The sequence below is a fragment of the Sander vitreus genome, chromosome 12, assembly GCF_031162955.1.
Source record: "Sander vitreus isolate 19-12246 chromosome 12, sanVit1, whole genome shotgun sequence".
Classification (NCBI taxonomy): domain Eukaryota; kingdom Metazoa; phylum Chordata; class Actinopteri; order Perciformes; family Percidae; genus Sander; species Sander vitreus.
Window position 1 is genome coordinate 15,025,837 of NC_135866.1, and position 72,089 is coordinate 15,097,925.

Consider the following 72,089-nt stretch of genomic DNA (forward strand, 5'->3'; position numbering starts at 1 on the left):
TGCTTCTGCAAAATGGCCTCTGGAAGGAACTTGTTTTGGTGGAACATGTGCACATAGGGAGGCGAGCTCTGGAATTAAAATGGCTGTTGAGTGTGTGATGAGAATTTTACTGAAAAAAAACTTCAAGTTCTATCTCGGAGGATGTTTCCTGAATCGACCAGAGTTTAGAATAACCTGACTCCGCCAGATGGATTGCTTCGCATTTGCTCAGCATATCCATCTGGGAACTTTCCGTTGGAGAACTTTTGGGAAGGGGCAAAAATACTGGTTAGCTGATTGGATAAACCATCTGTCTATCACCACCTATGTTGGTGATAGACGGGCCAAATCAACCAATCAGATCAATGATATATCAAACTTTTGCCGAAACCAGTCGGGAGAAGAGCAAAAACATCTTTTCCTCCGAGAAAAGCCTCCAGTGCCGTTTTTTGCTCTTCTTTCAATGAAGGAATACTTTCTAATTCGGATAAAACTTGCGCGATAGCTACGCTCATCTCATCCGTGGAAGCCGCCATGTTGTTTAGACTGAACAGTCGCTTCTCATATTGCGTCACACCTAAACCCGCCTCAAAGCCAACGCTGATTAGTCGGTCGTGTCTCAAGATGCCAGACTGATCTGCGAGTGGAAAACTGGAGCTCGCGAGATCAGGACGGTCTCACGAGGCTAAGTTTAGAATGCCAACACAAAGAAAGTGGAAGGTGACGGACATCCGGCTGAAAATGAGGGACATCTGGTGGAACCTCCAGTGGCACCAGAACAATCCCTAACCCATTCTCACTCCGAACTCGTAAAATACGGAAGCTTGGGCAGTGGCTGTCAGCGTCAGATACGATGCAAAAAGCACCCTTCAGCATGTGTGTAGAACGCACCGGGCAGAGCAGCAGCTACGCAGTTCTTGAAGATGACGTAGTATTAAGAGCGACAACAGTAGCGAGTAGTATGAAAGCCTGTTAGGGTGGTGGATGGGTTAAACAACACAGGATTATCACCCCGAAGATTGGGGTTTGTGTCCCCGCATGTCATGTTTCCTAAACCCAACTGTTGTTTTTTTCTTTTCCTAACCCAACCATTTTTAAATAAATGAAGTTGATGGGCCAGTTTTGATTTTTTTACCATGTAAAAATCAGGGGAATTGAAACTCCAGGAGAACAGCAGGGAGGGAGGCAGGAAAATCAAATGGGTTGGCAGCCAGGGGATGCATATTTTGTAGTTTTTTTCCTAATCATATTTATTATGTTATCTATTTTGTTTATAATAGATTGTCAGTGTGTTTTCTTGCAAGATTAGCTTGTGGCTTGCAGAAAATTAAACAAAACAATCACTTCTGATTGTGAGCGAAGCTCCATATCGCAGTGTGTGCTGTATGAACAGCACAATTGCTTAACATCGCCGAAAGGAAGCAGGCGGTGCTTCAGCGGCCGGTGTAAAATAACAAAAAGTAGTATAGGCCGACGCATTTTTAAGAAAGGTAATTTTATCTTTAAAATAATCCATCTAAAAATAGCGCAAGAAAACAATGCCAGTGGAACTTAAGTTTAATTAATCATATTGCTCATACGTGGTCAAGCCATATTCTAGGTTTTGAGCTAGTCTAATTTTTGTCAAACAAAACTCCTCAAGAGCCACAGAAAACATCATACAGCTGTTTTCACAGGCTGAATAGTACTGCCAAATGCCAATGACAATGGACCCTTTGTAAAATCACCAATATGCTTTAAAAAAAAAAGTAATGCCACTTAGCATCTGTATTCTGGATGAGATCATCCTTTCTGAAAACAACAATTCATTAAGTCTTTAGAAACGTTAGCTTATCAACCTAAACTTAGTTGTGTTATTTTTGTTTCAAAGTGATGCATAGTGTAATGGGAAGAACCTCATCATAGCATATTAAATGAAGCATTGTTAAGACTATTGGAGGCCTCAGGCCATCATGCCATTCATTTATTTTTAGCCGAGGTAATGACTGATGAAATGCAATTTAGTATCCACACAAAAGAGCTCAGAGCAAACAATCCAAAATGCAGTGCAGATGTGCTGCTTGCCTCTGGCGCTGCTACACTCCAGAACATCAAATCCACTGCCCGCCTTTCATGCTGTTGTCAACCATCAAAAGCATTAATTGTCACAACAAGCCTTTATTAGGCTGCATCAGAGTCTTGGCTAATTGTTTGGGGATGTATAACATATTGAGTCCTGGGGGTTCTGGGCACAGGCAGTAGTTTCTGCTCTACTTCACTCCAGCCCAGCCTGAAATGTAAGAAACTGTATCAACATTTATGACGTAGCAGGCACTCTCTCAGGACACTTCCATCACTGAACACTATATTTAAAAGTAAAACAATTACATGCCACAGTGCCAGTGAAGCTGCCGTAGTCTAGTCTCATAAGAATAATTATATGACTGAGTCATTACAAGACTGCTGCATTCATTTTTAATACAGTGTTTGGAGAGAGGGATAAATAGCAAATGAATCAACTAAATAGATTCCATTAGTGAATTCTGCAGCTGATGATTGCCTAGTGTAACTGAATTATAACTGTAATGCATCATGTACTCTGTCAACTTAAATCACTGTTGTTTACAAGCTCCCTCGGACATATGAGACCATAAACATGAAAAACCAGAGAGCAAAAATTGTATGAATTTTATTCAAATAAATTTTTTCCCTTTCACATGTACAAATGTATATCAGGAACGCAATGATACATAATTTACAGAGACATTAGCTACGTTTTATTTTGTTTGTAAGGCAACGTGGGTGGCTCAACAAAACCAGGTTTTCTATAGAATCAGTAAGTCAAATGAATTCATGTACAGTATTAAGTTAACAAATCTGGAATCACATCATGTACAATAAATGGTGTACAAAATAAGTCAACAAGATTGGATCTGCAAAGTGCAATGGCAACAATAAAAATATGTAGACAATAAAAAATGCTGATAAACATGGTTTGTCTCTTTGGTGAGTTTGAACAAATTATATGTTTTCTTATTTCTGTATGGAAATATTAGGCTAGATAATGTACTTTTCATGTTTACATAACATGATGAGGTCATGGAAAGATACGCAGTGTTACAGCTGCACAAGATGTGATGCTGGAAACAGTTACACTAAAATATTTACATCAAAATCGCTTTGGATGATCATCAACATTTGATATCAGTCCAGTCGAGCAGCATTTCAACAACAACAACAAAAGGTCTGCTGTAATGTAACAAAAAAAATACAAATATAAAATGTACAATTTACTACAAGAAATTCTGATATATTGTATACTCTATACAACACCCTCAAACTAATTTGACCACAGAAAGTCAGTATTTTTTCTCTTACTTTTTAAAATCCAAATCTACAGTAGATCCAGTGGAATTAGTCCTGATAAACGTATCGACTAACATTGCAAATAACTACAGAAAACACAAATAAATAAATACAAACCTGAACTAAAATACACCCAAGATTATTTATTTTGAAAATTGTTCGACATTTTGGGAAATATGCATATTTGTTTTCTTGCTGAGATCAATACCACTTTCATGACTGTTGGTTAAATATGAAACTATAGCCAGCAGCTTGTAAGCTTAGCTTATGAGGTTCCATGAGGTTGCCAGGCAACCAGTGAAGACTCCTTTGAACAGAGCCAAGCTATCTGTTTCTCCATTTCCAGTCTTTATGCTAAGCTAAGCTAACTGGCAGATATGGGACAGATATGTGGTAACAATCTTGTCATCTAACGCTCTGCAAGAACATGAATAGGTATATTTCCAAAAATGTCGAACTATTCCTTTAAACATTCTTAATTGTACCGCCTGACAGAAATCCTCTTCTGATGTTATTTAAATGTTAGGGACACACAAAAGAGCATCTGCATCAAAACTTAAGCTTGCAACATAATTCAGACTTTTTTGTTTGTAATCCTTTTCAAAGCTGACATTTCCTCTCCCCTCTTCATCCTTATACAGAAAATACAAAATATTTTTAGAGTTTGACGTTGCAGATAGATGGTTGTTCTCATTATTGTGTGAGCAGCCTGAGCTGATGTAAGAGTGGGCATTACATGCAAGTGTTTGGTGCTCACTTCATCAAGCTCTTTTCTTAAACCAGCAGCTTAGTTGTGACAACTGATTACTAGAAAGCCACAAGGATTTCAGAAAGCCAAAAGAATTGAATCTGCTTCCACTGTGCCTGCATGGAGAATCCATTACATAACTGACTTAGAATCACTTTCCCCAACCCCACAATTTGGGACTGCACATCCATCAGCTTTTAACACAACACATTACAGAACATTTTTCACACCCTCCTTCTCCGAGGAGAAAAAAAAAAAAAAACAGCAAAGGGGAAAGCGAAAAATAGAGGTGACATCAATTCGTTGGAAAAGAGAAGCTGAACGTATTTTAGCAATGTACACAACAGTACAGTATGAGATAAAACACAGTATAAAAGAACCCACTTTAAGTGAAGACTCAGACTGCTCTGAAGACACATTATAGAGGCTTCATTAGAATGGCTTGTTTGTATAAAATCATCTCATATTGACCAAAATGTATCACCATGTGTTGAAAGGTGTTCAAATTTTCTTTTCACAAGAGAAATCAGTGCATCTTTTAAATCGTATGTCTTTTAAACCATAGTTTTTTTTATGTTTAATTACCTTTTCTTTCCCAAAGCCGCTTTTCTAGCAGTCAAAAGCAGCTGTTGGTGACAAAGAACATTTAACTCAAAGAGGTTTTTTGCATTTTGATATTAATTGCACTAAATACAAATCTGACAGCATTTTTGAGTGCAGCTTGGTCAATGTCTCTCACTAAGTAACAATGGAGCAGATGTCTACACGTGGGTGAGCTGTTGAAGTATCCTGCTGCAAATCCTGTAGGATTATCTTGCTCCACTAACAACCACTAAGCAGTAAGATGATAGAAGAAGATAGATAAGACTCGCTGTGATGTGACAGTTGGGTGATGATGCCATTTAAGGCTTTTAAATACACTCTAGAAAACATCAAACACTCTTAACACATGTACAATATGTCACAGGAGATAAATCTTCCAGTAATTATGTGCCCACTGGACTTCATGTGTGGTCAAAGTTTTCTTTTAGATGCAATAAATTGTTCTCACCAGACAAGAGAAATTGCCTGGCTCTTCAGTCACACTGGACAGATCACGGCCTTGTTAGAGGAATCAGTCCGTTCTGTGAATTACTTGTCTGTACTAGACAAAAAGATTACATCTGTTCCCTTAGATGCTGTCGTGGAGATTATTGTTATGGTCACACAGCTGTGGTCTGTTTGATGCTGTGAAAGCTAATCCTGGTTGGAGACGTGGGGATGGACATGGCTCGAGCCACTCGCACTCGAAGGGCGTGGTTGTCCTGCCAGCGGTGCCATCGTTTCCTTACTGCAGAACGTACCTAATGTGTTGTGCACAAATATGATATTATTCTATTTATGAAGACTTAATAATATGACATAAATTTTATAACATACAACTTTTAACTCTTTCTTTTTGTTAAATTTATTTATAAATTTATAATTTGACATTTTGGGAAATGTGTGTGCTAAATGAGAAGATTGATACCACTCTTTTATAGGTTTATTAAATAGGTAGCAACAGCCAGGAGACATTTGGGTTAGTAGAGCAAAAAGACTGGAAAGAAGCTACAGTAGTCTTGCTCTATCCAAAGGTGAAAAAAACAGCCTATCGGCACCCCGAAAGCTCACTAGTTAATATGTCTTGTTTGTTTAATCTATACAAAAAGTTGTAACAGAGCTAGGATAGCTGTTTTTCCCGTGTCTAGTCTTTATACTAAGCTAACTGAACTGTCTCCTGGCTGTAACTCAATACTTAACAAACAGATATGTCAAACTATTCTGCCAGTGTTAAAACCTACAGAGAATCCTATGATATAAAATCCTATTTGATTATAAAAAAGAACAATGTGTAGGTTGAAATGCTTACAGAAATAAAATTGTTAGGTTCATTTAAATAATAATGTGAAAAGAAAGGTTAGGATTATGTATTCACTGTAAATTTTGGACCAGCCAAATGGATAGAAATAAGGAGAAAAGATGGGGATTGAGAGGCATGCCCAACCCATTTTTTTTAAACCCTTTTTGACGTGTTTTAAATGGACAAGAATAGAATGTACTGCAAACAATAAAATGGCCATCTATGTGCGCAGTGAGAACAAAAAATAAAAATAATCCCTTCAAAGGTCCTATGACATGCTGCTTTTTGGATGCTTTTATATAGGCCTTAGTGGTCCCCTAATACTGTATCTGAAGTCTCTTTCCTGAAATTCAGCCTCGGTGCAGAATTACAGCCACTAGAGCCAGTCCCACAATGAGCTTTTCTTAGGATGTGCCATTTCTGTGTCTGTAGCTTTAAATACTATTGAGGAGGAGCGAGGGGGGGCAAGGTGGAGGGTGGGGGTGTGGCCTTGACCAACTGCCATGCTTCGCTTGTTTTCAAGCCATGATATCTCTCTCTTTCTCATGGGTGGGCCAAATTCTCTGGGCGGGCAAAGCAGAGAAAGGGGAGGTAACCTTCCTTCTTATGACCTCATAAGGAGGAGATTCCAGATCGGCCCATCTGAGCTTTCATTTTCTCAAAGTCAGAGCAGGATACCCAGAGCTTGGTTTACATCTATCGCCATTTCTAGACACTGGGGGACCATAGGCAGGCTAGGTGAACTCACATTAATGTTAAAAAACCTCATAAAGTGACATTTTCATGCCATGGGACCTTTAATGCCACATAATCACTTTTGCCAATGACAATCTTCACTTATTAAATATACTGTGAGATGGGGTGACTTTAATTTTTTACAACTCCTCATCAACTTGACTGCCTCTCCACCTCCGAGTTTCAATTCTTGGAGGGTTGTGAGAGAACGGCAAGAGGGTCCTTCATTTTTCACAATTAGTGAAATTACAAATGTGTGTAATTCTTATAATGGCATTAATGACTTTCAAACAGCTGGAAGTATAGCAATTTGATTTCATTATAATCAGATGAAAATGACAAGGTTTTCTATTCATATTTAATCCGAATGCTACAATTTAACTAAAACTTTTTCTTTATGAAAGCCACCTGATTCTACCCCCTGCTTGAACTAAGCGAAACATTTTAACTAGGAGGGTTGTTGGAAAAAACACTAATCAAGGCCTTTATTAAGATCATAGATCAAGAAACACATTAACACAACTTAATTAAATTCATAAATACTGAGCCTGATGCAAAACTTCAGTGACTCACCTCTCCATTTAGAAAGCAGTAAAATACTGACACAAAGAACCCCTGCAGAAAAAGACACATTAGTATTAAAAGAAGTTAATGCAGCTGTATTGTGTAGTGGCACCTTAATTTAAAATCAGAGAATTTAGATGCAGTGGTGAAAAGAAAAAGAAAAAGAAATTAAAAGAGATATTGGGAGAAAATCTTGTCATGCCAAATATAATTTTTCACCAAAAAGAAGCTCTGCTTGAAATATTTTTTTTCCCACCCACTCAGTCTTACATTTAAGCCCAAAAGATGGTAAGATAATTACAAAAATGGCCACAGAGCAGAACCCATGCTCACATTGCCTTGTTAGTCTGTCAACTGAGAGCATGCCGCTGTGTGTACTGTAAGCACAGCCAGGATACTACTTCAAATCATCTTCCCACAATAAGGCTCATAACTGAGAAGAAGTAATACAACTCTGTGATAAAAAAAAAACAACATTAAGAAATCAGCGTGACTCCCATTGTTCATTTAGGTTTTTTTGAACGTTGGCCAGTGTTACACTGCATCATAATCCCCAGGCTTACCTGAAAAGACTGTAAAAAGGAATTGAAATAGATGAAAACGATTTGTGCGATATCGTCCTCCCCCGGATTCACGAAGAAGAGCATGTAGGTGATGCCTAGCAGAGGTAACAAGACCAGTGTTGCTTTCACAGCTTTCCTGTGAAGACAGGGATGGAAATCAGCGGCCCCATTTATACAAAATACTATAATAAGAATCATCATCCAAGTAGATTTTTGAAAAGGCATGATTCTGCGCCAGCTTGTCCTGGCTGGGAAAAAAAAACAACCTTCTTCTGCTTCTCAAAATAAACCCATTGTGGCTCAGTGGATAGCACTTCTACCTTACAGCAATTTGGCAATGGTGGGTTTTTACTTTATACTAAAAGTGCCTGTTTGGAACGGGCCAATTGCTTGGCTTGTGGTATTGCTGCTTGTAGCTTTCTCCAGAACCATTGTACCCCAAAATCGTTAATGAATTTAACGCTTCAGCAGAGGTGTTCATTTCCAAACAGGCTTAGTGACTTGACAGTTAAAGTAACATTAAAGTATGGATTGAATTAGCAGAGGTATTCTGCCAACGGTAATGTTATTAGTATTATGTTAGCAGCACACATGAACAACCGGACCCAGGGTGAGACGCAGAGGGGGGCAGCTCTCTTCTGCTGTGTTCAGTTATATTTTTTTCAGTTCAGTTCAATTTTATTTATATAACACGTTTAAAAACAACCATAGTTGACCAAAGTGCTTCACAAGCTAAAAAAAACAAAAACAAAATGATAATATACACAAGCAATACACAATACACAATACAAAATAACCAACAGTAGAAAAAGGTCAAGGTCTCAAAGCTCAACTTGAATTGAAAGCCAACGAATAGTAGTGGGTCTTAAGCGAGGACTTGAACGTTTCAACGGTCCGAGATGTTCTTATATGAATAGGTAAACTAATCCAGAGGTTTGGAGCAGCCACTGCAAAGGCAAGGCAAGGCAGCTTTATTTGTATAGCACATTTCAGCAACAGGGCAATTCAAAGTGCTTGAAAACAACTTGAACTTGAAGACATGAAAACAGATTAAAAAATTAAAAACAGATAAAATACGAGAAAAAAAAGTTACAGTGCAGTATAAGAAATTAAACATTGAAGAGCAGTTAAAACAGTTAAATATATAAAAGCAGATAAAATAACTTTCCAGGACTCAGTGATCCATTTTTTGGAAAGCCAAAGCTTTTTGACCAATATGACAGATATCTCAAGCAGTCCGGTCCATATTTTCTAACCATCTCACCCACTATGGGTCCAGATGCGTCGCACGGCTTTGAGGTTTCATTCCCCATAGTTACAGAAGCTTTTCTTGAGTATACTCTTATCTTTTTCGATGTGGTCGTCACCGCAAAGCTTAGTTCTTTTCTTCGGCAAACCTTGTAAAACCCGGTACAGCCCTGCAGACAAAAATCTTTTAATAGCCAAGAACGTATTCTTAAACTATTTTATTTCTTCTGCAGTCTGTCTCTAAATAGAACTCGCTCAGAGTGTTGATAGACATTTTTTTTTTTTCTATTTAGGCCTTCTGCCTAAATTAGTTAGTTACTTCGACTAACTTTTTGACCAGCCCAACGTCTGTCTCTTCTGTCACTCTATTTCCATGCCTGCATCAGAGAAACAATCAGAGATATGTCCGTTTCTGCAAGAGAATGTCACTACCAATATGGCAGACATCTCAAGCGATCCGGTCCATATTTTCTAACCATCTCACTCACTATGGGTCCAGATGCATCGCATGGCTTTGAGGTTTCATTCCCCATAGTTACAGAAGCTTTTCCTTTAGTATACTCTTATCATTTTCGATGTGGTCGTCACCGCAAAGCTTAGTTCTTTTCTTCGGCAAACCTTGCAAAACCCGGTACAGCCCTGTAGACAAAAATCTTTTAATAGCCAAGAACGTGTTCTTAAACTATTTTATTTCTTCTGCAGTCTGTCTCTAAATAGAACTCGCTCAGAGTGTTTATAGACTATTTTTTTTCTTTTTAGGCCTTCTGCCTAAATTAGTTACTTCGACTAACTTTTTGACCAGCACAACGTCTGTCTCTTCTGTCAACTATTGTCATGCCTGCATCAGAGAAATAATCAGAGATATGTCCGTTTCTGCAAAAGAATGTCACCGGAATAGTCATAAATTCAATTCTATTATTTGTTTTAGGAATTTCTCTTTATATGCTTATATAGATTGTTATACAGTGTGAACAATGCAGCTTCAGTATAAGAAATGAACAGTTATTTAAAGAAAGGCAACATCAAAAAGATAGGTCTTCAGCCTTGATTTAAAAGAACTGAGAGTTGCAGCAGACCTGCAGTTTTCTGGGAGTTTGTTCCAGATATGTGGAGCATAAAAACTAAACGCTGCTTCCCCCTGTTTAGTTCTGACTCTGGGGAAAACAAGCAGGCCTGTCCCAGACGACCTGAGAGGTCTGGGTGGTTCATAGTGTAGTAGCAGATCAGAAACGTATTTTGGCCCTAAACCGTTTAGTGATTTATAAACCAGCAAAAGTATTTTGAAATCAATTCTTTGAGGCACTGGAAGCCAGTGTAGAGACTTCAGAACTGGATTGATGTAATCCACTTTCTTGGTCTTAGTGAGGACTCGAGCAGCAGCGTTCAGAATCAGCTGCAGTTGTCTGATTGATTTTTTAGGGAGACCTGTAAAGACACCGTTACAGTAGTCAAGTCTACTGAAGATAAAAGCATGGACAAGTTTTTCCAAATCCTGCTGAGACATATGTCCTTTAACCCTTAATATATTTTTAAGGTGGTAATAGGCTGACATTGTAATTGTCTTAATTGGCTGTTAAAATTCAGGTCTGAGTCCATGACTACACCAAGATTTCTGGCTTTGTCTGTTGTTTTTAACATTATCGTTTGAAGCTGAGTGCTGACTTTTAATCGTTCCTCCTTTGCTCCAAAAACAACCACCTCAGTTTTTTCATCATTTAATTTAAGAAAGTTCTGGCACATCCAGTCGTTAATTTGTTCAATGCACTTAGTCAGTTGTTGTTTTGGACTATAGTCCCCTGGCGATAAGGTTATATAAATTTGTGTGTCATCCGCATAACTATGGTAACTTATTTTATTGTTTTCCATAATTTGAGCCAGTGGAAACATGTAGATGTTAAACAGGAGAGGCCCCAGAACGGAGCCTTGGGGAACTCCGCACGTCATATTTGTATGCTCAGATGTATAATTCCCTATAGACACAAAGTAGTCCCTATTCTTTAAATAAGACTCAAACCACTTTAGTACTGAGCCAGAAATGCCAACCCAGTTTTCCAATCGGTCTAGTAATATGTCATGGTCGACCGTACCAAATGCAGCACTGAGATCAAGTAATACCAAGACTGAAATTTTGCCACTATTTGTGTTTAAGTGGATGTCATTAAAAACTTTAACAAGAGCTGTCTCAGTGCTGTGGTGTGGTCGAAAACCTGACTGGAAGGCATCAAAACTGAAAAGGTTGAGTTGTTGACAAACCGTTTTTTCAATGATTTTACTTAAAAATGGAAGGTTTGATATCGGCCTATAGTTGCTCATTAGTGACGTGTCTAGATTGTTCTTTTTTAAGAGTGGCTTAATGACTGCAGTTTTCAGAGCCTGTGGGAAGATACCTGAGAGAGGAGACGTGTTTACAATCTGTAGAAGATCTGTAGCCAAACAATTCGAAACATTTTTGAAAAGGCCCGTTGGTAGAATATCAAGGCAGCAGGCGGAGGTTTTCAGATGTTGTATAATGTCCTCCAGGTTTTTACAGTTAATCATATGAAATTGGGTCATATTGGAATTTGTTTTGCCTGGACACTGTGACAACACATACCCTGTACTCGATATGGAAACACTGATTGTTTGTTTAATTTTCAGAATTTTGCCTGCAATGATTTTGTCAATCATTGCAGGCCTCAGTGGATACAAGTTCAGATGCTACTGGTACTGGAGGGTTTGTTAACCTATCGACAGTAGCAAACAAAGCAAGTGAGTTATTATTGTTTTTGGCAATGATGTCCGAGAAGAAGGACCGTCTTGCATTCCTCAGTTCCAAATTATAAATGCGAAGTCTCTCTTTATAGGTGTTGTAGTGGACCTGGAGATTAGTTTTTCACCACCTGCGTTCTGCTTTTCGACACTCTCTTTTTTCTGTTCTTACCAGTATGGCATTTCTCCATGGAGATCTTTTTTTATCAGAGACAGTTTTTACCTTAATGGGAGCAATGGCATCAATAACATTTGTAATTTTACAATTTAAATTGTCTACAAGCTCAGGCTCAGTCACCTTTATTTTTTAACCTGGATCTGGGCACATCGAGGAGCATCTGATTGGAAGACCTCAGTGCTTTGACAGGTGTGTGGACATGTAAAAGATCCAATAAATAAGAAGGCGACAACCTAAAATCTTAAAAACAAGCAATACAATTTAAAAATCAATCCTGAAACAGACAGGAAGCCAGTGGAGCGTAGCCAAAACTGGTGTCACGTTTATGGGAACCTAAAGTACCAAGAGCATCTACACAGGAACTAAAATGTTCAGCACGACCGAACACAACAATTTCGGTCTTATTGTCATTGAGACAGAGAAAATTCTGGTCCAAACATATTTTGAGATCTCTCAAGCAGTTAAGCAAGGCTGAAGTGTGTCATTATCATTGTTTTTTACAGGCAAATAGATTTGTACATCGTCTGCAAAACAATGGAACGAAATGTTATGGTTTTTTTTTAAATGGACCCCAAGGGCAGCATGTACAGAGAAAAGAGCATGGGTCCCAAAATGGAACATTGGGGGACCCCACAAGAAAGACGGGCAGCAGATGAAGAGCAATTACCAAGGTGGACAGCAAAACCCCTATCTGTCAAGTAAGATTCAAACCATTTGAGGGCTATTCCCATAATGCCCACACATTGTTTGAGTCGGGATAAAAGGATAGAGTGGTTGACAGTGTCGAAGGCAGCAGTCAAATCTAAAAGCACTAAAACAGCAGAGTTCCCTGAGTCAACCGCTAAGAGAAGGTTGTTATAGACTCTTAGAAGGGCAGTTTCAGTACGGCTTAAAACCAGACTGGAACTTTTCATGAATACTAAAATCATCTAAAAATGATTGATAGAAGTGCCTTAGAAGTGGTGAATTTAAGGCTGACAGCAACTTATGATATAGTGGCTGGCTTTTGTTTGATATCTAGTGTCAGCAAAAATGCCTTTTTATTGAGTTTTCTCTTGGCGAAATGCTCGGAGTGAATTTAAGCTGGGCTATTATTTTGAAGGGTAGACACGCGTAGAGCCAGCGTTATGCCAGCGCTTTTTTTCCCCAACCTTTTTTCATCAACTTTTATTGTGCGGTTGTTTAGTTTTATTGACAATTTATCAATATTCAATAGCCAACGCTGTCCAAACTGCTGCAAATTCCAAACGGCAAGTTCATTGGGTACCCAAGAAATCAAATGTAAAGTAGATCAGATGAACGGTTTTCGAGATATTTGAAAGACAACACACACACACACACACACACACAGATTCCTTGATTTATAGTCAGATAAACTAGCAGGTCTGCAGTAAGAAATATCATTAATACAGAGTTTTACAATTATCCATAAAGTATGCACCTGTAAATGTTATTATGAGTTAATAAATTGATTTTGTTTAGGAGGTTCTGCATCTCTTACAATGGTAAGTTGTTGAACTGTCCATTGGAGTGTTTTTTTTCTGATCAACTAAATAGTTATAGTATATGTAGCTAAACAGATCTGAGAACCCAAGATGTATAAAATGAAGTTGGGGTTTTAAAATGAGATGATATATTCTCAAAATAAATCCCACAATCATGACATACTGTGCCATGCAAGCAATTTACACATTACAGAAAATCCCATTTGGTCTTTGTCAAAACTACCACGCTGTTTAAATTGTTTATGCAATTCTGGTAAAACCGACAGCATTTTGAAGGAATTATTATGTTCTAAATTTGGGTCAACAATTTATGCCTGACACTTCTCTCCTTCACTCACTTAAACCTGCACAGCTCACTTCAGCAAATCTGTCACACCACGACCGTAAATCCCACTCCAGCCTCAAAAGCCTGAATTAAAGTTATGTGAGCTGTGACACAAACACACTCAAAGTAATCCCCCAAGGAGAAATAAACACTTGACACAGTAATCAAAAATGAGAACGCAAACTCACAATTTTCACCGACCCCCTCCTGGACCCCCTGCAGTTTGCCTACAGAGCCAATAGGTCTGTAGACGATGCAGTCAACCTGGCCCTACACTACATCCTTCGGCACCTGGACTCCGCAGGAACCTACGCCAGGATCCTGTTTTTGGACTTCAGCTCTGCCTTTAACACCATTATCCCGGCACTGCTTCAGGAGAAGCTCTCCCAGCTTGGTGTGCCTGACTCACTGACATCCTGACTTCCTGTCTGATCACTGACTTCCTGTCTAACAGGAAGCAGCATGTAAAGCTGGGGAAACACGTCTCCGACTCACAGACCATCAGCACCGGATCGCCCCAGGGCTGTGTTCTTTCTCCTCTGCTCTTCTCCCTGTACACCAACAGCTACACCTCCAGTCACCAGTCCGTCAAGCTTCTGAAGTTTGCGGACAACACCTCCCTCATCGGACTCATCTCTGATGGAGACGAGTCTGCCTACAGGTGGGAGGCTGACCACCTGGTGACCTGGTGCAACCAAAACAATCTAGAGCTCAACGCTCTAAAGACAGTGGAGATGATTGTGGACTTCAGGAAGAACCCAGCCCCACCTGCCCCCATCACCCTCTGTGGCTCCACAATTGACACTGTGGAGTCTTTCCACTTCCTGGGAACTACCATCTCCCAGGACCTCAAGTGGGAGCTGAACATCAGCTCCCTCGTCGAGAAAGCCCAACAGATGTACTTCCTGCGGCAGCTGAAGAAATTCAACATGCCAAAGACAATGATGGTGCACTTCTACACAGCCATCATTGAGTCCATCCTCACATCCTCCATCACCATCTGGTACGCTGCTGCCACTGCCAAGGACAAGGGCAGACTGCAGTGTGTCATTCGGTCTGCAGAGAAGGTGATTGGCTGCAATCTGCCGCCGCTCCAGGACCTATACGCCACCAGGACTCTGAAGCGTGCTGGAAAGATTGTGACCGACACAAACTCTTTGAGACACTCCCCTCTGGCAGGAGGCTGAGGTCCATCAGGACCAAAACCTCACGTCACATGAACAGCTTTTCCCCCTCCACCACTAGCCTTATTAAAAAGGCCCTGAAACCACCCTGACTCTCCACCCCTGGCTCTTCATGCCACTGTTCTCTCTCTGCTGTAATGCTCTTAGCTCTTTCTTTATTTTTTTATTTCTATCTTTATTTTTAATTTAATTGAATACATACTGTGTACATATACTTATATTGTTTACTCCTGTACTTATATTGTTTAATATTCCATCTAGAGAATGTGTGACGTGCACCAACAACACCAAAACAAATTCCTTGTATGTGTTAAAAAACATACTTGGCAATAAAACCCTTTCTGATTCTAATTCTGATTCTGAATTCATTGGTCAGATGCACAACCTAACAACATAAAGCAGAAGTGTGCCAAGTCAGAAATGTTTGCCACCTCCAAAGAATACTGGCGGGAATTAAATTTCACCTCAGATTTTAAAGGAAAGGAGCATGTACCATATGATATTGGAAGAGTTTGGAAATAAAACACATTAAAGAAATAGGTTTCAGGGTGTTAATGTGATTTATTGTTTTTAATTTGCCACACTAAATGCAATAGCAGGCAATCCTTAGCCTGGAAGAGGCGCATGAACAATAATTGATCTTTAATATTGCAACACTGGCAGTGATTTGACTTTGTAGTCATTAATATTGGATCCTCTGATCCCCAAATACGTAGTCTTGAGGGTATTTGTGTGCAATGAAGTCAGAGTTTAAACAGTAATTATACAAATGTATAATACTAGTCTGCTTTCTAATCAGCTACTTTGAGGCTAAAATGTATTTATTCAGTCTTAAAAGACTACATGTTGTCATTGCAAGGAGCAATCAGAAGAAAAAATTATTGTCATGTAATTTCTACATTTATAAAATCATCCACACTATCAACTCACCTGTACTGTATTGTTTCAGACGTGGTTGAAGCTCTTAGTTTGGTCATAAGTATTCGTACTATGTTGAAGAGGAAAACAAAGTTTATCTAGACAAACAACATAAACAAAATAATTAGTTTGGACCCCGTGCTAATGGCTTACACTGAAATACACCGAGAGCAATTTTCTGCAGCGAACATAATCTCCTCATTAAATGCTGAATATAGGAGTAGTAGAGGGCAACACAAGTCAAAGCCACCTCCTGTCTCAACAACAAAGTGTAAGAGAAGCACACAAATCAGAACTGGTCTCCACACTACATGCTGGTAACAGCTTATACAAAATCATTAGTGGATACATTCCTATAAATACAATTACTTATTGATTATTATGCGTTGGAATGCCTGGACCCATCAGCAAGATTAATTCCACCTTTCTAACAAGCTAGATGCATGATGGAAATGGATTTCATCATAAAACCATTTTCATTTAGGGCAATATTTTTTCATCAGTTTACACCTTCAAGCAGGCATTAAGTGATAAATCTCATGTTAGTGTAAATTGCGTGTTATATAATGAATGGTTCTAACAATTAATGTGAAAAATAATGGCAGTGGATGCACAGTGCAATGCCTTTCAGGGTTGTTGCTCACCAGTAGCACAAGAATAACTGGTCCCTGGTAAATATAGTCCATATATTTTCCAGGCTCTTTACCAAACCAACATCTGTTGACAGAAGAAAACAAACAATTAATACCAGGAAATTAAAGAAAACATTTAAGAAAACAGTATCGACAAATACAAATACCTATTTATTGGATACTTACTGTTCATCTTCATAATACAACTTTCCTATGGCCCAAGCTACAATTATAGGGAATGGAATACCTGGAGTAAAGAAATGAAAGGATTCATGTTAGTCAGAAAACATTTACAGTATGAGGGGCATAGGATATTGTTAGAGAAAAACTTAGGAATTGATTTCATTAATTTTAGTAATCCAAAGTACAAATATATTTGGTAAAGCTTTTTTTCTCAGTATTACTGTCAGAATATTCAAGGTGGAAATCACAGAACATCTTTTTTTACAACAGTAGTGCATAACTGTGTGCAGCTTGATCACAATGGGGAAAATGAACAAGCCTACATGCTCCTTCCAAAAAAAAGAAGAAAACATGCTCCCATATTTCTCTTCTTTCTCTTCTACCGAAAAAAAACATTGTAAGTCTAAATTGGCTTCACAGTCATATGTTACACAACTCAGGAACCACAGCTGCTGCCCTCTTAGAGGTCGGGTTAGAGAAATGATGGATATATGTAGCCTAAATGAATCTGAAAAATAAAGGTTATGAAGTGGGTGCTTGTCTTAGAAACTTTGTCGAAGCAAATAATACACTTATACACAGATTTGTTTATTATGAGAACGATTTGTGACAAAATATATTACATGAGGGCCAAACTGTTGACATATTATGGTTTTAAAATTAGTTGAAATAATCTCAGAATAAGAACAGTGCATGTTAAATTCTCCATCGTTCACGTGGGCCCACCGCAGCTCTATCTGAACATGGACCACATTTCAACACCAATCTGTAAAATCAGCAGGAGTTGTACACCAAATAATTAGGTGCTGGTCACGGCAGTGACCTGATTTCAGGAGATGGATTGCCGTATCCTTGGCTCTGAAAGTCTGATTTAATAAAAGACCAAGTATGCTTGAATCATCTGTGATAAAATAAAACTATTTGAACTTGAGCTGTCATCCTCTTTTCAAAACAGACTGAATAGACTGAATTCCCCAGGCTTTTTTAAGGACTTTTATTTTATTCATGCACGAACACTTGTGTCTACTGCAACCTAATCTTTTCTGTGGTCTGCTTATTACAAACTGTGCTGCACGAGAACCTTTTTGCTGCACGGTAAGATTGTAGTAAAATAAAAAGCAATAAAGCCCTTTGGGATATCTCACTGTTCCCCCACAGCACTACGGACTGTAGTTCAAGGAGCCTCTGCTTCTTTTAACAAGCAGTTCATTCTTGACTTTTTCATCCTGCCTGTGAGCTGGTAAGCTAATTTAGCTTCTAGCCAAATATTGTTAGTGAGTGGACAAATCAGGTAACAGAAAGCTTATCAGATAGGGCAAGTTTTATAGACAAAGTTAACCAAAAGTTTGTAAAGGTAAAATTATGAGTAATATCAACTTTAATGGAGCTGAAAGAGTACAGGTCTTAACCTATTTGGATCCCAGCTATCATCAGGCCTCTGGTGGAAGACAGATTTAATTTGCTCCATTTCCATCATTTCATTAATGAATTATAATGAACAATCTCTCAAGACTTATATCAGGGACACAATGAGGAATCTAATCTCTTTACTAGTGTGTGGTTTCCACAATGCAGCAGTTTTAAGCATAACAAACTAAATAAATTGTACAGATTATACTTTATACCTACCTGTATTTATGTTACATAGCCCATACTCTACAGCTCCTTGTTTCTACTTCAAGATGACTCTTAAATGTCCTATATTATAAAACGTTAGATTCCCATGTGTGTTATGATTATAAAGCAGGTTGAGGTGCTAAATACTGTGAAAATATCAAAACCCTTAATCCACAAAGAAATGCACACAGCATATTCAGAAACGGTGCCTTTAAACTCGCCGACAGGACTTCGTCTGTACGGTTCTGGTGTCACAATTATACTATATATTGGTAAAAAGTGCTGCTACAGTGCCATTACAGTGATTCCCTTGCTGCAATGATGGTGCAGAGAGTCCGAGAGTGCAGATACGAAAGACCCAAAAATGCTGACCAATCAGAACAGCCTGGGTGAAACAGAAGCGTTTCAGACAGAGGGCGAATACAGGTTAATTCAGACAGACAGTACAAGAAAACCAGCCATAAACAATGTGTTATTTGAACATTAAAGCATGTGAACATGTTCTAGTAGAAAGCCAAAATACAAGTATGAACCTGAATTTGAGCATAATGTGGGACCTTATATGGGAAGTCATTTTTTCTATTCTACAGTATTACATTCTAAAAGGTTACAATATGTAATATATGGTTTATGGTATGTGCACAGATATTATGGATTAAAACCAAGTTTAACCTACACCTGCTGCAGGAGTACTAAGTAAATTTCCTAGTATTGATGTTTTGAATTTACTGAAAGAGGAAGCTGCACAGACAATCTAATCATGACAAGCTGTCAGTAACTTCATACTGTAATCGAGTCATTAAAACTAGATTCATATGATTGATATCTGCCTTTGGTTATTTCTATTTTAAAGTCAATATGAAGCCCCAAATCATGTCATCCATGTGTCATTACCAATCATATGTCATCTGCTGGTTATCTATTCCATTCTTATGTTCATAAATCTCAGTCATTTTAGCATGACCTAGATGCATTAAAGTATGTGTATATTTTTCATCCTGTAAGAACACACAATGTGCATTACGTAAAGGAAATGTCAGACCAGCTCAGGAAACTGAACACGCATGTTTTTCTGCCTCAAGATGGACTATTCTGACACCATGCTTTTTCTAATACTGTAGTTTAAGTCAAGGTGAGCATAGGTAATGTATGTGGTTGTGATGGGGCATCTGCTACATGTTTATTCTATCACTGCAAGTCAAGCACAAAAAACGACATTTTTCACACTTCACTGCAGCTCTGTTCTCTTATGAACTTAAAGCCTTATATTGAGTCTAAAAGGTCTCCCTCCGTTTCAAGACTTTACATGAAATGCTTTCAGTCAAGCAAAGGTTTACTTTGAATTGGGGAGAAATGCAACATTACACTGTGGTTCAGTTGTTTCACAATCTGGTTTTAATTTAAATCTGTACAATATATCAAATTCTGAAAGTGCTCATTTTGGGCAGATATTTACAAATATCTTCAATGTACAGTATGTAAGCATATATTATTATGTCAAAAATACTCAGTTAATCCAAAACATGTACAGTATATCAGTAATTATGGAAATGACATGACAGCTGTGCAAATCTGCTGATGAAGATCAAGATTAATAACTAATAAATGGACTTGACTGTGTCCAAGGTAAAGAATTAGCTTTGAAACATAATACATTATCTTGATTTGGAGTCAATAAACACCAAATACATATCAATCTACAAAATCAATGCATTTGAGGCCAGAAAGTATCAAGTTAAACTGGACTTTAAATTGGGCTTTGTGACCTGGCCAACTCAGCTTCTAATACTGTATCTGCAATTTTAATTCCATAAGAAAAACTATTATAAAAACTGGGAATAGGTTATACCAGAAAACACATATCCATGCTTAAAATAAACACTTCTACTGCCATTTACTATGTTCATTCAAGATTAAAAATATTGTAAGTGCACCTAACTGAATCACGCAGAGCCAAGAACCGAGTCAAGTGTTGCTAATGCACTTTCAACATAGACATACTCACACCAGCCGATGAAAAGAAAGACCCACTTTCTGAGCTTATCAGTTGAATAAGTCATTACGATGGCTGTGTGTAGGTAACATCCTTCAACAAACATCCAGAAGAAGTTTGTCACCACAAAGTAGTTGTATATTGTTGTAATGAATCGACACCAAGGCTGCCAAAACAACAACAACACAAGACTCAATAAATTGCAACATAAATACTTGATATAAAGTTGTGTGTAGCTTAACCTTTTAAGACTGTCTAATGGCTTTATATAGTTAGTGCATGCAGTACACAATATTGTAAAACAATGCTGTTACCTCATTGCTCTCATGAATATTGTGGTCAATCAACTGAAGCAAAAACCACATAACATTTCTCAGTATGAACGTGGTGATCAAGTTCCAGTGGATGATGTTTCGAAGACATCGTATGCTCCTATAATAAAAGGAATGTCTTATTATCAAATTAAAGTGAGATTAGGGCTGAATAATATTGGCCTTTTATTATACTGTCCGTAAATTGTTGGCCATTCATATAACAAATAGAGGCTGCAATATTACATTCAAACTGTCTGTAAAACATTTGTTCATTTATGTATTACATTATTTCATTTATCCAATAATTTTTTTCGCAATTTACTTACTTCCTTGCACTGTAGCCATGGATGTACATGTTTCAGTAGGCTACTGGAACTATGAGGTGTAACGTGTTTTTATACGATTTCAATGGAGATTCATGGACGTGCCAACAAAAACATATGTGGGGAATCACTAAGTAGTTTTGAATTGTTCCATGATATCCAAAGAGATTTGATTGCAAAACATATATTGACTATTTTGGTCTTTAAAGTAATTTAAAGAAATCAATATTTGCTTTGAGAAGCCCACATCAATCACACCATAGTGCACAACATAGCGGCTGTTTAATATCTGCAATGTGTGTGCAGTGTGTCTCTGTGTGTGTGTGTGTGTGTGTGTGTGTGTGTGTGTGTGTGTGTGTGTGTGTGTGTGTGTGTGTGTGTGTGTGTGTGTGTGTGTGTGTGTGTGTGTGTGTGTGTGTGTGTGTGTGTGTGTGTGTGTGTGTGTGTGTGTGTGTGTGTGTGTGTGTGTGTGTGTGTGTGTGTGTGTGTGTGTGTGTGCAGTGTGTGTGTATGTGTGTGTGCGTGTGTGTGTGTGTGTGTGTGTGTGTGTGTGTGTGTGTGTGTGTGTGTGTGTGTGTGTGTGTGTGTGTGTGTGTGTGTGTGTGTGTGTGTGTGTGTGTGTGTGTGTGTGTGTGTGTTTAAACCAGGACATAAAAAGGTATGACTGCTAAGAAGAAAGTGTTATAAAAATGCCCATTATGTCTTTCTCAGTGCTCCAGCTGAGCCAAACTGCAGAGATCATTTCTTTTGACATAAGCGACCTAATGATAAGCAGTCCGAGCACATTACGTGAATTTCCCTGATTGTCCTCTATGAGGACTCATGCATACAGGACACATTTAGATAGAGACTATTTCTGTACTTGCCTTAAGCACAAGAAGAGAATGAAGGCCACGACTAGAGCTCCCACAGAGATACAGTGACCTAGGTAGTTGATGATCAGCGCTATTTTATAATGCATTGGATATTTTCTCTGTAAAAACAAGACGTGAATTACTTTTTGAATGCAACTACTGGATAAGAACACAAAGAGAAGAGGTTAGCAATACTAAAAGACATAATTAGAACCGGGGTGTATCTATTCATCTATCTAGGCTTCTTTGTTTTGAGGTGTAACTAAAGTGAGAGAAAGCACTTCAGATGTCATGGCTTAAAATTATCTGAGAAAATAGAGCAAGACCCAGAAATACACATAATTAGGAGACATGATGTGAGGTAATCAGGCCAAAACTCATTACATGCAATGCTTAGATGGACACAGGCAAGACTGTACTTATGTATTTGTTAAGTCGTCTGGAAACAAACGTTTAAACAGTTTAGCTGCAGTATAGTTCGTAGAAAAACTAAATTCAATTCAATAAGCGTTAAGTAATCAAAACACCACATTATTTTGGCTAGATCTGATTGGTATTCCCTGTGTGCCATTACTGTTATGATGAGAAGCTGTGATGAGCATTTATTTAAGACGGATAACAGATTGCTTACAGAATGAGGGACAACAGGATTATGACGTCACACTAACCTTCTCCTCCAAAATGGGTTCACAATTGGAGTAATTGCTTTTCAATGCCCACGTCCCATTATCCATACATTCCCTGTAAGCACTCCCTGCAAGAAAAGAGTGGGAAGGACAGATGAGAAAACAATGAGTAATAAGTATTAAGTGTAGCATTGCTGCAAACATTGATCATTTTTTAAGTACTTGTTACTTAAAATCTAAATATTGGATATCTAAATATTCACCACCACACTACATTCAGCTGAGTCCGTGCTGGAGCAGGGTAAGGTTATAGTAAAGTGTTTGCCAAGTGGGTAAGCAATAACATCCCTGTCATTCCTTAGAGCTCAGTCACTACTATCGGTCTGAGTTACAGAAAACCAACTCAGCAATACAATTTTTATTCATGGTGTGGAAATGCAAAGCCTCTTACTCTGTTAGTTCATTTGCATATCTTTTTAAGCCCACTTTCTATAATCAACTTTGAATTGAAATTGTCATTTTGCAGTTCCTCACCACACATTCAGAAAGCCCTTTATCTCTTTAACAATGATAAATGTATACAGACTTGTGTAGGAAAAAAGCAGCAATGAATGTGAAAAAGTTAATTTCTTCTATTCTATTATGACCAGACACTTACAAAGTGATAATTTAAACCACTCTGCTTCCAAGATACACATAATTTACTGTATGTAGGTTATTGTATTATTGTGTATGAAAATCAATTATGAGTTTGCTGTCAAAAGCTTCAACTGTGATTCATACTATTAAAAATAATAGATTGATATTCAACTCCAAATAAATGCTTTGCAAATTAAAAATTAGTTAAGTTATTGGTTGCATTTGAAGCAGGAAGTTTTACATCCAATCACAGTAATGATGTTACCACATAAAATTAGACCATGCAGAGGCAATTTAGTGATATCCCTGCAGTTGTGGTATTGACCGTCTTGAAATAAAATCCCAAGCCCCAAACCCAAACCATACCAGCAAGATCCAAAATCTTATTTGCCACAGAGTTCCTCGTCAGGCTGATGTTGCCAAAAGCCAGGAGCACACACTTTGTGCAGCCTTCAGAATGGCTTCACAAACTCACCCTCAGCTTGACAGTGTTGTTACGTAGCCTGTATGTAAGCACATGGGTCTATAATAGTATATTAGTATAGGGTCTGCTACTCTTATGAGGATAGCACAACTCCCAGGGAACCAGTAGGAATCGTAATTAATTTTATTTAAAAATTTCATCCAGAAATTTTATTTAGAAAGTCATCCAGTGTTTTGGACCCTTGTTAGACTGGTTCTGGCCCTGGTTCTGGTTATTTGACATCCCTGGCCGACAGCGACTCTTCAAAAAGTGGCAGCAGCAAAGTACGATTCTTTGCATTCAAATTAATGTTACGTAATGTGAAATTTGTATTTGAAGAGCAGAAAGCAGAAAACTGCTTGTGGCAGAAGGAGTTGACTTATGGCAACACTTACAAGGAAATGCTTTGCACTGCTCATGAAGAAAAATCCTAATTCTCAGCAGTTTAGAATAGAGTAGGTTTAATGTAGGAGCAAAGTCAGTTAAATCACTAAAGCACTTTCAATATCCTGTTTAGTATCCTACATAGTTTAGTAGCCTACTATTCTTTCTGGCATAATTTCATCATAATCAACTTAATTATTTCCTGGATTTTGTATCACCATAGTCCCTACAAATGTATGTAGAAATGCAGGAAATGGGATTCAAATTGATAAAGTTTTTCTGGTGGAGAATCCCAGACCACCTGCTTTGTGTCCACCCCACTTCTCAAACCAAAGTTACACCATTGCCCTGAGACACAGTAAAACCTTCCATTGTAATACACTCTAAAACACATTGTGTTTCTTTGTTTGACTCTGCAGAAAAATACTTCAATATGTTCATTGATTAGTTGCAATGTGGCATTTATTGAGTTATTGTGCAGTGTAGGCAACTGTGAAAGGAGAGCTTATGTCTCATGCATGGTTTAAACATGAACCAAGGCAAATAAACTGGAGAATGTTTGTATCATCGTTGAGGACATCAAGTCATTGTCAGGACACATTCCTCCTTTTACTGCATAATTGTGACAAATGATATTGGTTTGAAGTCATTATGCAATTGATTGTGGTGCACACTGAGGCCCTGTTTAACACGATGACTCTTGCGGGTGAAAACGACAAAATATTTTATCAGATATGCCTTTCTTTTATACGACGACAGCGTTTTTGGGGCTTAAAAACGCCAAAAAGTGAAACCACCCTCCAGAGTGGAAATCTTAAAAACACTCCACCATCGCGTTCCCGTCTAAAGGGTAAAAACACAAAAGTCTGATATATATAGACGAGAAAAAGGCATCCAGGTAGTCTGTTGTTACGGAGTAGGCTACAGAAATTACAGGCTTCTGTTACCTAAAAGATTTTCAATGTAATTGCTCAATATTTTTAAATGATTTCGACAATGTGGATAAGGTTGTTATAGTTCGATGACCATATGTAGGCTATTTATTTGAGCCAGCTTCCAGAGTAGGCTACAACGTTGCAGATGAAGAGAAAGAGAGAGAGAGAGAGAGAGAGAGAGAGAGAGAGAGAGAGAGAGAGAGAGAGAGAGGCAGCGGGCAGAGGAGGGTCTGGTTCAGCCTCCTCTGCCCGTCGGTGCTGTGGCTTATCATGGTCGACTGTGTCGGTCATCATCAGACAAACATGCAACTCCAGCTGCCTGTCTGTCCAGACAGAATTGTCAGCTTTTGTTGTTCGCTTCGACATGTTTTGGTTTCACCATAGACAGTATATAAGAATGGACCAACAGATCCCGTTGCTCTGGATGGAGACCAGTGAAGGCCATTAGAAGCACTTTTCCGGTGATGGCTGAGCGTCCTCCAACTGAGAGAGACATCGTAAATGTGCCGTGAGCAACGTGTCTGAAAGTTGTAAGTCTTCTGGTAGCTGTGCCAAGAGAAATCTCAATCACTCCCAATCGTGCAGAGACAGAGAGCGTAGGTATATGTAAGGAGATAACATGGACACAGGCTAATTATTCTTAACTAAAATGCTAGTTAACAGTAATTAAACTTAAACAGCTAATGTGAGACGAAGCTGCCTGCGATCTTCTCCTGTACTGTACGGTAATTCCTCTACTATGCGACAGTAAGTCTCATGGTTAGAAACAATCGTTAGCCTATTTTTACAAAAACGTCTGCTACGGAGCCATAACGTGAGGTACAAGGTAATGGAGCCTTTTATACATTGTCGTGTTTCTTTAGAAATAAACGATAAACAACGATAGACAAATAGTCTTTAAACGCTTCAGATGTAAAGTTATTCGCTGTCAAAGTGACGCCAAAATGAATGGCAGTCAATGGAATGCTAACGGGAGGTCATGGCTTATTAGCATCAAAATGGCGCCATAGGAGGTTCGCAGTCCGAGGAGAAGCTTACCCCCTTCGGTTTCACGCTACTAAGGAGAGAAGTAGAAGGCAGGTTCTACGCAGGCGCGCGGACTTGGTGGTGTTGTGTGGGAGTGCCACCTAGCCGCCTGCCGTGCATACTACATCGAATTTCACACACTTTTGCGTCACCATATGCACGCAGATTTCCCCCCCAAAACTCTTGTCTAAACGCGGAATAAAAAGTGAGAATGCAACGCCACTTTTGCGTTTTCTCTTCAGATCGTTTCCGTCTAAACATAGCCTAACTGTTAAGAAGAAATCCCTTTTACATTGTAATGTAGTTTAATTTGTGTTTTTATGCTACATTCCACAATATTGCATACACATTTGAACATAATGCTGTCCAAAGCAACCACAACACATATTACAGCCTGAGAAAAACACTGAATCAAGACACTATATTTTATTCACATTTTCTTTTTTGTATAAACAGTACTGTACATGTATTGAAATGTGTGTACCACTTCCGTATAAAGAGTTTATCAGCTGTAACTAATTTCTGTCTTAATATAGTTTATACATCTTTTCTGATCTTTATAGATCATAAAATAAGATCAACTTGTTGCCAAGTTATGAACAATGTTCGGCATGTTTTTTTTAAGATTATTTTTTGTGCATTTTAGGCCTTTATTTGTATAGGACAGCTGAAGACATGAAAGGGGAAAGAGGGGGGGAACGACATGCAGCAAAGAGCTGCAGCTCGGAGTCAAACCAGCGGCCGCTGCGTCGAGGAGTACACCTCTATATATGTGCGCCTGCTCTACCAGGTGAGCTACCCAGGCGCCTAAAGTTTGGCATGTTTAACCAGCATGGCACTTACTTTGTCTTCTTAGATCTTTACATTTTCAGAAAGACCCCTCTAATGTTTGACCTCTGTCCTTATGGAAAATAGCCACAGAGCATTGTAAATTATATTTTATCATTAACTACAGATTTTGTAAAAACCCTATTCATGACAATTAACCTACCCTTTGACATTCATATCTGCAGACTTGATGGCTGATGGTGAAGTGACAAACCTATTTAGTCATGGGTTACCAACATTTATTACAGAGTAGACTGGATACAAATCAGCCCAAACACATTTTTCACAACCTGGCAAAAGTGTTGTTCTTATTAATACATCATGCGTATATATCATTTTTATAACACTTTTAGCTTTATACCATATTAGTAAATACTTTATCAACTATTAACAAAGCCATTAGTTACAACTCATAAACCCTTGAAGTGTGATCTATTAGATAGTATAACTGAGTTTTTCTAAAAGAAGACAGATGATGATGGAGAACACTATTCTCATCCTGAGACATATTATATCTGCAAACAAAATCATGGAAAATATAATATGGCAACTTGAAGTTGACTGAGCTAATATTATTGTAGCAGCACAAGATGCTTGCCAGATGAAGTTCTCTCCACTCTTCAGGCAAATATCACACTGTGTCTGTGAAATAAGCAGTGATGTTGCAGAAAATAGAGGAAGGGGAGCAGCTTGTGAGTTTTGCCCGTGTGAGCGATTCCATGGAGGCAGGACTAATTCAACGCACTGGTGCAGGGAGAGCTGACTAACCATCTGTGCATTACGCATGATAAAGCTATGCTCTTCGCATTTTATTTTACAGTGCATTATGTTTACACAGTTAAAATATTAATCACTAAGTGACTCAGTTTTCTCTCGGGTGTGGGTAAGGAGAGAGGGCTGCCATTCAAAGGTGTTAACAATGCTGGAAGCAACGCAACACCAACCACACTTTCTTATGCACACAGATGCATAAGGAAACAAAAGAAATGTGCCATTTCAACGCATTCTTCAAAACTGGCTTACTCTATGCCAACATTGTCCACCTCCTCTGCCTCTGCCAACTTCTTCCTTTTCTCGGATGCACAAATACATACATGAAAGCAAACACCATATGATTGCTCAAGGATTGGAAGATTGAAAGCTTGTTTGTCGAGTTAATGGGGAAAGGTTATTCTTATTACATAACTTCAGCGTGCATTGGTTGTTGCATAATTGGCACTTCAATTGGGCATTAACAACATTAAGTAATTTAATGTGATATAAATGTGTGATAGATTCCTCAGAACTAATCTGAAAGGCAAACCAAATTCCTGATATTCCTGGATGGATGGATAAAATACTAAATATGACATGACTGCTACTGCACGCCTCCTCAAAGCACCAAGCTGCTGCTCACAGTTACCCACTTGTTTCAGTTGTTTTGTGAAATAGTCAGTAAAATTGGGGACCTTCTATTCAGGTAAGTTTCAAAATGCAGTAAAAAATGAAAGGCTACAATGTCTTGAAGTTGAGTGACAGCACATGCGAGCCAGTTTCAGCAGCATGTCCTTCTAGCCATTTGAAATTTAATTCTACAAGGTGGGGACAGAATAAAGTAGGCCATAATGTAACAGCATGGGAATCTCACAGCTCATTGCAGTTTGATATTTCATTTAGGCAGCAGAAACTGGAGGACAACTGCCATGTCACATACAAAGACCTCACAGGGCAAGTTAGGACATAAAGCTGTCAAGCAAATACAAACACACATTTTGTATTTATACAAGAGCATGATGAAGGAATAAATAGTATATTCATTCAAATAGTATAATCAGTCTATCAAATCTGTCTTTAAAAACTACCAATACTAAATAATTCTAAGTATAAACCGTTTACATTTACATTTTACAGTTTGTGATTTATGTTTTGTTAATACAGCACGGCTATACTTTAAAGAATGTTCAGTATCCTTCTAAGCACCCCAGACAACCATATTCAGAAGCTCTTAATGGCAAGTGGATGCATTCACTCTTAAGAGTTGCTTTGGGAAATGTGTGTTGAAATTTATAAATGCTAGAAATGCTATTAGAAAATATCCTCCATCTTCCATTAAAAACGTTTTTATGGGGAGCCACTCACAGAAAGAACTGAATTTTTGGTAATTGTCTGGAACTGTTTTTTTTAAAAAATTACGTTTCTGGGTCTCAGTTCTTTTAAATTGTCAGTATGGCTCTTACCAATTTGGGGCTTGCATCTCAACTCCTATCTGTTTTTGCTTGTGGGTCTCACTGACCTCCACTGCCCATTTTGTCTTAGATGCAAAAGTGTCCTTTTGCAAAGGGCTTTTTTTTTGTCCTAAGTGTTTATTACTATTTATAGAGAATTAAATCACATATGAAAGGAGGAAGAAGACACTCTCTCTGAGCAGTTTAATGGAAAACTAAAACTGTTCTTTATCTTGAGAGACTCCCTCCAGTTTCCAAATATCACATATTTATTGCCCAAATGACCTGTGGTTCAGATCATAAAGCGTTAGTCTCCAGTAAGTCTAAATTGTCAGCACAAACATGCCAACATCACAACGTTAAAATGAAACCGTTCCCAAGCCCTTGATTGACCCAAGTTTGATCAAACACGACTCGGCAGCTAAACCACTTCACAAAAACATACTCACATTTACTCTGTTATACATTTTGTCAGAGGTGCTGATCCTTTTCAAAGCAAAACAAAGTCCCTGGCTCTCTGGCATTATCAGCACACGCTCTAGAAATGACTGGATTACCTAAGGAGGTACTGAAAGCCCAGAATATAGCCATAAAGTCACACATACATCATCAAGTATTTAAACTCTGCTCTGGGCATTTTTTATTTTTTAGATATGCATTTCTACTGACATCTACCAGTAGCACATCATTGCTTAAAAAGCTAAATTGATATGCCTGTTATTAAAAATAATAGTTTGTTTTCTGGGATTATTTATGCATCTAATTATGTCATTTGAACTGCTCCAGGGAAAGTAAGTTGTTGCATTAAGATGCACATGAAATACATGTTAAAGTTCAGAAATCAAACTGTGCTGAATATCTTTGTTTTGTCATCTTTTCCCTGAAAAGAAATTTTGATGCGCACTCATGGTTTCTATAAAGGGAACTGCCGAAGGGGAGGAAGGAAATGTTACTGAAATGTTTTTGCTCAGAATATAACGTCTACTGTAGGTGCTTCTTGTAGTTTAATATACATCTTGGAAGCATAACTAACGTTTTTGTCATCTTTGAGTTGGATAACAGAACAAGTCCTCATTTGTATCAGAGCCAAGAAGACGAGGCAGAATAGTGCAAGGAAACTGCCAGAGTACAGTATAAAAAAACTGTTTTCTCAGAGGGACTGCATGCCTCTGAGGCATGCTCGTCTTTAAAGAAAGACATTTCTTAGGGTGACTGAGAACATGGAGCACCGGCACGGACCACCCAATCTCACAAGCTCAGGTCAACCTCCACTGAGCCAATCAACAAAAGACATATGGGGTTAGTCTAAATGCTTTGGCTGCTTGCCTGGCCAACCGTCTGCTACCATCCTTTGCAGTGACATACAGTTCTGTACAGTGGCATGATGTCTTTGTCCTAAACCCATGCTGCATAGAGAGTGCAGGGATAAATCCCTTGGAAACTTAGCAGCAAATAAGCAAAAGAAATTCTAAATCCTCAAAAGAAAAATATTTTTTCTGTACCAGACCACACTCTGTAAGTGTAAGGTATTTTGCATTCACGTTTGGAATGGTCCCTTACTTCAGCTCTACAGTTTCCCATCTGTATAATGCTACAGTTCCTGACATAAGCATTAATACACAGTTTTTAAAAGGCCAAGAAACCACAAGAACAGTTACATTTTAATGTATAACCCTCATAATAGATTTTCTTTAATTGGCATAAGTCAAGTCATGATATAAATAAATGGATCAAGCAGAACAAAGAAAACTGCCAGAGAAGCCAGCTGACAGTATGTAAAAAACAGCTCAATCACACACACATTCTTATCAGTGTAATCATACTCTTACTATTTCAAGTGTCCCAAAAGGAAGCTATGACAATAAGACACCTGCAAAGTCATAGCTTAATGTTATTACAGTAATATCTGTATGTTAAACTAGAAACAACTTGAGATACAGTAACTCAAAATACCTAAACAAATCTTTTAAATTATGTCATTGCGACCCAAGGGACATAACATTTTTACTCACCCAATATGGGTTTATTATGTCATCCATAGATCTTTGCAAATGAAGCAAATACTCAAAAAATCATTCAGGTATAGAATATGTTAATAACTGACGGCTCCATTATAAACCAATTGTCCAAAAGCCAAAGCCAAACCATTTTTACATTTGCATATTAACATTGTTTTTTGAGCGTGTTAGCATGTTGATGTTAGCATTAAGCTGAAAGCACCGCTATGCTTGATTACAGCCCATGGATGTATTATCGAACTGGATAGGGAGCTTCCACTCAGCCTTGCTGCCAATTCTTTTTCAGTGGCCACTCGTGGTATTGCAACCAAAAATCCCTGTGGCCCAAACAGTTTCCCCATTGACCACTGCTAAAAAAGAGACGTCTGTAAAATTGTTGACAGGACACCTCGAACTGCAAACAACGTTGACGCTTTAATGCGTAATGCTTTTTGATATTAATGAGTGTCCGTTACATTCAAGCTATTGCCAAATGAGTTGCTACAAAGCTAATTAAGACTGTGAGCTCCACAAAAACTCTGTATTTCTCAGTATGGGTATGTTCAGAAGATTGTGGCGTCCGGTGACTTTCCCGCACAGAAACTACTGCAAAACACTTATTTTGGCCTTGTGGGTTGTCACAGATTGTCGTGTAGGGAGTGATGTTTGATATTTTCTGAAGGACTTGGAACAAACCAGCAGTCTGTGACTTGGTGAGCTGGATCAGGGAACGTTGCTGTTCTGATGTGTTGCAGAGGAGATTTCCTGAAGCACAAGAGACTGAGCAACCTTAAAAAAATATACCACTTTAAAAAGAATAGCTTGCTCAGTTTTGGAGCCAAATTTAAACACATCTTGAGTAGGATGTCAACAGACAATTTGAGGTTACGAAACACCTTTGTGAGATTTCTGTTTTTCAATTCTATTTCTGACATATCTCGTAACATGTCAATCGTAGAGTTTGACCTGAATAATTATTTTCCCTGTGAGGGGAGGGAGGAAAGAACTATGGCTGGCATTATCATTACACTTGACATGGTTCACTGAATTTTATAAATTAACTAACAGGAAGGAGCATGGTGTACATACATGACATAGGTTTTATGGTCTTACTTGATTCTGCCCTGAGGTTGTATAGCCATTAGAGACATTGGTGGATCTAAACATCCTCAGGTGTCTAATTGGGTGATTATTTTCTAGAAGAAGAGAATTGAAAGTGAAAAGACAGCAGCTTTTCTCAGTTGAATTCAAACGAAACATGTCATAGGCATGATGCACAGTGCAAGGTGAGGATGTATACTCATTAAGAACTATTTATGTTTTTTCATTTAACTGTCAAGCGAATTTAAAGCTAACTTTTGAAATGTTGCAAAAAGATATGCAAATTTAGCGTGTTTCCACCAACTGTTTGGAGCAGATAAACTAGGCTACAGAAGTTGGCGCTAAAGGCCATGAGTAAACAGAGTAGAAGAAGTAGAGGTTGCTAACCGGAAATAGGAGTCACTTTGGCCATCTAACCCATCTACGAGAGATAAATGGAAAGAGTTTTTTCAGATTTGGTTCAATTGGGCAAGTTTTAATTGTTCTTTCATGTCAGCTAGTATTGACCATGTTTTTTCTAGCCATGTAGCTAGAATGTCTAAAAATTAGAGCTGGGCAATATGGAAAAAATCTATTATCACGATATTTTTGACCAAATATATCGATGTTGATATTTCGGCGATATTGCAGGGTTGACTATTGGTGCTTTCACAAAATATTAACACAATGATAATTTTGATAAATAATCACCAATAATGTGGATACAGTGACTAAGTGGGTAAAGGCAAATAATAGAGAAGCTAGCTAGAACAGTCTGGTGAGTTCAGAAAATTGCATCACTTTACTGTAATGCAGCCTCAAATTTCCCCGCGGGGATGAATAAAGTATCTTCTATTCTATTCTATTAAAACCAGGAAAAGACAACACTTATCGTCTCATATCACGATATTACGATATCCAAAATTTAAGATGATATCTAGCCTCATATATCAATGTCGATATAATATCGATATATTGCCCAGTCCTACTAAAAATGAATAAACATTCATCAACATTGCTGCTGATTAATCTTCTCTTGATTGACTAATAAATGAAGGCCCCTCAAAATCCAATTTGATAATTTCAACCTCCAGTCTGATCATTTGGATGGTTGAACAACTAAAGGTTTGGATATAAGCTTGACTAGTAGCTTCACTGCACATGTCATCTAAAAATCACACCGTGAACAATTGCAATGGAAGGGAGTGTGGATTACTGTCAGCCTATCTCCTCTTGTTTAGCAGTGAACACTGCAACTCTCCAACCGGCCTTGTGCCTTGAGTGATGACCACTGTAGCAGACAGGCCAACAGAGCCTGAGGAGGAGTTGCTGGGTAAACTTTTACTCACAGCAGTGTCTCAAGCTTTCCTGTTTCTCCTCATGACACATTAGGAATAACTACAATTGTACTGTAGGTCATGGATTTAAATGCTTGCCCATTAAATGCTTACCTCACAGCTGTACTGAAGTCAGTTGGTGAGAGAAAATTAGCTAAAGGATGTGTGATACAAGTAGCCTATGTGGCCCTGAGGGAAACTACCAAGCCAAACATGGAAAATAGCGTGTCTGGATAATGAGACCATATTATACCACATTACACAGCTAAAAAGCAAAGGCATTCTGTCACATTACATGAGGATTTTATCCAAGTCATTTATAGCAGGTCACTGCTATAAAAAAATTAAAATGAAGCAATTCATTTGTATCAGTCTGTGGATTTTTATATAATAGTGCCATAAGACAGAAGTCCCAAGTCTAATTTTTTATTGTCAGAAATGTGTAATTCAACTCACATTGTTGCTGCACTGGATTACACCTACTAGCAATTTTTGTTTTAATTCAGGAATTGTGACCTCTTCATTCTGCACAAAGTCCATAAGGTTGGGGAATGAAAAACATAAATTTATATGAAAACCCAAGTTGCTAGCAAATTTCTATAACTACAAATACGAGGTAACGCACAGAAGCACATGTTTAAACTTTCTCAAAAAGAAAAAACTGTCGGTAGTCACAAACTAGAGGAAGAAGCATCTCCAGAAGGAGACGAGATGAAAAAAAAAAAGATTTTCAACTGTTGTTGATCAGTACCATTGATCCACCGTTACCTCTGTTAACAGTTGCTAAGATTTTAGATCTTAACAAGCAAGCTGGTCCGTCCATTGAGTTTTGATGTGTGAAAAAGCCAATCTGAGAGGGGTTCCATGTTCTTAACAAACAATTGAATGTGTGTAACAATTTTGGTAATCATTTCTAAAATATCACTATCATTGATCAATGATGGACAATACATTGTATAATTCCTTTTTGCAAGGGAAACAAAGTGGAAGGGAATAAGAGTGGGACTTGACTAATATTTAAATAACATCCAAACACAAAATTTAGAGCTCTATTCTCATTAATAGTAACCATGAGTATTGTACATGCTTAAAAAATTGTAATTGTACTGTATTGTTTGTGTGGATGCTGAGCCAGTGGTGTGTGCTGCCAGGGGAGCCTGATACTGATTGGACCCTCTGGGGAACTTGGTGTGCAATGGCTGGTGAAATGTTTGCTACACACATGCTGACCTAAATTTATTGACTGACTAACCTCTTACCCAGTCTCACCGTGGAGAAGTAGATCAACGATTTAAAGCGAGGTACATTCACCGCAGGAGAAGAACTTTACAGAGGTTTTTTTGTGCAATCACTGCAAAGAAAAATAGCCCCAGTTGTAGCAGCCAGATGTGAGTGATTCTCTGCATGAGAAACTGTGCATGGGAAGTCAATTGCATCAGTAGATGTGTGTCTAAAATAAGATTAGACTTAGATCTTTATTGATCCTTTGGGATGACTCCCGCAAGGAAATTAGATTTCCAGCAGCAGATTTTAGCAGCATACAAAACACTCTTTAAATAAAGAGGTATAAAAAAAAAAACAGTATAGAAAAAAATACAGTATAAGAATAACAATGACAATAAACTTTTAGGTAAATATTTTTTACAAAAAGTAAACAAACAGTAAACAACAATAAACTACAGATAAATAAAGATAAATATATAGATATATAGGACTATGTATGGTATTGTGTTATTGTACAGTTAATAAATAAATGACATTTAGCATAAATTAGCAGTTAAGAGCAGTTAGAGTGTCCAGGTATGTATGTGAGTAGATTAATATTAATATTAATTTATTGCACAGTGAATGAGTGAGTGGCTACCACTCCTTCCCTTCCTTCCTGTTCTGTTCTGTCCTCTTTACCCTCTTTATTCTATTTCCTCCTCCTCCCGAGTGAGGAGTTGTACAGTATGATGGCATGAGGGACAAAGGAGTTCTTGAGTCTGTTGGTCCTACACTTGGGAAGGAGCAGCCTTCCACTGAACAGGCTCCTGTGGTTGCTGATGACGGTGTGCAGGGGGTGGCTGGCATTGTCAGTAATGTCCAGCAGTTTGTCCAGTGTCCTCCTCTCTGCCACCGTCACCAGCGAGTCCAGCTTCATGCCGACCACAGAGCCGGCCCGCCTGATCAGTTTATCCAGTCTGGAGGTGTCCTTCTTGGATATGCTGCCCCCCCAGCACACCACAGTGTAGAAGAGGACGCTAGTAACCACAGACTGGTAAAACATCAACAGCAGTTTGCTGCAGATGTTGAAAGACCGCAGTCTCCTCAGGAAGTACGACCTGCTTTGTGTCTTTCTGTACAGGTGGCTGGTGTGTGTTGTCCAGTCCAGTTTATTATCCAGCCACAGCCCGAGGTATTTGTATGATTGCACAGCCTCCACCTCAGCTCCCTCTAGCAGGACTGGTCGCGGTCTTGGTCTGGACCTCCCAAAGTCAATGACCAGCTCCTTCGTCTTAGAGGTGTTGAGCTGTGAGTGCGACACCAGAGAGCAAAATCCCCCACCAGACTCCGATACTCCTCCTCTCTGTCACCCCTGATACACCCAACGATGGCTGTGTCATCGGCGTACTTCTGTATGTGACACAGATCCGAGTTGTAACAGAAGTCCGAGGTGTACAGGGTTAAGAGAAGAGGAGCCAGCACTGTGCCCTGGGGGGCTCCAGTGCTGTTTACCACAGTGTCAGACGTGGTGTCCTTCAGCCTGACGTACTGTGGCCTGTCAGTGAGGTAATCCTCGATCCAGTCTACCAGATAGGGGTCCACTCCCATCCTGTTCAGTTTGTCCTGAAGTATAGGGGGCCGGATGGTATTGAAGGCACTGGAGAAGTCCAAGAAAAGGATCCTCACTGTGCCGCTTCCCTTATCCAGATGGGAGTGGACTCGGTGTAGCACGTAGAGGATGGCATCCTCCACACTAACATTTGGCTGGTACGCAAACTGCAGCCGGTCCTGGGCGTGTTGTACCTGAGGTCTGAGGAGGCTGAGGAAGAGCCGCTCCAATGTCTTCATCAGGTGTGAAGTGAGTGCCACCGGTCGGAAGTCGTTCAGCTCGCTGGGCCTGTTCTTCTTGGGAACCGGAAGAATACTAGCCTAGAAATCTAGACGCACCCTAGCGGCAGCAAATGTAATTTGCAGCCAGGGTCAGTCTAGCAACTCTCCGTTGGCTTGCGAGCTGGAAAAACCAAACTCTGGCCGGGCCAATCACATTGTGTATATAGTCGGTGGGTGGGCTTATAGCTGCTGCTGCTGGCGAACAGCGGTCTTTCGAATAGGCTTTGGCCACGACTCTGGAAGACTTGGAGTTACGCTTTTCTTTGAGAAAAGAACAAAGAATGGCACTGAAGTCATTCTTCAAAAAAGGAAGACGTGTTCAGAGTTTTGCCGACCGGATACGGCAAAAGTTCAATCTATCAACTAGCTCTGTTACCTTCTTTGTTGCTCTGGTTGGTTGTAACGCTATCCTATTGCGTGCAGTGGGAATTTGACAGACAACCGTTTATCCCACCCCTCGGATTGAGCCCTGCCAATGGTGAGTTCCCAAACCCAAAATCTTGATGTGGGTCTGGCTTCCCAGGCTAAGTGCATGCCTTTTTAAGGTAGAAACACAGGTTTCATATTATTCCGCCGTAAGGGAAATATGTGGACATTACAGCTCACTGACAAGAAGAGGCAAAGCATTATTGCACTCATTTAGTCATCAAACTTCATTGGTCATTAGGTTATGCTGACGATACACAAGAGTAAGCTTTTGACAAGCAAAAGGATTTCTTTAGAGGTTTGGTGCTTTCTCACATATAATGACAAAAAACAAGCCGCAATTTCCATGTCTGATGATGACACAGGTCTCTGTTTATTCACTGCTTTAGTTCAGTTTCATGTTTTTCTGCGAATGACAAGGTAATGTTGCACAGACTCATTTTAAATAAAGCATCAATCTGTATCCCCAACATGCAACCCTGCAGCAGCTCTGCTCCTCTCTCTGAAAATGATGCACACCATGGCACTGATATGTCTCGGACTTTATTAATCCTGATAAGAGAATCAATAAAGTTTTATTTTAGAAACAGTGATCCAAGCTCTGTTTACTAGAAAGGCACACTGTGTGCTGGCAGCATGTCTCATCAGTGACAATGAACTCAACAGAGGTTTTGTTCGTCTCTTACTGCTGTCAACATCTCATCTTGCCTAAGGCTTGACAGAAAACACTTCACATGATAGTGACAAAGTAGATAGAATGAATGACCTCAAACCACATCTAACAACTCTGACTCAACTTTAGTGATGTGCTTTTCAAGCAATCCAGATAGCTGAATAAATGCACCAAAAGAAATAGGACAGACAGATTTAAAAATGCATAAACCTCTTAAGCCACTGCACACATTAATATTTATATATGCTCAACGAAATCGGAAGGAATTTGCAGCCCCTCACCTGAACAGGCCTTTAAAGTCTGTGAACCCTCAGGATTTTTTAAGAGAATTACAACATGTGCTGCCATCAAACTTACTCAGCCGTTCATTTGAATGTAGTACTGAAAACCTTTGAGATTACTCACAATATACACAAATATGCAGTCTTGTAGCATTAAATGTTAAGCTCTGACACATTCCAAGGAGGCAAATGGAAGAGAATATGTTGTTAGTCCCAAAGGTCATATACTAACTGTGGCCAAAGTGAGTTTTTTTCAGACCACCATCTTATTTAACACTCGTGTGATGTTAAAGCTGTCTTCTATTCTTAGTCTGACCTATTTTGTGATTTAAAATTAGGTATTTATCCACTGAAAATGGGTGATGCTAATGTGATCCAGCAGATTTAAGACACTCAACTCCATTGTCTCAGGACCCATGTCACTTTGTTGTAAAACATGCAGGATCTTGTGAGTTAAGTATGAATCATGCAAATAAGAGTTTTGTAAAAGCTACTCTATTGTACAGTATTAATTAGTGGAACAGTCCACTAATACAGGGATCTTCAACAGGGGGTTTGGGACCCCTTAGGGGGTCCTCAGAGTCAATGCAGGGGGGCCTCCAAATTATTAATTAAAAAGAAAAAGTCTGCTTACTGGCCTATAGGTAAGGTAGTCACTAAGGCCTTCCATGAATTCACTGTGCCACATGTATGTTTAACATAAAAAAATTAAAACATTAAAAAAAATAAAACCATGCCAACAATTTGAATAGCTTAGTATTCTATGCAAAAAATGTATGTATAGCTGCTTTAGGCCGCCCACACGTTATTGTAGGCCCAGTTTAATATGCAAGTTCATTTTATACAATATGTAGTAGGGGGTCCCTGCTCCATCTCTCTTTCAGTTAAGGGGTCTTTTATGGAAGTAAATCTGTTTCATCGGATTTTGAAATTAAAAAGCCATTGAATTTCTAGCACTACATATTTATGCATTGAAATTATGTATCTGAATTTTTTGCCTCTGAATTTTACTCTTCAAATTGTCAACAACTAATTTTCACCTTTATTTTTCTAAGTTCATAAATTCAGAATCAAAAATTCAATGTAAAAAAATTCAATATAACAAATTCAGATGCAAAATACAATGTTTAAAATTCAACTAATATATTTTCATCTTCCTCAAATTCAACCAGCCAAATTCTGCTTCACTGTTTAAAATTGAGTGTTAACATCCGGGAACCCAAGGAAAAGCAATCGATTCGAGAATCTAGATCGGGAGTTTGCCATAGTAGCAGCAGCCAACAACTTTTTACAATTTTCGTCTGCTATTTCACCACTAAATTCACTTCTGAGACTTTTTTTTCGCAAGAAATCAACTGTTCAAGTTTATAATTGTCATTATAAAAACAGGCTTAAAACAGGGACAATAAATGCATCGCACCAGATACAGGCTATCACAATGATAATTCCCATCTGTTGTCTCTGGGCATGTAGGCTATAAGTGCACATCTAGGCTATATAAGAAAATATATTTGTTTGTGCAGGAAGTCACGTGTTGAGCTAGGGTCTGTTCTCTCTGCCCAATCAGGGGCCTGCAACACAACATTCTAGTATCGGCTCAGCTCGCTTGAAACCTCGACCGAGGTGGTACCAAAAACAAGTACCAGGTACTACCCACAACGTTTGCCAATGGAAAGCCAAAAAAGAGCGAGTTGAGTAGAGTCAAGCCATACGATGCAGTGGATATGCGGCATTTGATTCCTGTATTCATTCTTTTCTAGTTGATTCCTAATACCAGTTAAAACAGCATCAATGGTATTGCCATTGATATCATCACAAAAAATGCCATTATACTCCTATCATTCGATTGGAAGATCAATTTAGAAAAATATTACAGTAACAGTAATCACTGCAATCTCACCACAATATCTAATCCTCAGCCTGTCAAAAATATTACATCATTCCACAACGGTGTCAACAAATGAAGGTACATCATACAGTAAAAGGCGTTGGCACATAACTGCGCTTTTCACACCAAGTGAATCAAACCACCAGGCATGCCCAACTAATACTGAGCACCAGCAGAGCAAAGGGTGAATCATTGCAGTAAGAGGTCTAGGCACAGAGTAGGGTGAGTGTGTGTGTGTGTGTGTGTGTGTGTGTGTGTGTGTGTGTGTGTGTGTGTGTGTGTGTGTGTGTGTGTGTGTGTGTGTGTGTGTGTGTAATGACACTGAACCTATTACAGAGATAACAGCTGTGTTAAATGAAAAATCCAGTCTTGAACAAGACACCCAGAATCCTTACACTCAGTGCATTAGAGATATTTTCATATGTTAATTTGTAAAAGTAATGCTGCAATTTACTTTTCTGAGTGTGTCAACAAACTTCAGTCTTATGATAATACACAAGTATTATCATAGAGGAGTGTTGTGAAATGCTGTTTTCAGCATTGAGTAAAACGGCTGATACAGACTGGGTTTGGAATTGCTCAGTCTCTCAAACCAGCAGACAACCATCCCTTCAGCTTATGATTGAAAAAAGAACCAACCCTTACTTTAAGAGCAAAGCTTGCATTTTCACCAAAAAATAATATTGTACTTACTTTTACAGCCAGCACACGTGGCTGTGTTGGTATTTAATTTTTAATTTTTTTTTATAATTTTAGAAAATAACTTTTGCCATGACAGCTAAATATCTTACGGGTTGTGTTGTACTTCACCCCGTTGATGTACTCAGGGCAGGGTCTCTCTACAATCCTCCCGGTGCTGCTCCGCGGCCAGCAGGTTCCAATCTCATCGGTTGTGGCATTGCAATATAAACCTTGGGGGAAGTAGAGCAAAAAAGACGGACGCTTTACTGTACGTTATCCAATACGCAACACCTCTCATTATGAAGAAAAAAGGAAGCAATTCCATCTTACCGTCAGTGCTCAGCAATGACAATGGAGCGTTTTCCAAAAAAGTGTCTTGGAGAGCATCTATCAAACTACAATTTAGGTCCCCGAGCTCCCCAAATAAGATCGGATAAAGGGTAGCGTCCATAGTGCGAGCCGCCGCTTTAAATAATGGGAGATTAGAAGTCCAAGAAGAGATGGGTACACTGAGTCCAGCGGTGTTCTTGGGCTTGTGAATCGGAACAACAGTAATGACACGTAGGGAGCCCAGTGCTCCAGCTGGGAGCCGCGTGCCTGGCCAATCAGAGCCGCGCAATCGCGCATCCATCCATGCGCTGCAAACCGGTGAATAACAACAGACACACCAGACTGACCAGATCTTAGTTACTCTGTCTGACAAATCACTCACATGTGTTATTTATGGAGGGACAGTCGCTGCTTTTAGATGGGGAAGTGAGTGAGTGAGTGAGTGAGTGAGTGAGTGAGTGAGTGAGTGAGTGAGTGACCTGTTGCCTGCCTGTGAAGCCTTAAATATGAGAAAGCAATGAATCAGCTCCTGTGCAAACATATGATGGGCCACTACATTGCAATTATTTATCTTGTACAATAGCCTATGTCAATTTTATCTTTCAGTTTCCTACATTAGCCTGACACTGTGCTGTGGAAATAGGTCTAGCTATATGAGACTAGTTATCACCAAACTCAAATACAGAAGTTGATTACTGTACAAAATAACATCCAGCACTTCCAAAGGCTGTATTTTGGGGGTTAAAGTTACATAATGAATATGTCTGTGAAGATACTAAGTCAACCAAGTTATGGAATATCTGCAAGTGCTGAATCATAAACAAATGTTTAAAGAGTTGATTCAAGCTTTTCTTCAATTCTGTAAATTGCCTTTGATTTAGCAGTGTGTTAGATAGTATGTTAATTTCAAAACATATATTGACTATTTTGGTCTTTAAAGTAATTTAAAGAAATCAATATCTGCTTTGAGAAGCCCACATCAATCACACCATAGTGCACAAAACAGCCAAGTCTGTTTAATATCTGATATGTGTGCTCTGTGTGCTCTGTGTGTGCTCTGTGTGTGTGTGCTCTGTGTGTGTGCTCTGTGTGTGTGTCCTATTAGTAAATGTGCCCAATTTCCAGGTAATGTTTATGAACACGACATGCAGGCAAGTATCCTTTGGAATTAAATTCATATTGGACAAATCTACACCTCATGATTTACATCCAGTGCATCACAGGAATTAATGTGCCATTCATGCGACGAAGCAGGAAATAGGGGTGTGGATGCCAGGGCGGTGGATGGAGGTGTTAACACATCCATCTAATGCTGAGACTGGTGCTAGTATCCCAACACAAACCTGTAATTAATGTCATTTTTAATAACCGTAGCCACAATATTTCCCTAACCATAATCAAATGTTTCAGTTAACTCACTGTAACCAGCATGGCAATAGTTTATTTGTCATAACCTAATGACTAGTCTATTCCTAAACTTAACCATGTGCCGAAAGTGCAAAAAACATTGGACAAAATCAGAATTGTCTTGTTATATTGATCTTCTTGTATGGTTTTCTAAAACCAAAAGCTGACGAGCTGACTGTTAAATGTGACATGCAGATGTAAAATCAGAGATCATTGGACCTCAGACAAAATGTGTGGCTCTGGCTTTGACGCAATAAGCCCTCATACTGTAACTTGATGACAAAATACTGTAGGTCTTTGTCATTGCATTTTGAAATGACCCAGTCTTTAACCTCTGTATTTAAGGTTTGGTTAAGGCAAGCTGTGGTTGGCCATTGTTGAAATAATCATCAATGACCTTCCTCCCCAAGTGGTTTTGTGACATTAAAAGATTCAAGATTCAAAATCCTTTAGTAATCCCACAACGGGGAAATCCACACTATTGCAGCAACAAGGGACAGGGGAAAAAAATACAAGACACTATAGAGATAAACAAACAATAAATACATATAAGTAAAGAGAATAAATAGTAAACAGAAGAAATAGTAAACAGCATAATGCTATTTCCACATTTGTCTCCGAGACAGGACAGCCATAATTTCCACAGCCATAAAAGGTAAAGGAAAACTTAAATAAAACTAGTTTTAAGCATTTGAACAAATGACAGACACTTTCATCCGTCACTGACCTCCATTCCTTTTCAATGGATTTTACTCTTCAGTGACAATAGCTTTAGAAAGAATAAGTCAGATAATTTGCTTTCACCTTTAACCAGGGATTCACTGCATCCAGGATTCAGCTTTGGATTCGGCCGAATATTGGGCTTTTTGACGGGGTTCGGTTTCTGCCGACAATGGTCGACGTAATGATGCCGCCGTTGATTACGGGAAGGTGTTTATGTAGGTGGACCGTTCAATGCAGTAGGCTGTGAGAAAGTGAAAATGGAACTCGTGAGCAGAAAAAGTGTTGTTTGGCAGTACTTTCAGTCAAAAGAAGGCGATTCAAGCCAAGCTACATGTTCAATTTGCGATGCCGATTTGTCTCGTGGTGGCAAGGACCCTAAACTATACACAACATCGCCGCTGTTAAAACATTTGCGTATGAAACATCCGAAAGAATACGAGTTGTGCAACGTTGTTTACTTCATTAATGTGTTTACTGTGTTAATGGACTGAGGATGTGAGTAGGATTCGGTATTCGGTTTCGGATTCGGCAGAATCTTAACCAGTGGATTCGGTATTCGGCCGAACCCCGAAAATCTGGATTTGGTGCATCCCTACCTTTAACAGGATAGGCCTATTTGTGCAATGTGAAAACAATTATCACCACAATGAAAATTAGCATGTAGTAAGTAGGCCACTCGCAACACTTATATTTTTCCAAAAATAAAACATGCAAATCATGATAAGGTTGAGTGACCCTCCTCGCTAACAATGAACTGCTGTGTTCAGTTGAGTGCAGATTTAGCTGGGTATACAGTTTCTCAGCCTGCCATCCACCTCCCTGCAACTCTGTTTGATTCAAGAATTTCAGTATGTCCATCCATCCATCCATCTTCATCCGCTTATCCGGGGTCGGGTCGCGGGGGTAGCAGCTCCAGCAGGGGACCCCAAACTTCCCTTTCCCGGGCCACATTAACCAGCTCCGACTGGGGGATCCCGAGGCGTTCCCAGGCCAGGTTAGAGATATAATCCCTCCACCTAGTCCTGGGTCTCCCCCGAGGCCTCCTCCCAGCTGGACGTGCCTGGAACACCTCCCTAGGGAGGCGCCCAGGGTGCATCCTTACCAGATGCCCGAACCACCTCAACTGGCTCCTTTCGACGCAAAGGAGCAGCGGCTCTACTCCGAGCTCCTCACGGATAACTGAGCTTCTCACCCTATCTCTAAGGGAAACGCCAGCTACCCTCCTGAGGAAACCCATTTCGGCCGCTTGTACCCTGGATCTTGTTCTTTCGGTCATGACCCAGCCTTCATGACCATAGGTGAGGGTAGGAACAAAAACTGACCCGGGTAGATTGAGAGCTTTGCCTTCTGGCTCAGCTCTCTTTTCGTCACAACGGTGCGATAAATTGAATGTAATACCGCACCTGCTGTGCCGATTCTCCGACCAATCTCCCGCTCCATTGTCCCCTCACTCGCGAACAAGACCCCAAGGTACTTGAACTCCTTCACTTGGGGTAAGGACTCATTCCCTACCTGGAGAAGGCACTCCATCGGTTTCCTGCTGAGAAACATGGCCTCTGATTTAGAGGTGCTGATCCTCATCCCAGTCGCTTCACACTCGGCTGCGAACCGATCCAGTGAGTGCTGAAGGTCACAGGCCGATGATGCCATCAGGACCACATCATCTGCAAAAAGCAGCGATGAGATCCCCAGCCCACCGAACTGCAACCCCTCTCCACCCCGACTACGCCTCGATATCCTGTCCATAAATACTACAAACAGGATTGGTGACAAAGCGCAGCCCTGGCGGAGGCCAACTCTCACCTGAAACGAGTCCGACTTACTGCCGAGAACCCGGACACAGCTCTCGCTTTGGTCGTACAGAGATTGGATGGCCCTGAGAAGGGACCCCCTCACCCCGTACTCCCGCAGCACCTCCCACAGTATCTCCCGGAGCACCCGGTCATACGCCTTCTCCAGATCCACAAAACACATGTAGACTGGTTGGGCATACTCCCAGGCTCCCTCCAGGATCCTTGCGAGAGTAAAGATCTGGTCCGTTGTTCTACGACCAGGACGGAATCCGCATTGTTCCTCTTCAACCTGAGATTCAACTATTGACCGAACCCTCCTTTCCAGCACCTTGGAGTAGACTTTACCGGGGAGGCTGAGAAGTGTGATACCCCTGTAATTGGCACACACCCTCTGGTCCCCCTTTTTAAAAAGGGGAACCACCACCCCGGTCTGCCACTCCTTAGGCACCGTCCCAGACTTCCACGCAATGTTGAAGAGGCGTGTCAACCAAGACAACCCCTCCACACCCAGAGCTTTAAGCATTTCTGGACGGATCTCATCAATTCCTGGGGCTTTGCCACTGTGGAGTTGTTTAACTACCTCAGCAACCTCCACCAGGGAAATTGATGCCAATCCCCCCTCATCCTCCAGCTCTGCCTCTACCATAGAGGGCGTATTAGTCGGATTTAGGAGTTCCTCAAAGTGCTCCTTCCACCGCCCTATTACCTCCTCAGTTGAGGTCAACAGCGTCCCCATCCTTACTGTACACAGCTTGGATGGTTCCCCCGCTCCCCCCTCCTGAGGTGGCGAACGGTTTTCCAGAAGTACCTTGGTGCCGACCGAAAGTCCTTCTCCATGTCTTCTCCGAACTTCTCCCACACACGCTGCTTTGCCTCTTTCACGGCAGAGGCTGCAGCCCTTCGGGCCCTTCGGTACCTTGCAACTGCCTCCGGAGTCGTCTGGGATAACATATCCCGGAAAGACTCCTTCTTCAGTCGGACGGCTTCCCTGACCACCGGTGTCCACCACGGTGTTCGTGGGTTACCGCCCCTTGAGGCACCTAAGACCCTAAGACCACAGCTCCTCACCGCAGCTTCAGCAATGGAAACTTTGAACATTGTCCACTCGGGTTCAATGCCCCCAGCCTCCACAGGGATGCACGAAAAGCTCCGCCCGGAGGTGTGAGTTGAAAGTCTGTCGGACAGGGGCCTCCTCCAGACGTTCCCAATTTACCCGCACTACCCGTTTGGGCTTACCAGGTCTGTCCAGAGTCTTCCCCCACCCCCTGACCCAACTCACCACCAGATGGTGATCGGTTGACAGCTCCGCCCCCTCTCTTCACCCGAGTGTCCAAAAACATATGGCCTCAGATCAGATGAAACGATTATAAAATCGATCATTGACCTTTGGCCTAGGGTGCTCTGGTACCAAGTACACTTATGAGCATCCCTATGTTCGAACATGGTGTTCGTTATAGACAATCCATGACTAGCACAGAAGTCCAACAACAAACAACCACTCTGGTTTAGATCAGGAGGCCGTTCCTCCCAATCACGCCTCTCCATGTGTCTCCATCATTACCCACGTGTGCGTTGAAGTCCCCCCAGCAGAACTATGGAGTCCCCGACTGGAGCCCCATGCAGGACTCCACTCAAGGTCTCCAAGAAGGCCGAATACTCTGAACTCTTGTTTGGTGCATATGCACAAACAACAGTCAGAGTTTTCCCCCCCACAACCCGCAGGCGTAGGGAGGCGACCCTCTCGCCCACCGGGTTAAACTCCAACGTAGCGGCGCCAGCCAGGGGCTTGTGAGTATCCCCACACCCGCCCGGCGCCTCACACCCTGGGCAACTCCGGAGAAGAAAAGAGTCCAACCCCTATCCAGGAGTATGGTTCCAGAACCAAGACTGTGCGTAGAGGTAAGCCCCACCAGATCTAACCGGTAGCGCTCCACCTCCCGCACAAGTTCCGGCTCCTTCCCCCACAGAGAGGTGACATTCCACGTCCCCCAGAGCCAGCCTCTGCTGCCCGGGTCTGGTCCGTCGAGGCCCCTGACCTTCACTGCCACCCATGTGGCAGCGCACCCGCCCCCAGCGGTTCCTCCCACAGGTGGTGGGCCCATGGGATGGAGGGATGTCCGCCACGTAGCTTTTTCGGGCTGTGCCCAACCGGGCTCCGTGGCAAACCCGGCCACCAGACGCTCGCTGACGAGCCCTCCATCTGGGCCTGGCTCCAGACGGGGGGCCCCGGGCTTCCTCCGGGCAGGGTCACTTCATCCCTTCCTCGATTTTTCATAGGATTTTTGAACCATTCTTTGTCTGGCCCCTCACCTGAGACCACTTTGCCTTGGGAGACCCTACCAGGAGCACAAAGCTCCAGACAACACAGCCCTCAGGTTCATAGGGACACACAAACCTCTCCACCACGATAAGGTGATGGTTCCCGGAGAGTCAGTATGTGTCACATGAAAACTAATACCGTTTACCACAGGGTAGGATGCAACACTAGATGCAACACTTAGTCAATTAACGCTTGTCAAAATAGCCAGACATTTTCTTTTTGAACTTCAATCAGTAATTTTTTTTGTATCAACAAGCTGACAAAAGAACGTTTTTGCTTATATTTTGTTAAAATGACAAAAAAGATAGATATAAAACTACCAGTACATACATTATCCAAAATTATGGATCCAAAACGTTTAACCTGTCCAATGAAAAGTGTGTAGACATGTGCCTCATGGGGCGGCCTCTAGCTCACCCAGTTAGAGCATTCGCCCCATGTAGGCTGAGTCCTGCAGCGGCGTGGGTTCGACTCTGACCTGCTGTCCTTTGCTGCATGTCATCCCCCATCTCTCCCCCATTTCTGTCTATCCACTGTCTCTTTTAATAAAGGGAAAAAGCCCCCAAAAAATAATCTAAAAAAAAAAAAAAAGACATGTGCCTCATAACTGAGTCTAATATCTTGGCTGTTTACCTGTTAAATCTGAGACATGACCTTTTCACTAGCGAGAGGCTCTCTCTGCGCTGTCTCTAAGCTTTCCACATGCAGCACTCCATCTCATTTCACCACCCTGTGCTTTCAGATCACGTACTCAAAGATCTGTAACACACCAGTGCTAAGTCAAGCATCTAAATGTTGACTTGACCGTGTGATGAACAATGTTATAATTGCACCCGCTATCAAGTACACCAAAAAGTGAATTAATTCTCCCACAGCACCTCCTCTGAAGTTTATTGCTTTCAGTGATGGGAGGATAAATGAATGTTCTTATCATGATTGTTTGTATCTGATTATTGGTGATGGAAAAAGCATATTCTTACATTAAAAGAATATTTCTATATTGTCTTATTGAGCAGAATACAAACCGGTTTCATTCTTCACCTGAAGACAGTTGATAAAAAGTATAGCATGTTACTGTCTAAGTGACAGTATGAAAAGTATTGGTCTGGGGAGAGGGGCTGAATCTTTGGACCTTCTTCTTGACTTCTTGAAAAAACTGCAACACCCTCCCCCCAATATCTCAAGATAATATATTCAGGGACCACATAAAACATGGTAAAAATAGATCAGCCACAGAGCTGCTAAAGAAACAGTTATGGCAGCTACATAATGAGTTAACCAGGAGCAGACGACTCAAAGGCTGAGAAAAAAAAGTACCCTCCTTTCCTTTCCCACGTTCCCCACTAATATTTTGAATACAGTAAAATATGTCCAATAAATTACATATGTCAAGCCAAACAAAAATTAAGGAAAAAAAATGCAATTCAAAATATTACATGCATTATTTAAATATCATATAATATCAATGATTATCATCATATCTGTTTTTAACTTCAAACACTACAAATTTAAATTTAAATGTATAGGCCACAATAGACCCAGACTTTAGGCTATCAGACACTATTATACCAAATTTGTATTAAACTAAATAGGAAATCCTAATACATTATTATTAGACACCATTTTATAAGGTCTAATTTGAAATCAAATACAATGTTATCAGAGCCCAAATGTGTTAACACCATGCCAACAAATTGTAGACACCACTTTTGCCAACCTGGGCATATAGCTTAGACAGCAGGCTGTTATTAGAAGAATGTAATGCCATAACGGGCATAGCCTTAGTCAGACAAAACCCTGAGAGCTCAGAAGACAATACATTTAATTGACCTTTATCTAAGTTTCACTTTCCTTATGTGTCATTTGTGGCTCATTAGAAGAAAACTGCTGTAAACTAATGTAAGTCAAATCACATCAGGTCACATCTGGTCGCTACTTCACACGTCCCTTACAGCCCATATGCAGACACCAGACCATGATTTAAATCTGATGTGATTTAATGGATTTGTCCCATACAATACAGGAACAGACTACTACAGGTAGAAAATGAACATATAGGCGACTTGAAGGGTTGTAGCCATAGACTGTCATTGATTGCAACCACATCAGGCTATATTTTCCTGTTTCCGTCCCTGAACTAACGTTATCTCTTTGTAGCACTACTACGACAGTATTGATTGACATCACACACTATCTTTTTTATACATTTAAGAAATAGGCTATTGGTTATAGCCTATAAGAGATATGAATGTGCCCATTGAGCAGTATTTCAGCAAAATTCCCAGCTCAAAGTAAAATTCAACAAGCTGATTCATTGCGCTGGGCAGCTGAGTGGAAATAGACACATGGCACAGAAGGAATGGTAACGCAAAACCTATTGCGAAGGAACGCAAAATATTGCGAGGGAACGCAAAACATATTGTGAGGTAAAGCAAAAGTAGTCCCCTCAAAAATTCTCGCTGTGACCTTTCCGGGGCCCCGTACTTTGTTGCTAACTTCATTTGCGAAAAAAGAGTCTTGTACTGACTAATCTAATATATAACATAATATATAATAATCGTATACATTTGTTTTGAGCTCACAATTGCAACCTGGTCTAATTATTGCTCAAGGACAATAATGAGAAACTGCTTGAAGAGCGCATTTGTCATATGAATTTCAGTTCAGTAAAGATTTGTATCTTCAAGATAAAGGGAATAACAAGTTACTTTTCCCCTCTGCATGCATGACATGTTATGCTTTTAATCACCTCTACTCTTTGTTTGAGCATTCACTATGAGGTATAAGATGAGGGACATTTCATCAGGGTTGACTGACCCAAAGCTTGCATCTATAAGCCTCCATGTGGGAGCCTGTGTATCATGTATCTCAAGACCCAAAGGCATTTAAGGCTAATCCCACGTAACTCAATTTCACAATGGATTGTGTGCTGATTTTAAAAAAGTGTTGATTTTATGTGGGATTTCTCTCATGATTCTGAGCCTTGGGGTGCTTGAGGACTTAGGAGGAGGTAATGTGCAGGCTGTAGATAAGAAGCCAATTTCATCTACCAGGGGATGGCCAATCACAAGTATACAGTGCCCCGAGATGCGACTTGTGATTATTATTCATTTTAACTGTTGATACAGTAACAAACCAAATCAATCACTAGAAATGAATGGGATATTCCTGTTTTCTGTTTGTTGTCGCCGGCATGTTGAAACACCTTTAAAGGAAATCCTATACCCGTTGAGTCTAGTTGACCTAATTTGAATGAATGTCAGTTCTGCAAGTGAGCCTTTTTCCACAATAAAAAGGCACTTTTTCTTTTTTGGCTGGCAAAGGCAGAGCCAAACTCCAAAGAAGGAGAGAGTGCAAGGGTAAGGCATGGAGAAACTCACTGAGAGAGACTTACTTAGACTTAGAAAACTCTAATGTCCCCGAGAAGCAATTTGTTGTACTGTACAGGCATATGGACACATAATCCACAACACAAACATTGAACCAGACATCTACAGCACTGTTTATCTAATACATAACATACACACATCAATAAATAGAATACAGTAAAAAGGAGTATATTGCACAATGTCATAAATAAATAAAACTACTGCACATAACTTCACATATATTTCTCCAGTCATACCCTTCCCCACATTTTATTTAGAGGCAAAAGGAAGGGCAACAGGAGGGGGGAACACAAAGTGTACAAAGTGCACCTATGAGCCTCTGAAAAATCTACAGAACAAAAGGCTAAGTTAGACAACAATCACTTTGGCTAAATACAACAAAAGGTCACAGGGAAAACAAAGGAAATACCAGCTGAACATCATACAGCACACTGTCAGGATTTTAAAAAGCTTTAACATGACTCCCCACAGTATAGAAGGCCGAAATGATCTCATGCGTCAGTCAGAGAAGCTTGGCATGACTGAAGGATTTAGTATAAGCTACTTAATGTACTCAATGAAATGACAGCTGCCGAAGAAATATCCTCTTGCCCAGCGGTACAGGCCTCAAGGTGACATAATGAAAGAGCTGTTTGACATTGCAGCTCAGCAGTCACATACTGAGCCCTGCTCAGGTGGCACAAATGATAGCTCTGCTCATTGAAGCATGTCGTTTTTTGTCAACTTTGGTAGCGGATGTGAGCAGTTGAGTCCAGTCTATGCCCTGCTGCTGCCAGACATGACCTACTCCTCTGAGTCATTGTGCGACAAAACGCTAGGATGGCATGTTGAACACATGCCTCATATAGGAAAGCCTTTGACCACTCTTTCTCTGAATGGAGTGGCACTGCCTACATACAGCAGTGGTTAAACCCTCCAGTTCATTGCACGGTTTAAAAACACCTTCATGTTAAAAGACTGTAAATGACCTCTGGGGGCTGCAATTAATATGCTAAACTAAATGAACTGTTGTCACTGGTATCTTTGCAAATATCTTCCCACATCACACTGCGACCTCTGCTTCCACGCTGAGCAAAGACGAATGCAGTGTGTTATCACTGTCCCTGCATTATGAAGGGTGAACGGAAATCCCATACCTTCTAATCATTGTTTGCCAGAGCAGATCATTGTAGTGGGCTGAGCTCAAACAGAGACGCTGAAAATCCTGCTGTTGCACAGCAGATAAACATACAGCTTTGTACTATTGATGCTGGCTTTCTGTCTCGCTTATTACTTTGAATTATATACTGTGAGAAGGAACACAACTTTAAATGTTGATGAATCTTGTTATATGTATACATCAAAAAACAAAAATATGTTGACCACCTGGAATGTACAAGAAAGAATTTGTTTTTGCATAATTTATTGTGTCTTAGCAAGTTGTTCTATACTGTAGATACTCTTGTGGTCTTGTGCCACACTCCCATTGTGTTGAAGAGAAATCAGCCTGCGTATATAAACAGAGTAGGAACATAAAAAAGAAAAGAAAGACATATGTTCAAGAGAATGAATTCTAAGGAGGAAACGGTGTCTGCGGTAAAGGAAGCAACTCCATAATGAAACCAGTCCAACTGTGGATGAAGAGTGAATATTTGCCCGCTTCCCCAGGCTTTCACACAAATACACTCCAAAGTTCAGGTCAAGCTTTGACTTTTTATGCCAGTTGATGCCGTTTGTTTGTGTCTATTTATGTGTGCATGCATGTCCTCATGAGTTTGTGTGTGTGTATTTGCAGATGTTTCTCTGCTGCTGTGAGGCTAATCCAAGTGGTTGTTCTTTGCAATGTGAAGCTCAAGTGGATGATCTGGAATGACTTTTAGTAGTTTGTGTTATAACCGCGACTCTTGGTTCTCTGAAGTGTGAGTTATTAGGGTGAAAATGAGTTGTCAGCTGCAGTCTTTGTTTTTCTAAAGCCTTTGTCTCACAGTGTGTATTTTTTTCAGAGCACGCCTTACAAGAACTGTGCTACCTGAATAAATCTATTTTATCTGTCACGGTTTTATTCTTTTTTGGAATAAATCCTCACACCACTGCTATGAGACTTCAGAGAATGCAAATTTGCATAAAGATAAAAATATTTCAAACATGTTTGAAGGATGATTTGCACAGTAAAATAAGCCATTATGACATGAAATCATATTCATATTTTGTGTTCTTTTGAAAGCAACATTTTTGATATTAGCGCTGAATCAAATGAAGCCCAGAAGCATCTTTCAACTCCTCACATAAAAGCACCGGCAGCACAAAACTGCTCGGTTGGTAAGTGGTTAGAAAAGAAAGTCGAACATTTACAGTCAGGAAAGACTAAGAAAGGCTGAAATAGATTGTAATGAATGTACTTGCTATAGTGTGCACATAAAAGAAGTTAAATAGATATATGAGAAGTCTTAGGAAATTAAATGCCATAGTGAGGTTATCGTTTTTACAGGGGAAGCCATACAGGAATATGCCCTGGGAGTCTAGATGGGGTTGAAAGAGTGAAGAACAAAGCTAGCTGTAGATGTGGGTGGTTTTTTATGTGGCGCTCAATGGACAGCTGGTTCTAATGAAACGGTAAATGGGGTGGAGGTGGGTCACATTGATCTGACACATCTGAGGCATCTGACCCCCTCTGAGGTAAACTGTCATGTATTTGAAATGTTTTTGCTATAAACACAGGCTTTCAAATGATCTGTGCATGATTATTGCATGCTTTCTGCCATTGAGTAGAATCCAAGTTGGCAATATGATTTGCAGCATTTTAGAATTTGAAGAGACCTTATTTTTCGAGGACCTATCTGACTTCACCTGCTCACAAATTCTTCCCACACTTCACCACAACATTGCTAGCTTGCTTAGTTTTCAGGGTTAATTTAACTGGTTCATTTAAAAGAACAAGGGTCCGTTTCAGAAAGCAGGTTTAGTAAAAAAATCTGAGTTTGTTAACCCTGAGATGAGGGGAACTCTGGGTTTTCTGTTTCAGAAAGAGAGGTTAATCAAACCTGAGAGAGAGGGGTAACTCCAGCCCGTTTCAGAAAGAGAGGTAACTTAACCTCAGAGTCAGTTACTATGGTAACTGAGGCTGTGAACCTAACCTGGTCGGGAGCAGGTTTTCTTCAAGAAACCTCGAGTTTCTCTCAGTCTCCTCCCTCTGACACAGCGCGCTTTCATTTTCTTATTCATTCTGTATCAGGTTCATTTTAGCGCAGTTTGTTATCTGCATGAATAAAAAAAAAACAGTGTTGGTTTATTAACTGTGTTAGGCAGATTATAAAACGTTTTTGTTCCAAACATGGCATTTCCTTGTCGATGATCCTGTTGATGAAGCTGTATTACTCCGCAGGGAGTTCAAGATAGTTCAACATATGTTGGGAGATGATATTGAGGCCCCAAGTATAGATAGGCCTACTAGTTAGCCTACCCAGTATCAGAGAGGTATGCAGCAACAATTTAAATGAGTGAAGATCACTGCTTTGTTGATGCTTTCTGCAACCTCAAGGCAGCATTCCAATTAAACAGAACACAAATAAAAAAAACATTGTTTTGGAGATTGCTTTTCCCTGGAGGAATAAACAAGTTTCATTTTGTGCATGAAATTATTCAAAAGCAGTTTAAAAGCATAGCTGGCAGCACAAATGAAGCTTTGATTTACAGAGTGCTACTCATTGCTTTCCAATTTCATAGTGATCACCAATTTGATTTTATTTCATAGACTTCTCAATTTGTCTTTTTAAAGTGGAGGCGGTGCAGTGCGCTGCCAGGGAAGTCACGAAAATACTCCAATAAGCTAAAAGGTCTGTAACTTAAACAAAACCTCCCAGGCTGGAGTTGATACAATATAAAATTCTAGGTGTCTGAGAGAATGAACAAGTGGAAGGAATGTTAAATACAGCAGTGTCATCCGATCAGAGTTAAAGACACTACAAACCCTTGCCATTTCTTTCATTACCAAAACTATGAAATCAAAATCAATGTGCGTGCAAGTGATTTGCATTACGCTCAGTAAACCTTTTTCGCTGAGTGCAATTGTTCCTAATTTCGTGTTGAGACCTTTGTACTGCAGCAGAAAGAGGCTTTACTCAACTGGTTAATACTCATGTATTTTTCCATTCTGAGGGTATATCAGACAATACCTGTCAGCTCAATACCCTGTGTGCATTTGAAAAATGTTTTTAAAATAGTATCTGACTAAACTTTGACATAAATCAGTCTGATTCACTCAAAATCCTCTGATCTTACCCATTAGTCATAATTTCTGCTTTTTAACTAAAAAATTAGGTATGTCATTTAAATTAGGTTAATTGACCATGAATAAAAGAAAGCATTGAAAAAAAAGGGACATTTAAAAATGGCAACAAAAAAAGTTAATTTTGACCTGGAAGGACAAGTTGATGGTCGACAGGAAGACAACACGAGGGTTAATAAATGCCTCTACGCAAGTCAAAGTCTTCCGAATCTTCAAGTCTCAATTGAAACCAGCTCAAAGATTCTCTAAATTTCTGTGCAGGATGTGGATGGACTTTCTGTGAAGTCTCTTAATCCCTAAAAGATGTATGATTGCTGCAGTTTCTTATTCACTTCCACCTTGTATGCAAGGATGCAAACATCCATCAGCACAAACTGTGCTCTCTAAAATGATTGGCGTCCAAGATGACAATGAAACAGTGAAACAATCTAAGCTGGCTCCATCATTGGTCGATTCCATCTTTGGATTGGTTTTTAGGAGTTGAGCATCACCATGGTTCATCGGCAAGAATGTATGAAGGACAACAGTGGTTTCCGTTTAAGCCATTTATTCACTCTGTACACATTCAGGGCATTTTCTATAAATGATAAACAGAAAACACAAATTACAATACAGTTAACATAACATAACAAACTTAGATACCTAACAAACAATACATGCTTGTACTCTAACCCAGAGCGGGTCAGGGATAGGCCTACCACTGCTTAAATTGTAGAGTACTACATAACAGATAAACATTAATTTGACAATTGAAGAAATGAGAAATTGAACTAAAAATCAGGTTATAAGGATACTGGCATTTCTTAAAGGCTACAATTAACCAATCCATGTGCACTGCGCACTTACACACATTATTCCTGTATTCTCAAGGCAAACAGGCAAGATCACAATTCAGCATTTACCAATATACGTATATACTGGTCAAGTATTAAATCACATCTACTTACAAATAACCATTAGAGTAACAACATTTGAAGAAAGCAGTAAACTCACTTTTTCCTGCAGAACCATAGGATTTTGCCTCTGAATTGTAAGGACAGAGGGCCCTCACATACTGCCTCATGTTGCTGCCAGCCAGGAAAAAGGAAATGGGTGGGACTTATAGAGTAGGCCATGATTAGTAATGAGTGAAGTCAGGTGAATTTGGACCATGATTGGGAATGAATGAAGTCAGTTGAGAATGGTTGAGTCCATGCCATGAAAGTGGGTGGAGGGTCACTGAATAGTATGGCTCTATTCCACAGTTATAAAACAGTTTAATCATCAGTTCAGTTTTAACATCTCATGAAAGGAAGCCCAAATACAATGTAAACCCTGATATGCAGTATATTAGATTGTGATCCATTGCCGTCTGCCATTTGCTGTTATGAATGTACTGTAGTTACCACAAGAACAAACACTCTCTGCCTTCAGGCTTCCCCAGAGATGTCAGGCTCATGTCAGGGAGAAAAGCTATGTGAACAGAATGCAGCAAAGGACAGATAGTACTGAACTGCTTCCCTAAGGAAGTGTACAGTAACATGTTCAATTTTCTACAGTTAATCATGGGTCTCCAATGTGGTTTCCAAATTTGTTTGCAATTTTTTTGACATAAACATGTTCTATTAATAAAATTCTGGCATAGCAAATAAGTCAGTTTGTGGTTTGGGAGCAAAATGTAAAAAAGCAACTCTTTACAATAAGGTACACAAAATCAAGAGTAGTTACCAAAGAACAAGTAGGGGAAAAAATAAGAGATTAAGCTAACGGACTGTACAAAATTATTAGTGAGGGCAGGGTCAGACAAGGGGGGAAGGTTATATACATTTTTCTTTTTGCTTAAGGAAGGGTAGTCTATTATTTTTGGGAGAGCAGGGTCAGGATCTTTAATTATACTTGCCCCAGATTTAAATTGTATTTCATCTGTCTTTTGCTAGATTTATTGTGAAAAAAATATTGAACAGTTGCATCGACTTTTGCCATATGCAGAGGACAACAATTATATCTCAGCAGTTCACCAAAGTCATTAGAATACACCCTCTTGGCACTGTGAATGTATGTATAAAACTTTGTACCAATCCATCTAGTAGTTGTTAAAATAATTTACTGAATATGTCAACATTTTGACTTGCTGGTGGCACTATAGGAAAAGTCATGGGTTCACCAAGGGGCCGTGAAACAAACTTCACATTAATCTATCTAATGGTTGTCAAGATATTTCACTGTGAACCACAAATGTCAACCTCTTGGTAGCACTTGAGGAAAAATCACAGGATCACCAAAGTAAGTAGGATTTATTCTCTGAGCATCATCAATGTTTGTACCAAATGTCATGGCAATCCATCTGATTGTTGTTGAGATATTTGACTCTGGACCACAGTGGTGGACCAACATATGTACTGCTGCTGGCAAGCTAAACGTAGGGTGAGTCACAATAGCTTCATGGAGCTTATCTTTATTTTCTCTCTACTGTTGTGTTTAGTTTCCCCTAGCATTTTGTCCAATAAAACGCTCTGAGGAGGGAAAATAAAGCTCTCAGAGCAAATGAGCTTGTGACCAGTCTGTTAGCAAACTAGGAACACTCGCGGCTGATTAATTAATTGCTTTTAAAAACTCAAACATAAGGTTCAGCCCCCTTTCTCTCCCCCATACATACTTTGTTTTTGTACAGTTACAATTGCAGTCACACAAAAAAACAGTAAATAACATGACATTATTCCCTTATTCATTAACGTATGCCCCTGATTTACTTTTAATCAGGTAATGTATGACAAGCAACAAAATGCAAATATAATCATTATTTCCTAATTGAACACACAGTAGTTAATATTTTTGTGTCATTTCAAGTGAAATGTTGCATCATACTCAAATGTAACTGTGAAAGCATCATTTTTATTATTATGCATCATTAGTTTGTGAATGGCACTAGCCAGAGACAGCAGTCTTTCCATTTTCCAAAAATGTATATGCTGAGATCATTACATTCAGTTCATTCTACATATTCACTTCCATATGTGATGTTGTATTACTGAACTGCACCGTTCTTTGAATGCATAATTCTATAACAAGACGTGACTTATACAGCAGCAAAGGAGTAGGCTCTTCTTCTTTCTCCTCAGACATCTATTAAATATGTGATACTGCAGTGGAAAGCATTAATTTAATAAAAGGGAAATTGGTTCCAAGGTGTAACCAATAAAATGACAATTCACAAATACACTAACATATTGCTGAATGTTTTTAAGTGGGCTTTTAGTAGGCAATCTTTTATATGATTTTAATAAAATTGTTTTTTAATAAACAGAAATCTCAAGACTATTCTGTAATGTCTGGTGGGAATTTAGTCGCAATGCTGTATGTCTGCCTTCAACTCTTACCATAACCAGGTTGTTTACCTGCCAATGTCTAACCATTAATTTACCTTTCCATTTGACTGACATCTGAATGCTGTGTCTAATAAGTTGTCCTGCCAATCCACAACACCTAATCAGTAAAGTGTATAAAGAAATTGACAATATCAAACAACATATGCATTATGTTTAATTTACATAAATGTGAACAGACTGGTTAAAGAGGCAGGTATTCAGCAGCTTGAATGATTGTTTCTCTGCCTACTAATCTGAGTTGTACTGCTTTATGACAAAGACAATGCAGACAAAATGCAAAACACCACCAATCCCTTAAAACCACGTTCAAATCATGATGTGACATTCTATGAATACATCTTCATAAGCAGTTGTAAAGGCTGATCTGCTAAAAGAAAAATGTGGTAAGAAGCTTACACTTTTTACATTTTCTTTTAAACACTAACATTATGCTGGTTTGTTTTCTTCCACATTTTAGGCAGTGCTCTATCTGGTTAAACAGCAGTGGCAATATTGCCTGGCATGATTGATACAACCCAGGATGCTCGTTGTCTTCCTTCTATTCATCCTCCCCCTCTACCTCTCACTGCAATGCGGCTATTGATTTATCTCTAAGACAGGAGAGACACCTTTGGCCCCCTGCTCTGATTTGTAATTAATCAATTTAGCAACTTGTTTTTGCACCTGTGATTAGCCAGTGCAGCCAAATGGTAATAAGGTTTTTTGCATTTTTGGGTAGCCACATTTTTCAAGTGAACTCAGGAGATTCCAATCATGAGGGGAGAAAAGATTGTTACTTCAACTGCATCCGTTGAGTCATAACATGGAAAATTTTATTTTCTTATAAATAAAGAAAATACGTTTTTACAATCTCAGCTATTTTTTCAGATATGAATCAGCATGATGAATGTATGTGTGTTCACTTTATGCTTTGATTTCCTGTTCTCTCTTTTGTGTGAGATGAAATCACAAAGCTGGTCCCTCAAGCTCAAAGCTGGTGTTTTTATGCAGTAATGTTCAATTCATCCTAAAATCATTGTTACAAAACCAATGATAGATGGGCCCATTGATAATCAAGGATATACAGTTTAGTGTAATTACAATATAATTTTGTTGTGCAATATGAAAAGATGCATGTATAAATCATTTCATAATCATTCTCCCTCCTGCATACAGTAAGTGGGTTTTCTCCCAGGCCTTCACCTAACCTATGATCTCTCACATTTTAATGGTTATTTGCAGCAAATCCTCCATTAACTTGCAGTTGTAGACTTTTTTCCACTGTGAATTAAAATATCTAGACTCTTAATCTGTAATCTGACTCTATTCATATTCAGTGAACATGAAAAGCTGTCAATAAATGTTATGCAAATCCAAATTCGAATTTGTCTAATGGTTTTATGGCAATAAAGTAGTTTGAAAGCCTGTCCATATAAATACTAAGTTATTATTATTGGCAAGTTTAATTTGGGCAAATGGACTCTAGTGCTCATTTTTCTACAGATTAATCTCTATCATATCATGGACCTCAAAGTGCTCTGTAAATCCGCCATATGCCATTTAAACTGAATGCCCCCTGCCAGTTCATGTTAGAGTCACAAAGAGATTACTCTAAATGTTTCTCAGGCTGAAATTAATTATACATGATTTTAAAGGGTAACTAACGTTTTTTTTCAACCCTATTTTCTTGTGTTTTTGTGTCTAAGTGACTAATGGAAACAACAATCTTTTACATTGGTTCAGTACTAAGCGAGATCGCTGCAGTCGGCAGTGGCGAAACAAGCTACAATGTGAGTTAATAGGGCAATTGGCCAGCTTGTATTTACGTTTACAAAAGTGTTCGTTTTGGCACTGACAGGCTCAGATTAATATTCTAAGTGTCTGACAACATTATGGAAAGGATTTCTAAGGAGGTCGACCTTTCTGTTAAAGAGTAAGATCCTTTATATCCATGAAATTGCATTCGCTAAACCCACCAGACTCCATGTAAATAAAGTCATCAATAGAGTCATTTTAGCATCATAAAATACACTTCATTCAAAGTTGACAGAAACATTCTTTCTACTTTTCCAACCATCAAAACTCCAGTTTTGGTTGAAATAAACACATAGTTTACCGATTTACATGTGAAAATATGTTGGCTCTATACACGCTAAATGTGGTTGTTTGAATTTATAAAATGTACAAAACATATGTTAGCTTTTACAAACTGTTTTTAGTCTGCTACTTTACATCAGTGTTCGACAACACTTTCCGGTCCATGACAAAAATCTATATTACTGTGTATAGATTGGTTGTTCACCTTATAGGGGTCACCTACTGCAATCTATAATTAAGTACCTTTTCATTTACCTCCACTATCCTGTCTGCAAATATTAGATGTATACGCCATAGTTTAAATCAGGATGAGGACTCAATGTCTCCTGTTGCAACACCATGACATGGCTTTGTAATCTATGGAATTCTTCTTTTTTTCCCAAAACATCAATTGTATGTCACTCTCATATTTAACACTTCTTGCGTCCATCTTCTTGCCTTCTCCCCCTCCCTGTTTGATCTAAGACAGAGCCCCGGTCCGTTAACACTCAGCAGTCATCCCTCTTATCCTGTTTCAGATGCTACTTCTCCTTGAGTGAACTTAAAGAAGAGATTCAAAAGGGTCAATCAAGCAATTGAATGTCACTTGCCAATTTAACAGTCCAACAGCAGTCTGATAATGGATAAATGATCCTAGAAGCTAAGATCAAGGCAACACGGTAGGAAGTCAGCCAATTATCAGAGCTACAGAAAGGTTGGATGAGGAAAGCGATACCTAGGAAGTACACCAACCAGACCAAAGGCACTAGAGACTGACAAACAAAGACTCATAGCTCTTGCTACCCACCTGAAGAGGTATACTACAGAAGCAGAAGCCAGTAGAATAAACAGGATGTTCTCCACTGAACCATCTAAAGTGTACTCTCAGTGGCAGGTTGGCAATACTACAGAAATTCTGAGAAATACTGAGACTGAACAATACTGGAACAACATATGGGAGAAGAAGGCAACACATGATCTAAGAGCAGACCACAGCAACCTCCCATAACAAGACCCAGTAACCATCATATTGGCAGACATCCCAGAACGAGTGTCTCACATGAAAAGCTGGACGGCACCAGGGCCAGATATGATCCACACCTAGATAGATAGATAGATAGATAGATATATATATATATATATATATATATATATATATATATATATATATATATATATATATATATATATATATAGATAGATAGATAGATAGATAGATAGATAGATAGATAGATAGATAGATACAAACTTTATTGTCCACTGAATTTATATACACTGGAAATTCATTTGGCACTCTGGCAACATAAAATACTTAAAACTCAGCACACAGACCTTATAAGTTAAATTGTGTAGTTACATACAATCTAAAATAAGTAATTAAAAGAAAGAAAACATGAATGAATAAATGCTAGTACAATTCTCAGTCCTGATCATTCTCATCATCATCATCGTCACCCTGACTGGGTGGTGTATGAGTGAGTAGGGAGAGGAGTTATTTGAGTTTGCCTTGATTCAGGATGGACACAGCAGCAGGGACGAATGACCTCTTGTACCCGTTTTCCTGGCCATTGGAACCATCAGTCTCCTGCCAGATGGCAATAGCTGAAAAGATGACCTGGATAGCCTTTTAGGTTATGGAACGGCTGTATAAGGTGTGGAGTTGTAACTGCTTTTCTCCTGTGATTTTGCTAGCTTGGTTTACCACCTGAGCCAGCTTGTTCCTATGTTTCACTGAGAGGTTCCCATACCAGGAGATGATGTTGAACGTGAGAACACTCTCAGTGAGTGACCTGTACACCATGGTCAGGGTTTGCTTGCTGGTGTTAAAGCTTCACAATTTCCTGAGAAGGGTGAGGCGCTGTCTTGCCTTTTTATAGATGTAGTCTGCATTATGTTAGAATTTGAGGTCTTCATCTATAATTGTCCCAAGATATTTAAAGTTACTGACCTGTTCCACATCCTTCCCCTTCATGTTGATGGGCATGAAGTTAATTTCTCTGTTGCCTGCTCCCTTCTTTCCTCCAAAGCACAGTTCCTTGGTCTTACTGGAATTCAGGTCAAGGTAACTGCTGTCAAACCAGGTGACAAGATGGTTGATGTAATGAAAGTAGGAAGGGCTGTTGGCATCCTGTAGGCAGGCAACAAGGGCCATGTCATCTGCATATTTGATTAAATGTATAGATTAATCGTTGTTGTAGTTGACCTTGTTGGTATATATGAAGAAGAAGAATAACAGAAGGGGGGACAGGACACACCCTTGTGGGACACCAGTGTTTAGGACAAGACAGTCAGAGATGGTATTGTTCATACTGACGTGCTGGGGCCTTTCCCTCAGGAACTACCTAATCCATTGGATGAGGCTATGGCTTGCATTCAGGGAATTTAGGCGTCCCAGGAGAAGATGTGGCTGAACAGTATTAAATGCGGAGAAGTCCATAAAAAGAACACAGGTGTATGTTTTGGCCTTGTCTAAATGACTGTGTATTTTTTCTAGAAGAGTGAGAGTAGCATCCTCTACACTTCGATTCGCTTTAGAAGCAAACTGCATGGGGTCCATGATCCTCAAACGTTTGCAGTTTTAGTTCTCTGCACACTAGACGCTCCAAGCACTTGCATAATAAAGAGGTGAGGGCAATGGGTCTGAAGTCATTGAGTGACTTAGGGCGTGTTGTTTTAGCCACTGGGATAATAGTCGCCATTTTCCAGGCCTGAGGGACAAAACTGGTGTTAAGGAACAGCTGGAATAGCTGGGTGAAGATTGGACCCAGTTGAGTGGCACACTCTTTCAGTACCCTTCCCTTGAGTCCATAGCCGCTTTCCGACCAAGTAGTTACAGGAACGTAGTTATAGGAAAAGTCCACTTCTAAACAGATCTACTAACTACTATCCCCCAAAACCAAAACAGTGGCCATATGGACTGGTAGGAGGGTTAAGGGAGTGATGCAAGCACGGCAACGGTCTTTATAGCGTTACAATCAGAAAACAAATACACCAAAAAAAGTATGAACTAAATACTAAATCTAATTTATATAGCATATTTGTCATAATTTAATTTTGTCCGAAGAGAAACGGGTATCTCTCTCTCCCCCGCCTCTGCCTGCTGCGCTGTGGACATTAAACATTTCCTTGCAGATTTGCACAGTTGAACATCTATGGCTGATAGAACGGTAATGTTTTTAAGGAAGTTTTGAATATGAACAGTATATACTTTGTGTGTGTGTTCCTGTTACCCTCTGTGTGTGTGTGTGTGTGTGTGTGTGTGTGTGTGTGTGTGTGTGTGTGTTTACGAGAGCGGTCTGAAAGACCTCCAGCTTACCTCGGGGTCTCTGAGCATGACTGGCCGAGCGATAAGCTAGCGGCCGGGGCAGGCGCCTGCTGGCTGTCGTCTCACTTCATGGAGCAATTCTCAATCGAAAACTTTGAAGCAAATTGTCAATTCGGCATCAATTTTCGCCAGACTGCCTATATTCGAAATCTAAACAGTTAATTTCTCGCCTAAAACATTGTCAGAAGTGAAATTAGTGATGAATAAGATGACAAAACTTGTTAAAATTGTCCCGTTGTTGGTCTGTCTGTACCGGAAACTCGACCCTCGTTGACCTAGGTTTATATGCTGAAAAGGGAAAAGAGAAAAGACCCTGCCCTGAAGTAGGAGCTGAAAGAGTTACAGGAACTGCGGCCAGAGGGACTTAAAAATCCCCAAATTGGTCCAGTCGGAACACGAGAAAAAAAGGGTTCTAGGAATTTTATGTTGTAGGAACTGCAAAAATCCCTCCGGTCGGAAAGCGGCTCATCTGGTCCAGGGGCGTTGTGGGGGTTAACACGCTGGAGGACTGAAGTCACATCCCTTTCCCTTAGTGTCACGGGCATAGCTCTCATCCCCTCACAGGAAAGATCACATTTGCCACTGAAGTCATGTTTATCAAACCTAGAATAGAAGACATTCAGATCATTGGAGAGACTGACAGGGTCTTCACACTGAGGTGCTACTTTATGATTCCTTCCCATCATAGTGTTATGTCCTCTCCAAGCATCTCTTGCATTCCCATTCCTTAATTTCCCCTCAACATTGTCTTTATAGTCCAGTTTTGCCTTTTTGGTTAAACTCTTCTTTCTTTCTGTAGTCCCTTCACTTTTAGCTGATCTCCCCTTAAAAAGGCACTTTTTTCTGATCTAAGTTGTGTGTTAATATAACAACAAAAAACTACTGGCTAAAGAAGCTGACTGCACTCCATGAATGCCTGACAGCACAACTGATGGCTAACCAACATCGTGGTGGTCGACAAACAGCAGAAGAGGGTAGTTGTGATAGATGTAGCAATCCCAAGGGACAGCACCATCAAGAAGAAGGAACATGAGAAGCTTGAAAAATACCAAGGACTTAGTGAGGAGCTAGAGAAGATGTGGAAAATGAAGGCAACAGTGGTTCCAGTGGTAATTGGAGCACTAGGGTCTCTAACCCCCAAACTGGGACAAGGGCTCCAGCAAATTACAGGAACAGCATCTGAGATCTCTGTCCAGAAGAGCTCAGTCCTAGGAACAGCTAACATACTGCACATAACCCTAAGGCTCCCAGGCCTCTGGTAGAGGACCTGAGCTTGAAGGAAGAGGACTGCCCATATATATTATATATACCATCACCGTTGTTTCTGTATTTGCAGCATGCTTCTCCCAAATGTTTGCCCTGGTCAGGCCACCGTACTTTACGGTCTAAATTTGCACATTTCTTGCAGCAAAGGAGCACATTTGAGCAACCTTTTTTTATTTGACTTAAGTTTGTAGTAAAAACATTTCATCTGCGCTGAATGTGGACTTTTATCAAGATGTCTGTGAACAACTGTCCCAGTTCTGTTTACATCTGTCTCCTTCCCTCATTCACTTTAGCTTTTCAGTGATTTCCTGATAGGAGACAAGTGGGGGAAGAAACAAGGAGGAGGAAAGACAACCAGATCACACAGCAGGAGCGATGTGGTCACATATTATCTGCTTCTACTGATCAGAAAAAAAAAATAATGCTGCAATCATTTTTTAAACAAAACAAAAGAAAACCAACAAAAATACAATAAATTGTGTCCTTTTTGTTACCTAAAATTATATAATGTTTCCTTTGGGTCATTATACATCCTTCTGAACATTATCCAAACAGGTCCCGTTAACTCAGCTTACTGGGAAAACCAGCTTCCTGGAAGCTTCAATCAAACTATACCATTACCATTAAATTATTCTTAGTTGCATAGTAAGAGTACAGTATGTACATGAACTCTAAGATAGCAAGCTAAATGTATTGGGTCCACCTTAATTAATTATTCTGAAAAAATTGACTGCTTTCTCTTTTGTTGGTGAATGGAGAGTGATTGTGTGTGAGTTGTTTCTGAATAATAGACATGCTGCTTGATTTGCATAGGCCACACTTATCATTCAGCTTGGAAAACAGCCTTTTTTTCAGTGTTCCACTATAGACAAAGCTGCAATATGTACCCTGTTGAGCGGGAGGCAGGGAACTCCCCGCTGCCTTTTCTTACCACTCTGATGTTCTAATGATTGCGTCCATCGCCTCCATGAAGGACTGATTGACTGTGTTACTGTAAAGACATCTTCTATGACATTTTTCACTGTGCAGCTTTAACAGTATCATTGTTTGGCCCCATATAGCTCATTTGACATTTTAAAATAGATTTATATTTGGTTGTATGTGCAAGAACGTGAATAATTTGTATTCAATTTATGCATTCATGAGCATTGCCCTTGAAATCTCCAGACCATATTTTGTATGCAGAGATGCACCTTACATCGGCAATTCAATTACGAGCATATTGTATATGCTAAATCTATAATTGCGACATACACCAGTCACAAGTGACTTGCTAATCAGCTTTCATGCCTTCAAGAGAGAACATGTCAATCATGTTCTTTTTCTGAATCAAATTACGCAGAGGTGAGTCGGCAAACACAGGCGATCACTTTACCACTCATTTTCTGCAATAGACATTGAGTATCTGCCAGAAGGTTTTTATTAATCTGTAACATACGGTAAACAAAATTTAAGCCAATTCAAAACTTTCAGAAGCTGACTGTTCTTGAACATATGAATATATTTTCTGAAAAGGCGCTCCTTGGTACCTGAAAGAGTGTGATTACATCTTCAGCTCATTTTCTTTGATCTGAATCACAGAAAATAAAATGTAAATTAAAGTTTACTTTTTATTTGCATTAGGGTTAAGTTCAAATTCACAGTTTCAGGTAGATCTACTGAAGCTTGGTAACCTGTCATTTTGATAGGTTAGAGACATCAGTGGCAAATCTTTCTCCCACTGGAAAACATTTCAGGAGTATGAAGACTAAGACTCACATTTTCAAACATCTTGGTGAAGGTATTTGGTCGACAGTCGACTTTGGTTGGCATTGATCTCCCCTGCCACTCGCCAAAGGAAAAAACAGAGAAAAGGCTGGAATAAAGGTCTCTAAATTCTTGCTGTAAATGTGTCCTCAGATAAACTTTCCACTGCCCCCCATGTAGATGCTTGGTGACCGCACAATGGATTCAGAGAAGTACTGACACAGAGGTTAGCATTTTTGATTTTTGTGGAAATTTTGTACAAGGTATTTACTATTAGTAGTTACTATTAGTATTTATTTAATTGTCAAGCCTTTATAGGTGTTAAAGGACAATTCCGGCGCAAAACGAACCTAAGGGTTATTAACAGATGTGTACCCACTCTGTCGCTCTCTGGGACATGTTTTCATGCTAATCGAATGAGTTTGGAGCTTGAAAGACGCTAGCGCGGACCGCTGATTAGCTTACAACACTAGTATTCGGAGCACACAGGGACCGTAAAAACAAATTGCTATTTATACCACTAAAAAGGCTCAAAATATCACCAAACTTCAACGGTAGCATAATGAGGGTCCCTAAATGTTAACCGAAGCATTGAGAACTTTGTAAGTGTACAGACAGTTTATTGAAAAGACACATTATAAAGACACTCGCGTTCATGTTTACATGCCGCTGTCGTCTTGGAAACCAGTCATGACTTACAGCTGGCGATGCAAACTAAAATCAAAAGCAATTTGCTCAATATATCTGAAATAATCACACACTGCATAACTTGTCTAGTGTACTTACTCAGTGGATAACTGTCTATCTGGTCCCTTCGGTCTGGGTCGCCGAAAAAGTTTCAAGTACAGCCCTGTTTATCAGAGAGGGGAAATCTTCAGACTGTACAAAACACTGCGTCTCTTGGGCATCGCGACGCAACCGGTCCCTCTCCTTGCAACACAGACACTCCTGTTCGGTGGCCATAGCTTCACAATGTCCGCAGGTACACCACCAGTTTCCCGAAGTACGAGGCTGTGTTGCAGCATTGACTACCGGTAGCTCTCTCTCTCTCGTAGCCCTTTCACGGAGCTCCCGCAGCTCTTTGTTCAATAAACTGTCTGTACACTTACAAAGTTCTCAATGCTTCGGTTAACATGTTTGGACCCTCATTATGCTACCGTTGAAGTTTGGTGATATTTTGAGCCTTTTTAGTGGTATAAATAGCGATTTGTTTTTACATTCCCTGTGCCCCGAATACTAGCGTTGCAAGCTAATCAGCGGTCCGCGCTAGCGTCTTTCAAGCTCCAAACTCATTCGATTAGCATGAAAACATGTCCCAGAGAGCGACAGAGTGGGTACACATCTGTTAATAACCCCTAGGTTCGTTTTGCGCAGGAATTGTCCTTTAAGTCACACTGAGGCCACCATACCTGCATTTTGAAAGAGGCAGTTTTGACACAAAGGGCAGAGTGACGCTTGTTATGAAATGTGAGTGAGGACAAAATAGCAGTAAATGAGATGATTGGCTGCAGGCAACTGGTGGAACAGTTTTAAACCTGTGTGCTTGTCTCTTATTATGCAACCAGCCCATTACCACCTTTTTTTATCAGAGCCAAAAAACAGATAAAGATTCAGGGGATTAGCATAATGGGGATTAGCATAATGTTCTCTCTTATAATTGATTTATTGGGTGTAGACGCTGGGTTTATAGACGCACAACTGAAGGCCTGTATAAAGATTATATCTAGGGAGATAGTTAGATATCTTATCTAAAGGGAAAGTGATACAGTGCATTCAAACCCCAGAGGAAATATTTCAAAAACTGTCCCTCGCATTTACCGTTCAGCTTCATCTCTAATTAATATGCTAACAAGCCTTGATACGACTTGTAAGACTAAGATCACTTTATAGGTTGCAGTGATAAAGGAAATGATCCAGAATCAGGACACTTAAGGTAATTAAAGCTCCAACAATGCACTGCTCCACAGGGGCAGCAATAATGGGATGATAAGTAGTCTCCGATATCCACTTTGTAACCCAAGTGCGGAAAGTGTTACTGGGAATTTAAAAAACAAAATCCATATAGTCATCTAATCTATCCATCCACTTAGGAAGACTGCCAGATAAGGTTGAAAGCTCCAGATTAGGCTAGTAAGAGGATACTGGAGGAAGATTTGTTTGTCATTATCCTACTGACTACCCATGAATAAAATATAATGTCTGATAAAGATTATTTCTAATTTCCCAATGTGTACCTGACATCATCATATACACCTTAAATATCAAGACAACAGAAATGCAGAACCCTACCAATGACCACCAACAACAACAAAAACACAAATTTACCACACACAAAACAAACGCGCTCAACCTCATAATCTTAATATCTTGTCATCTTAATTAACATACATAAAAGATAAATTAACCTAAACACAAGTCACGTCAATATTTTTTATAATAACATTGTGACAAAGTGAAAGGGGGTTTGTTTGTAGTGATGAACCTGCAGATAATTATCACCTGAATCCCCCACATGCTCTAATCCTTCATTGTAGCTGCTCTTCAAAATGCCTTCAGTCAGATAAGGAATGAAGCTGAGTATCCCAGTTTGAGAGATACACCAAATGTGTCATGCTTTCAATGAATGCAGTGCCTTGCGGTGTATCCACTTATAATAATATTGATAACCTTTTTATTCTGTTTAAAATGTGCAGTTGCTGAAAGGACATTAGTGGATTTACAAATGAAAGATTGGCTGGTGTCAAGCAATTAGAAATCCTTTGTCATCATAATCCATGGAGAGAATGCATATTTTATTAGATGCTGGTTTACGATCCATTTTATTATCTTCCTTTTTAAATGAGATCATCGGGGGAGCAATCACCTGTGACCACATATAATCATTTTGCATGTTTCCATTCCGTCATATTCAGAACTCAAGCAATCAACTATTCAACCAATCAGCTGAAGACTGCATACTGTCTACCCTAACTATTATGGCTGAGGCCTTCTGATCTGCTGTTCGATGCTTTTTTGAGCAATTTGCCTTATAATAACCTTGGACAGTGCTCTACTGATCAATCCAGTCTAGAAGTGAATACTGTGAAACCACTTATGTTAAACCAGTATTATGTTATATTTTGTCTATGTGCTGCGTGATAGTTGAAAAAATTAAGTGAAGGCCCCTTATAGGCTCTGGAACAACCAGATGAACAGGATCATCCTTTCAATTAAATTCTATATTTTGATTTGTATTTGTGTTTGTATTTGAGTTGTATTAGCTCTCCCGTGTGTTAGCCCTGATAGTTGATATTAGGCCTACTTTGGAATTGATAAGTACTTTAGCAGAGTCACTTGAGTTCAGGTGGAATTGTAGTTGAAAAAATCCATTATCAATACTATCTAATTTCAGCTGTAAGGATGACCTGCAAAGACATAAAAGAAAAGCATGTTCATTGTGATCAAATAACACTCCAAGTCATTTCCACAGGGACTATTTTCAGTAATGGAGCTGCTGAAAAAAAGACAGAATATTCACAGAATTGCTTCATCACCTAGCATGTTCAAGATGTTAAACATTATGTTATGTTGGTTATAACAGTCATTATGTGGGGGGGTCCGATCTCTAGGTGTTAATAAACTTCCGGTCATGTTCTGGCATTGCACAATTTTGCATCTGCATATCATTTGACCTTTTTCAAGTACTAAACAAGCCCAATTACCGAACAAAGGTACGAACGCGAAACAACAGCTGTAATTTTACCGAACAATAACACTATCTTTCCTGCCCCATTGTAAACTAACATTGAGTGATTATGTGTGACATTTCCATTTTTCATGCTTGCCACTTGTGTTTTTCAACGCCATTTCCCCGATGTTGTAAGTAAAGAACCTCTCATGCATCTGTTTAACGTCACTGGATCTATCCTCGGTGTCTGTGAAGTACCTTTTAGAGCTTTTGTATTACAACGTCCAAAGAGAAATGGCAATAATAAAGCCGAAACAAGTGGTTAGCAAGCTGATGTTTGTATTTAATTTAATGCCCCACTGTGCCTATGTAAGGACACACAGTGTTAGTAAGACTGCAGACTCTTAAAGACATACTAACAGCACATTATTGCGGATGTCTCCTGGAACTAAAACATTTAATATTTATTTATCTACCGGTATCCAAATAAAGTGTGAGCTTATATTTGGATTTTCAGCCTCATGAAAGATATCTAGAAGGCTATCTATTAGGGGTGTGATGATTTTGATTCTAAATAGATCAAAATTAGCTTTTGATTTCGATCATAGAAATCGATCGACGATTACCCCAGTATTTTTTTCTCTTTCCATCCACGCCTACTTGCGTGCATCCGAAAATAGGTCCAGTAGCATGCAGCTAAAGACACAACATAACGTTATGTTACCTGTAGCCTGCAGCTTTACTTTTCCAGAGACCATGGCCACTGCTGGAGATGACGGAGAAACAACAGAACTTGAAAATCCTCCCACTTCTCTGGCAACATTTTGCCTTACCTGTGAGTCATGTAAACTTTATCCGAAGCTCAAAGTGGGCAGCTCCTAGTGACTCCAGCCATCACCATCTTGGCAGTGCCTGAAGTTGCCTAACTCCCGGCCTATCCAAAAATGGGCAAAGAGGTCGAGCACACTCCCTTAGTTATAGAGACCAAAACCGTTTGGAGCCAACCTAAAGTGGCCACTCGATGAACTGCAGTTTTTGGCACTTACGCATTGGCTTTATATTTCAGCACCAGATGTTTCAGCTTGGCTCAACAAGACTTCATAATGCATTCATGTGCACCTCATAAACTCATGGTGCATTCAGGTGCACCCCATAAACTCTGAGAAACTCAAACTGTTGTGAAGTAGGCCCACCCTTCTGGCATCTAACTTTCTTCGGCTCTTATTTTGGCATTGCCGTCACTGCTGAAAAGAAAGTTTAAAAACGAAAATAAATCACATTGTGATCTTAAAATCGAAAGTCAAATCCAATCGTGAAACCCCTAATATCTATGTATATTCAGTAGTTAATAAGACCTCTTCACAAGGGCAGAGACAGATAAAATAAGGACATAACAAAACCTTTGCCATAGCACTATTTGAGAAATGTTGCCAGGTTTTACATTACATTGTTTTTTTGTGTAAACAGGAACAATTATTTTACATGTTCTGTGCAAACACCATGTAGTGCACATCTGGGTCAGAAAGTAAAGAACCCAGCCAAATCTGTTGAAAAAGACTGTGATGTTTTGGTGTACAAATATCTGATTTGTCTCTGATTTGTGATCATGGCAAATTGCTGGATGGTGAACCAGGGTCCTCAGTGGGATCATTCAAAATAAATGTGAATGATCCCCAGTAATTTCATCGAGGAAATTGCTGTTAATGTATTTCTCCTCCACATCCCGCAGACAATATAGAGAACATCCCTTCTGCTCATCAGAGGAATTGCGAGTTTTGTGTGTGTATTGCATTCATGTCTGTGCCTAATTGCAGTAGTATGCCAAGCGAGTAAGAATTTAATCTGTTCGGCTGTGCTGTACAATTCTCTAAGTATGGCAACAAATTTGATTATCATATGATGCAAATTATCCAGTCATCACTAAAGGAAGATTGGCGTGAAAATAGTTAACACTCAGAGCTGGGGTTTTGATGGAGTCAGACACATTTCAAACTGACTGGAAGTGCAATAAACAAGAGCTGAACTGCAGAAAACAGA

General features: G+C 39.7%; 1 protein-coding gene across 2 annotated transcripts; it reads right to left on the reverse strand.

The window, feature by feature from the left end:
- Window positions 1–5,274: 5,274 nt before the first annotated feature.
- Window positions 5,275–40,853, reverse strand: crhr2 (corticotropin releasing hormone receptor 2). Of its 2 annotated transcripts, XM_078263793.1 has the most exons (12): window positions 40,733–40,853; window positions 40,513–40,632; window positions 22,507–22,592; window positions 21,851–21,957; window positions 20,662–20,779; window positions 20,360–20,513; window positions 16,741–16,801; window positions 16,567–16,639; window positions 15,935–16,020; window positions 7,817–7,952; window positions 7,263–7,304; window positions 5,275–5,415 (listed from the first exon to the last, which is right to left on the reverse strand). In XM_078263793.1, exons 1-12 carry the CDS (start codon window positions 40,851–40,853, stop codon window positions 5,275–5,277), a joined length of 1,245 nt encoding a protein of 414 aa, XP_078119919.1. The 2 variants fall into 2 exon arrangements, with proteins under 2 accessions (XP_078119919.1, XP_078119920.1); XM_078263794.1 differs by lacking the exon at window positions 7,263–7,304.
- Window positions 40,854–72,089: the final 31,236 nt, after the last annotated feature.

Excerpts from the sequence above, each read along its gene's own strand:
- crhr2 (XM_078263793.1), bottom strand. The coding sequence starts at position 40,853 with ATGGACGCTACCCTTTATCCGATCTTATTTGGGGAGCTCGGGGACCTA. Across the intron at positions 20,780-21,850 it reads ATTCTCTTCTTGTGCTTAAG|GAGCATACGATGTCTTCGAA; the intron begins GCAAGTACAGAA and ends CTTTTATTATAG. Across the intron at positions 16,640-16,740 it reads TTGTATTATGAAGATGAACA|ATGTTGGTTTGGTAAAGAGC; the intron begins GTAAGTATCCAA and ends TTCTGTCAACAG.